Source organism: Pleurodeles waltl, chromosome 7 (assembly GCF_031143425.1).
Source record: "Pleurodeles waltl isolate 20211129_DDA chromosome 7, aPleWal1.hap1.20221129, whole genome shotgun sequence".
Taxonomy (NCBI): domain Eukaryota; kingdom Metazoa; phylum Chordata; class Amphibia; order Caudata; family Salamandridae; genus Pleurodeles; species Pleurodeles waltl.
The window spans coordinates 1,419,167,299-1,419,239,387 of NC_090446.1; the positions used below are offsets into that span (position 1 = coordinate 1,419,167,299).

Consider the following 72,089-nt stretch of genomic DNA (forward strand, 5'->3'; position numbering starts at 1 on the left):
TGTCACTGGGGCACAGTTTACAGTAAAACACACAGGAGGTGCTGCAAAAGTGGGCATAGTTACCCCTGGCCACTTTTTATCCTATTGTTTAGGGAGTGGCCAGTGGTTTCTCCCACCCACAGGCTGGCACTGGGCATGAAAATGGCATCCTCAGTACCCTTCTGAAACACTCATGGATCTGTGATGATTCATAGGAAATACTGCCCTGCTGTCTAAAGAAACTGAAGAAAGACTGGACCTGCTTGCCATGAACGTAGGTCCCCAGAAGGGACTCCAAGAGTTAGTTGGCTGGCAAGGACATGGCAAACTTCCAGACACCTCTCCTTGCAACTGGCAAGCTGACCAGCACCAACTGGACCTGCCTTGGTCCTGTTGCTGGCTTCTGTTGGAGTGGACTTTAACCCCAGAATGATACCCCTCAGGTCCTGGACCCTTGGCAAGTGCTAGTCTGTAGTCCTCCTGTTCACATTACAAAAGCTTTGACTTGGAAACCTTTTGCCAAGTTTTTGCCTGGAGAACCAATGGAGATCAGGATCACAATCAGAGGCACAGCCATTGATGTTAAATTGCTGGTTGGCCCCAGCTTTCTGGTGTTCCCTACTGAATGAGATCTGATGTGCAGTGCTAGGTTCACTTGAATGCATGGTCCATGAGGGTGGCACAAGCTGCACTGCTGCCCTCAGGGGCGTAACCCAAGTACCCCATCCCCTGGGTACCTTACTACCATTTAGTAGGGACTTATAGTGGCACCTAAACGTGTTTCCAATTGTGTCAATGCATCAAAACAGTTTTGGGAAATAGATCTGGCCCAGGGAACCTGGTTAGCAGGGGCCCTGGCCATTAACAACTTTGAAACCACATAAAGTACCAGGCAAAAAGTGGGGGCTAACCATGTCAAAAGTGGCCCTTTCTCACATCCTTGGATTCCAATAATGATTCAGTGGGGGTCCCTGGGTTTCAGTAATGATAACGTGGAGGTCAACAAAAGTCAAAAGGTTGGAAACCTTTGCCCTAGACGACCATTTGCATGAACTTCCAAATGTCACCCAGGAGAACAATAACTTCTTATTCAGTGTGAACTTGCTCAAAGAACTGAGACAAAGAGCTTGGGTGAGTGGAGATGTCCTGCTGCTCTGCCAGAATGATCATCTGGGCAGTGCCTAAGAATGTGATTGTCTTCAAAGGGGCGTTCCCTGCCACAGACATATGTAGCTCCCACCTGGGCATGTGCCTTCTTTTTCTCCCTATTCAGGCAGACACCAATCCCAATGTGGAAGGAACTGCCCTTAGTACCCGATTTGAATGACCACAGAGTAGGGGTTGCTCATTTCCATTGTCATACCTTTAGGGTGGGCATAGGGGCTCTGCACAGGGGAAGAAAGGTTCTGCCATATTGGTTTTAGGTAGAGAGGAGCACTGTGGGATTGTGTGCAGTAGGCCACACAGGAACTGCTGCAAAATAGGGCAGGGTTATGCCTGGAAATGTTTTCCCTATTGCTATGGGACGAGCCAGGAGTGACCGACACCCACAGGATAGTGCAAGGCATAAATGTGGCTCACCTGGGCACCCACTTAAGAACACTGCTGGACCAGTGGAAGACAGAAGAAGGACTGCACCTGCTGCCGAGACCTATAAGGAGAACCTTAAAAGCTGGACCTGCTCCCACCTGTACCCAGGATAAAGAAGTGGATTTATACAAAACAAAAATGGTGGTTGATGCTTAATGATCGCACATCCGTATTCAGATGTATGACTGGTAGGTACAGGCTTGCTGAGATTCTTGTGGGTGCCAAACTGGTAAAACACCCAGCCACCACGGGTGTTAAAACACTGATCAAAAGCAATTGAACTGTGCTAGAAACAAAAATAAAAAAATACCAGGGCACTCCAAAAAGTAGACCGAAAGTATATTCCAAAGTGGAAAAGAGGAGTCCGAAGTCCAGACACTGTGTAGATATCGATGAAGTTTTATTCGTTGTGGAAAAGGTACAACCTGCAAACAGCCGACACGTGTTTCTTCCCAAGGACTTTTTCAAGGCTGTGGATCAGAAGTCATGGACAAAGAATAGTACAATCAAAATGTGGTAGTGTGTAATAAGTAAGCGATTTAAAAACTTAGAGAAAAAAAATATTTACAACGTTCTGATGAGAACAAATTCTTGCAAAGTAAGTAGATCAGAGGAAGGATGCAAGGATGAGTATTGTGTGAAGATGAGGATGCGCTACCCAGAATTACCGTGAAACAAACTCCTGGGGGGAGTAGGCAGGTGAGTGAATGTGGAAGACAAAAAACAGAAACAAACACCGTGGTCCGTAAAGACCAGTGTGGAGAATATTGCATATTGTAGGAATCGTGAAAGTGGAGAGAGTACAGGTGAGTGGGATCATCCCTAACAAGAGGTGCAAAGATAATGTGTCAAAAATTGAAGAAACTAGTCTGCTTATTAGTTTATAGCATACACCCAAAAGTAAAAAAGGGGCACCAGAGCTTAGTAGGATGGTGATATGAAGGAAAACATACCAAAAAATCAAAGTGCCAGTAGCTCACATGGGAAGGCAGGATAATATCCTGGGATCCAACGAAGTGTTGCAGTGGTTCTGGTAACAGATTTCTCATGTGTTGGTGAGGTAATATCAATAGTGACCGACCGAGTAGTTGGTTCTGGCACAAACCAGAACCAACACGAATCCTGACCCTCTACATCAAGAACTTCTACAAGTATATCTTCAACTGTACCGATACTCTGACCCCTGTGAAACTAAGAAACACAGCAAAAACCAAAACACAAGTCAGCTGGTACACAGAAGACCTCAAAATGACCAAGCAATACTGAAAACAACTGGAACGGAAATAGAGAATCAGCAAGAAGAAGTGGAAAAACACATATTCAAAGCCACACGGAGAATATACCGGTAGCTCATCTGAGAAACCAAGAGGAAGACCCTAGTCAAAATAATAAGCAACAGCTAAGACTGCAGAAAAGAAATCTTCACAATAATCAAAGACTTTATCACACCTACAGTTCTCACCCGAAACATCAATCCATCACAAGATTTGTGACTTGCGATCCGTGACTGCAACCATGTATTTCCCCCTGCAACCAGACCCTCTGGTTGTATCCAGAACTCTCCAAGTGACAAAGGAAGTTAATTCAATCACCACATGGAACATCATTACAGGAAACCACAACAATGATAAAGACATTTCAATCCCGGACCCCAGTGAACCCCTGCCCTCAGCACACCTTCGACATAGGAGCAATCCGTATTAGTGGCTACCAGACATAAGGAAAATGATCACCCAAACCATCATCACCAGGAGACTAGACTAAAAAGCACCCTGCCTGTAGGGATCTCCACATTTTGAAACATCTAGAAAAAAACATTGACAGTGAAAAGGAATTTCTCATTAGCCTAGTTGTGGAGTCCCTGCATACCAACATCCCCAGGGAAGCCACCCTGGAAGTAATAGACAGGCTCCTGAAGGGGACAAACTGGGAGTCCATCACACCTTCTGAGTACATTTTGGACCTAGAGCATATGGCCCTCATGCAGAATTACTTTGAATTTGAGGGTGAATTTTTCCTGCATTTACACAGAACATCTATGGGAAGTACATTTGCTCCAAGCCTTTCAGGTATCTATGTCCACTCTTTTGAGACTGATTATGTATAACACCCTTCAAAACCTTTTCTGGAGAAGGTCAGGTTGTGGAAATTGTATATTGATTATATATTGTTCATTTGGAATGGCACAAGGAGAGAGACATTGCTATTTGCTGATTTTCTAAATGTCCTGAATCCTTACTTACAATTTACCATGAACTTGGATGGCACTTAATTACCCTTTCTTGACCTCTTGATAGAACCTAAGAATGGGCATCTACAAACCCAAGTTTACTATAAACCTACAGACAGGAGCAACATGCTGAGATTTGAAAGTTTCCAATGCTTAGCGCTGAGATAGAATTTACCGGTACGTCAGTTCCTTGTCCTGAGACACAACTGTTCTGATGCGAAGGATTACATCACACATGCAAGGAAACTCTCAAGTAAACTGGCAGCAAAACACTATCCTCCCCAATAGCTATGTAGGGCCAAAAAAAAAGCCTTGAACAACAACAGAGAACAACTGCTTGAGTCTTTTAGGAAGACCACAGAGCATAGACTGATTTGCGTTTCCACTTTTAGGGCCATATGTACGAACACATTTTCCCATAGACACAGAATGGGTAAAACCCTTTGATACATCTGGCCCTTAGTCCTCTGTAGAATTGACTGCAGAAGATCCTCAAAGACAAATGGAGAATTCTTGTCGCAGGTGGCCTTCCTTTTGAACTTCCGATGCATTCATTTAAGAAGGCTAAGAGTATCCGGGACATGATTGTGCACACAAGTCCAAAAAGAGGACCAACACTGATAGTCAAAGAATACTGTGGAACCTCCCACCTCTATCAGGTCACTCCCCATTTGGAAAGTGTACTCTCTGCCCTTTCACAAGAAAAATGACTATCCTTGATCTTGGACTTGCAACCCAAGGGAATTACAATCAACTGTTGAATTGCCACAGTAAAAATGTAATCCATGTGATCAAGTGTCCTTGCAACTTAAAATATATTGAGATGACCACAAGACATGTTGGGACACGGATTTGTGAACACAGAAGTACAATCCACTGTAAACGGGACTCAACAAGGCTGACTAATCATTTCATTTCCAAAAACCATAGCGTGGACAAAATGGAATGGTACGTTATTGAGAAACTCACACAAACCAGACAAGATATGACACAACCACTGTTATGGTTTGAACAATGGTGGCTATGAATGCTCCTTACAGACAAAGATGGGCTGAATGTTGAAGTACCTTGGTCCGCTGAAAGTTCCTGGCAGGGGCCACCATATTATGATTAGATCAGACCTTTGCCCACATGACTTCCCTATTTCTGAGGGCTGGCTATAAGCCTGATACCTCTTTCATGATATTTATCTGGACTTGTTACTAGGGGCATGCCCAGAGTCCTGAACAAACCTCTTGTCCTTCCCAAGTGAAGATTTTCCCCCTTTTTTTTCCTTTTTTTTCCTTCCTTTACATCACCCGGCCTAGCCGCCCCCCCCTTTTCCCTTGATGGAGTGGACCATACATATATATATATATATGTATATATATATATATATGGCACTCTGCAAGGGATTCATCGCTATATGAGTACAGTATTGCAGAGACAATTTGTGGGGTAAAAACGACATCTCCCATGAGCACTTGCCAGCAGTTGTGTGGATAGTGATGTGGTTGCATGTGACTATGATGACGCTGTGCTGATGTCCCTCGAGTTCCAAGGGTGGAGTTAAATAACTACTCAAGCCTTCCCCAAGTTGTACAAGTGGCTGGGAGCAACCGCAGATAGGTGTATTTGCACAATGATCCTTTTTATGAAGTAAGTGCACTATGGAGGGTTTTTAGAATTGTCACAATCTCTTCCCAGCCCACAGTACCGCTCTGTTTAATGACTACAAATATAGCTACAGATAGGTGTAACTGCAAAATGATCTTTTTGATGAAGTAAGTGCACTATGGGGGATGTCAGAATTGTTTCCATCTCTTCCTGGCCCGCAGTACAGCTCTGTGTAATGACTATAAATTTGGCCTTGATTACGACAGTATTGCGCTGGCAAGCATCTTGCCTGTATGTGTCGTTTTCACAGTACACTCAGTGTATGGGACACATACGTCCCACTACGAGGGACTCTGTTGGGACGCTTATGCATAACTCGATTGGCAGTCATTTGTTCTAGCGATACAGGGGCATCTGTGTCTACGCTTACTTGAATATTCACTACACCATACCAGTGTAATTCAATGGTCGATACAGTGGCACTCCCTGGTTTCTGATATAAAGGGGTGTTGCTAGCATATAATCTTTACGCAACTTAAGGCTCAGGTGCAAGATGCAATATATAAAAGGATATGGCACAGTTTATGAATTGTTGGGTTGGATAGGAGCCTCTCTCAATATTTTTGACCATTTTCAGCCTAGGTGGAACAAATCCAGAGGCATCTCCAGTTTAGGGAATAAGTAACTGTGTCTCGCTTATGTATGTTTTTATTCTCTCTTCCTCAGTGTGTGACAATAAAGGACATTGTCCTGCCCCAGACTAGAAGCCTGTACTCCTTAAGTTTAGAGTAAGGAACCTTATATAACTATTTGAGGCCCAGCTTCATAGGGCACTCACTTAGTGGTTAAAATGTCCCCTCTAAAACCAGTATGTTGTGTCTTGTGACTATCTTGATACTGCCACATAGCAATAAGTAATGTGGAGCGCATGTTGTTTTTTTTTCAGCACATATTAGGAAATTTGTTTGCAATGTTTTGCAATGTCTCTCACCCTGCATGCTCATGTTTCGTGTACACATGTAGAGAAGTAATGTACTAAGGAATATTGACCTTGTAATAATTTTGCCGTTATTCCTCACTCATGTAGGGCTTCATTGTGCCCACATATATCTTTCTATGAGTAGGGTAGGTGTAAGTACGTCCCTCATCAATAGGGATTTGTAGCCCTGGAAAATGCCCCAGACCAGGGTAGGTTTAAAATGAGGGCAGAAACATGTTGGCTTGCATAAGACGGGTTGAGTCATTATACTCATACCTTCCGTCTAGAGGGTTTTAACTATATCTACAGACACCACTAATAAAGGTAACATTTACTGGTAGTCTTTGAGTTTTTTTTTATGATTTGGATCTCCACACTATCCAGTAACCTTTATCTAAGACTTCCCTCTAATACAAAAGCTAACTTAAAGGTTGAGTCCACCCTCATGGCACTGTCCTACCAGAGTGGGGAGAGGTGATCAATGATGAAGCATGACACAATCAAGTGTGCAAGGCCACTTTTTCCGTAAGAAGGAATTCTTTGTCAACCCAGACAACACAGAGTTCCACCAAAAATGAGCCTCACTAATAAGTTGGTTTTAAACAATTAGGCCATTGCCTTTTGTTTATGTAAAACCTCTTCACTACCACACTGTTCCTGTTGACTAACGAAGGGATTACCAACCAGCCCAAAAGAAGACCACATACCTTTGAAAACACAGCACCCAGATTAGTCGTCAGCCTCCCCCACCGAGCCCACATCAGACATCACACCACACCTGAGGGAACTTCACGAGCTCCCGATACACAAGCACGCACACTTTAAAATCCTATCTGTTAGAAATGGGGTTTTTGGTTGACAGTCAGATTACCCTCTGTCCAAGCAAGAACCTTCACTCTAGTCAGGGTAAGTCACACACAATCCAAAATTAGCCTGTGCCCACCCTCTGGTAGCCTGGCACGAGCAGTCAGGCTTAACTTAGAAGGCAATGTGTAAAGTATTTGTGCAATAAATCATACAATACCACCATATAGCACCACAAAAATACACCACACAGTGTTTAGAAAAATATATAATATTTATCAGGATAATTGTAGGTCAAAACGAATAAAGTTGCAAAGTGAATTTGTAGAGATATCACTGAAAAGTGATATGAAATGTCTTAAGTCTTTAAAAAGCAAACAAAGTCTTTTTCAAGCACAAAGTACCTGGTTTTGGAGTGGAAAATCTCCTCAGAGGGCCACAGAAGAAGAGATACGTGGAAAAATGGTGTGTGCGTCGATTTCTCCCCAGCACACACGGACTTGCGTCGTTATTTTCCACGCAGGGAAGTCGTGCGTCGTTTTCCAGCGCGCAGACAGTCTCTTTCTGTGGATTGCGGGGATTACCAGATGTCCCGGGTCTGTGCGTGGATTTTCCTGCTTGTTTTCCAGCTGCGCGTCATTCTAAAAGTGGCATTTCTAGAATAGTGATATTAAATCCGACTTCACCAGTCAGCAGGATTTTGTATTACCATTCTGGCCATACTAAATATGACTTTCCTGCTCCTTTCAGATCAGCAGCTGCCACTTCAACAATGTATGAGGGCAGCCCCAATGTTAGCCTATGAAGGGAGCAGGCCTCACAGTAGTGTAAAAACGAATTTAGGAGTTTTACACTACCAGGACATATAACTACACAGGTACATGTTCTGCCTTTTACCTACACAGCACCCTGCTCTAGGGGTTACCTAGGGCACACATTAGGGGTGACTTATATGTAGAAAAAGGGGAGTTCTAGGCTTGGCAAGTACTTTTAAATGCCAAGTCGAAGTGGCAGTGAAACTGCACACACAGGCCTTGCAATGGCAAGCCTGAGACAAGGTTAAGGGGGGCTACTTAAGTGGGTGGCACAACCAGTGCTGCAGGTCCACTAGTAGCATTTAATCTACAGGCCCTAGGCACTTATAGTGCACATTACTAGGGACTTATAAGTAAATTAAATAGTCCAATCAGGTATGATCCAAAGTTACCATGTTTAAAAAGGGAGAGAGCATATGCACTTTAGCACTGGTTAGCAGTGGTAAAGTGCGCAGAGTCTAAAAGCCAGCAAGACAGGGTCCAAAAAGTGGAGGGAGGCATTCAAAAAGTTAGTGGTGACCACCCTAAGGCATGTCAGGTCTATCACTACCCCAGACCTATAAATATCTAAGCAGCACTGGTGCTGCTTATCTGAACAGTCACATTCACTTCCATCAACTTTTCAGTCACCTCTGCTCTGCCGATCTCAAATTAACACACACCCCACACACGCACAAAAACAGAGCAGGAGACCCCTAATTCTTGGAATAACCTCCGAGAAACATCAGAGCCTCCTCCTGTCCTCTTGACCCTCGAAAGCATCTGAAGACTTAGCTTTTCAAGTGAGTTCAAAGGGCTGCAACATTTTGGGCTGGCCTAAAACTTGACACAATGCTCAAGAACAACTACAAAAGGAAAAAGCAAGCATTAAAACATGCAAGCTTGTGAGAAAATAATAGAGTATAACTAGGAGGACATACATAGCATTACGAGAGACTCTTCAACCAGCATGCAGAGTAGTCACTCGCAGACACGCTTTATGACATGGGCAAAGTGGGCTCTGGCCCATGACTCCAACCTTTCGGTTATAAGCCTGCCATGGGCTGACTCACAAACGGCATGAGACCAAGTGTTACCTGGCCGTCCACAGATTCATCTCAATGTCAGGCCCAAAGGAACTGGCTGGAGTCCCCAGTCGTGCCCCACCCATTAAGGACCACTTGGTAAGTAAAACATAAACTATACCAAACGGTTCTAGTCAATAGTGTTAGAGGGTAATCGATCCCAACTCGACAGAGAATATGCTGAATGATGAGCTGTATCACTTGTAAAAGTTCAAGATTTTTCCTTAAAAAAAACGAACCTTTGCAAACTGCATTTCAGCCAATATTCTATAATTTAGATGCCATTGCACGGAGTGCTTTGATGAGTTTACAATCTCAGTATTATAGTCCGCTACACATTTTCTTATTCCCCTTTAATAAACCATGAAAAATCATCCGAAGGTTGCGAAACATATATTGATTGCTTTCTATAACATGGCAATGCTATTTTCGGTTCCTCTTCTTTTTATGGATAGTAAACTTCAATTGAAAATCTTTGTGAATTTTGTATTTATTTTATTTGGCTGTTTCCTCTGGATTATTGTATTTTGTAGCACTTTGTATTCATATAGGAATTACGAGTAGCACCGTTTTTATGTATTTTCAGTGTATTGTATTCGACATTTATATGAAGTTTAAATCACAGCAACTGAATTCCTAAATCCTTTCTATAATATAATTTGTGGAACTAATGTTGTGCTGGCAAATTCTCCTGCCCCCTTGTATTTAGTATGCCAGGATGGGTATGTGGGGTTATGAAAGAGACTCCCCTATGAACTTGACATTTATCTACCCCCAGCCCCCAATGCCCCTAACACCCAGCAGCCCCCTCCTTTCAAGACTCTATCGTGTATGGATACTAAGGTGTTTTAAATACTTGTCCCTCACGCTGGACCCAGAAGTAAGGTGAGCATTTGGACACTAGGGAATGCAACTGTATTTTATTAAAAGCTCTTCGTGTTTTTACGGAAAATGGATTCGATTATATAATGTACAGCAGAATAAGAGGGCTAGAATGTTTTGCAAAAAAAATGTCGTTGCAAACAGGCACTCGTTCTAACTTGACTGACTGATGTAACCGCGTCCTGGGAAGATCTTCTAAACTAGTGGCAATTACACTGCACCAAGCGGGCGGGTCTGCACAATTATGCAATCGTAAAAATAAAAATAAAAACACGATTTGCGTGTTGGGAGTTTCAGCGAGTGACCTACTTCTAGCTTCAAGAGCTGACACACTGGCCAGGGATCATCAGACTGGGGAAGCACAAGAACAAGAACACAGCTCATCTTTAGAACAAGGACAGAAAGGTATGTGATGGGAAGAGATCATTCTGTGCCATGATCTTGAATGGCTGCATGAGTCACTGGACGAATACCTTGTGAAATTCGAGCAGGTTGGGTCATGCTGTGTACTAGCTGGTGCAATTTTTCAGGGTTTAGAAAGATCTTAAAAGAGAAATCGGAAGTCTTTAAAATAAATGGGCACCCACCCGCTAATATAAGGCACAGACTAGAAGCATGGTTCGAAAGCAGCTGCAAAATTGAAGTTCTTGTTTAAGTCTCTGCCTCTGCTGGCAGATTATGAGGCCCTGTCACCAACCAGACTCACACATATACATCAGGTAGATTAGTGTCGTTTCATCTTCCCCACAGCTTGCTTATCTTTATTGCTTGGCATAGCGTCAATGCCAACGTAATTTGCTTCTATGCACTTCTGCGACGGGTGAGACAAACAACATGGAAGCAAAGGTGGGTGGAGGCGCTGTAGTTATAATGATATGCATATATATTATATCTACACAGGGAGTGATAGTGGCAGTGTAGTTATTTCTAAATCTATCTCCCCGTAGGAAAGGAATGTTTGTTTTGTTGATATATTTGGCGCTGTTCCACGAATCTGCGTGAAATCTTTCAAAAAACAAATGTACTCACTTTGGCTTGAACTTGATACATTTAACGCTGATCTTACATGCAACGTCAAAGAAAAGGTGAGGGGAAGGCCCAAAACAACAATTTCCAGTGTTCATTATCGTAGAAGTCTTTGCTCACCATTATAGAAATTGTCATTATTTGGAGTAAATTCCTTCAGTACGTTTCAGTCAAATTTGATTTTAAAGAGGTGTTTGGGATGGTCATGAAGGCGATCCCCTCCTGGAAAAAGCTGATAATATCTGCACCGTTGCGTTTCTGCTCGAAAGGGACCAAAAAGGTTTTTTAAAAATCAAATCTATTTGGCTGAGGGAACCTTTTCTCCTATTTAGCACTGGGGTCCCCATGTACCCTGGCTCTCACTGGGCAACCACATCTTATGAGAACAATGTTGGGCCACGTGCCCTGAAGAAAATAAAATAAAATATTAGGGAGTAGGATAGGACAGCCTGACCCTGTGACACTTTTGGGTGCGGACGGTCACCCTAGAGTCCATAATAAAACAAGCATTTGCAATGCAATGGGTTTCGCCTTTGTTCGAGTTAGAGCTATTAGTGTTGCAAATTTCTACCTGGAGATTTCTTGCAAAAAGAAGTTTGCTCACAATTAAACGTATTGGCAAATGTGCAGTTATCAATGTAACAAGGCTGTAGTCCAATGCGGTAACTAAACTGCCCCAAGGAGGGACAAACGTAAAGCATTTACCAATGATAACAAAGGATTTTTGAAAGGCAAGCCAATGAACAAATGACAGTTATGGGCATGCAGTGGGCGTGGTTAAAAGCCCACAAATAGATTACACTTCAGAGCGCTTGTGCGCTCGAAATAAAAAATGGTCTGTGGGTGCCAATGTCCTCCCTAAACTACCTAGAACTCCTGGTAGGTTCTCTGGTACTCGACTATACAAGCTTCCAGCCCATTGTACTGCAGGGCACGTACGCTTTCACATGAAAACTTTCCCACGTGGCACACGCTTTCATGACAGGAGAACTGTTGTATCCCAAAAAAATTAAAGAAGGAAATGTGGTGGTTGGCCAGGCTTCCGCACTTACAAAGGCGTGAAAACAATTTTGACAAGTTCAAATAATTTGCTTTATTTAAATGCTGGAAATAAGTAAAAAAAGCAAGCAAGATAGAGAGTCCTAGGCAAGAAGTATTCATTCCAGAAGAATAAGCAAAAGGGCATCCTCATTCACTTTTCAAGGCAGCGCCACCAATTTGATAGCCCTAATTGTAGTTTACACAGAGTAAGGAAGACATGACTCTAATTGCCAACTACTGCCAATGGAGAAAGCAGATCCGTTCCCTATAGTTGAAGCATATACTGATAGCCATATCATATGGTACAGATTTACTAATTTTTCATGCAATGCAAAGCAGCATTCAAATTTACTATTCTGCTTTGTGCAAGGAGGAAACCACAGTGCTGAGCCCAATCTACTTACTGGCCTTCTAGCCCTCCCCAGTGCTAGCACTCAAACAAGGCTTTCTGCTATGCGGCACAGCCTTTCACCACGGTGCGTAGTTGAGAGTTCTCTGTCTGGCGTAGGACGGTTTTCTTCTCGTACAAATTCCTATGCATGAACAAACTCAGAATCTACCCACACATTGAATGTGGACTGTGCTGTTTTTTTTTACAAATGAGCACATTTCCCCTGACACAAATCACGGTCTAGCAGGTCGGGCTTTGTGTCAGATTATCAAAGATCTACCCCAGTAATCCCTCTTTGATGACCCCTTGACAGCAGCGCAGAACAGAGAAAAGTTGCATTTGCACTGAGAAAAGAGCTAAAAATCCCTTTGTGCTGGGAAGGAAACAGAGAGCACTATTTTGCAGTGGCGGGCGGTAATTTCAGGAGGGAGGGGGGGTGGGAAGCACACTCACACTCATTTATTCACACACACACGCACATCCATTGACAACACTCATAAACATTCAAACATACACACACGCACCAAACATTCATTTAAAACACACACACACACTTACCTTCAGCTCGGAGGTCCCAGGAGGGTTGGGACTGCTGCCTTCCCTCACTGGCTGACCTTAGTCAGTGAGGGAAGACAGCAGTCCCCACTTCGTCACAGAGTGGGATGGGGTCAGTGAGACTGCTGACCCCTCACGACTCTATGACGAGGTGTCACTAACTGACACTCGTGTGAAGCACCCAGGTCAAAGTCAATGGGTGATGCTTCCCCTCGTCACCGAGGGGGAGGGCCTCGAGGCACTTTTGCTGAGCTGAGGAGGTCACGCCCATAGGAGCTGTGACCTCTTCAGCCCAGCAAAATTCAGCTCAGGCAGCCAGGAGTCTGCGCAAATTGCGCATGTCTCACTCCTGGCTGTCTGAGTTGAACATGAAGAATGTCTGACAGCTGACCTTTGCTCAGCCTGACAGGCACTCTTCATGAGGGGCAAAAGGTGGGCGGGCGTGGCCCCTTTGCCCTAAAGAACGGGCTGCGGCTTCTATTTTGTGTCACTTTACATCACGTTGTGCCAGCACAAAGAAATAGGACATCTCAGCATTTCCCTTTAAGAGTGTCTTGTTTTAACGTGCTTTAGTCTAACTTGTTCAACAGAAGTGAATCAATTCAACAGCTGCATAACGCAATAGTTTCTCAAAGGGAACACTGTATTTTGTTGATGTACAGGAATTATTTAAGAACATGGCTCATGCTTCTCTAGAAAAAGGTTTAAAGTGCATTTATATGTTTCTCATCTTGCTCAAATTTCTCTTAGAGTGAGAGGGTTATTTTGGAGACTGGGGTCCAGATTTACAGGCCCCTAGTGCCACCGGAGTGCCACCTTCAGTGACGCTCCCATGGCACTTTTCAATGCACCATGTTTACAAGGAGGCCTTAAGTTACTTCCTTGAAAATATTCCCCTGATGCAGTTTTCTGGGGTATGGAGGGGCATGCAGTGCAGTTTTCTGGGGCATGCTGTTGGTGTTGCTGTGGGTGTTCAGACACCCATTGCTTTTGATGCTGCCCCAGATTTACAAGAATGTGTAATTCTGAGGCGGTGCCAAACACTAACTCCATCCCAGTAGTTGCGTTAGCAAGGCACAACGAGGAGGAATACTTTTATTCTACCTCATTTTTTGATCTTTCGATGTGTGCTACATTCTGCAGCACACATAGAGGGAGCAAAAGACCTTAAATGATTGTTTATTTGCAGGAAGGTGCCTCTTCCTGCACATAAACAATCTATCCCCTCAACGCAGACACCCTTGCACTATGGTGCATGGTGCAAGGTTGCCTGCGTTGGCGCGGGCAACTTAAGTCATTGCTGGTGCAGGGGGAAACACAGGGGTGTTCTGTGTTCCTGTAAATACGGCACATCCCTGTGTTTTGAAAAGTGACGCAGAGCGGCGCTGCTATTTTTCGTGCAGCACGGTCCAGCGCCACTCTGTCATATATCTGGGCCTGAGTCCCCTTAATCTCCAAATAGTATTAGGTTTCTATATTTTGCAGTTATTGATTCCATATCTGAAATGTTTGACTTTCACGTTCCACCCGGAAAAGCCTGGTACAACTGTTTAAAGAGAAAATCTGCTGGAAATATGACAGTCGGGCACACAAACTGCAGCTGTGCATGTTCTGACCTATTCTGTGCAGGAAAACTCAGAATGATCGTAATTGTGCACCTAGTATAAAGCTCACCTGATACTGTCCTCCTCGGATTACAACTAATTATGCTTTTAGTATCTCATTTAAAGGTTTGTATTGTAGGGTGTATCATCTGCCAGTGTGACGGAGGCAGTGTGAAGGAGGCACCATTAATTCCACTCCTTTCGTTTGGAAGTGATCACTATGGCTTGAGGTTGTTACCACTGAGGTGGCTTTCACCATTATGATGGTCGAGGCAGTTCCTGGATGCCAAATGCTGGAACTAGCTAAATTCATACGTATATCCATCTGGGGTTACAGTTGCAGTCCATAAAGGTACTAGCTCTCTTAGTGCACTCCATCATTAAATCCTTTAATTGAGCTGTATTTAGACATGCATCCAAGGAGTGTCCTCCATTCCGAGGCACTATGTGAATGCAAGCAATAGATGTACTTTGTGATGAGTACACTAACATGATGCATAGTAATTTCCTGCTTATCAGAAGCTTGAATTCAAGCTATAGGTTTGTGCAAGGAGATATATGTGAGACATTTGAAATCCAAATCCCTGGCCTACCACACAATTACCCCCCAGCACCCTGAACCAAACACTGCTACAACCCTATATAGTTATTTAAGAAATGAGTAGAACCTGAATCTACCTCGAACTCACAGTACTAAAATATCTACTTTACTTTTAATGTGCCCTTGACTTGTTTTCCTATTTCCCATCATTACTAAGAAATAAATGTATTATAAAGTTTAGTTTTTGAAAGTAGTAGTTATTTTAATGTACTCGTGTTTTGAGTAGTGTTTGTGTCCTACTTTATTCTGTTGATAGTTACATTTATTGAAATCTGTTGGTTTAAATGAGGAGTAAATCATAACACACTAATTTGTATTGAATATATATTTGATTTAAAACTGATAACTTTTGCAATCACTTAACGCCACATAACACATGTCTTAGTGGTGATCAAAGGAAACCCACTTTTTCTTTGATTTTCAAACAATAACAAAATCATTGATCAACATTACCCCTTGGTACGCCGGTCCTTGTCCCATTCATGACAAGTGCAGATAGATATCTCCCAAGCAGAAAAAAAGAACATAAGGAATGCTAGAACCCTACTCAACCCCTTCCCACTAGGAGTACTTAACCAGTACCTACTCAGCATTTGTTCTGTTCTTTTATTTCTGCCAGGTCAGAATGGATGTGGAGTGCTGGAGCTACTCCCATGGGGTGTGGGGTGGTGATGTTTTTCCTCATGGAGCCGTCTTGCACGTGGAGTGGTGTGGTCAGCGTTTCTGGATGATTCACATCCTTCTGCCTGAGGGGCTTGCAGAAGGACACTTGGGCAGCAGATTTTACCCTTGTGGCTGTAGTTTCCTCAAGACCCCAGGTCAAATGGCGGATGGCATTCTTGGTTCATCCCTGGCTGCCAGTTGGGCAAGAAGATGCGCTGCAGCTGCTGGTGCTCTTGTGACCCAGGAAGCTCTTGCGGGGCAGATCTTCTGGGTATTGCCTGACGTCCGGGAGAATGGGTATATGATGCACAGGTGCACTGGGTGTTTGAAACACGTGCCTGTGCTAATGAGTAATTCTGGATGGTGGTGTGGTGTCCATTAGCCTATATTTGGCTAGCCCCGGGGCTAAGTACCACATAGCAGTTGTTTTTTGCTGTTTCCTGCCCGATAGTGCCTTTTTGCTGTGGTTCTTCTCATGTTGCTCGGAATTGTTCCCAGTGATTCCTTCTCCTGTGTCATGGGCAAGCATTCACAGAAGTGCAAGCATGTGGAAGAGTCTACTTTTCCTTCTTCGTCCTCTTCTTCTCCATTCTCTTTCTGGAGCAAAGTGGCACTAGGAGAATGAGGATTCTAGGCTCAGGTGACTTATTCGGGAAACTCTGTTGGAAATGGAGGGGCTCTGGTCACCCTAAGGCTTGTCTCTCTGGATCATTTTCACAATCCTCAGGTTTGGATGACAAGGGGCCTGGTCCTGAGGAACAGAAGGAGAAATATATTGCCCGTGATTTGTTGCTGGACTTGATTAGACATTTTAAGTCAAATATGGGGTTTCCTGATGATGAGGTGTTGGATATGTCATCAGGTTTTAGAGTGTGGTGTCACTTAATGTCCGAGTGTATCCAATATTTAATGAGGTCCTCAAGCGTAAATGGAGAGACCCTGACCCTGACAAGATCATCCTGCCACGCTTTATGAGCAAACTGCATCCTTTGCAGTTTTTGTAGAAGGATTTGCCAGACTCCTTTTCAAATTGATTCCTTTGTGGCCATTCTTGTGGGACAGACATCCCTGGCTGAGGATGCGGTCATTAGGGATGCTGTTGATAAGCAGGTGAATGCTTCTTTTCGCAAGGTATACTCTGGATCTCCTCTGGCCCTTAGGGTGGGGATCTATGGTACTTATGTGGCTCAGTTCCTCATTACAGACATCAAGTCTTTGTATCGGTCACTCGATGATTCTTCTGATTGCTCTGGGGTTCTGGAGCAGATCAAGAAGCAAGTGAATAATCTGTATGAAATCTCCTTTGATGTGGTCCAGGTGTTGGGGCTTTCAGGTGGGGCTTTTGTGGCTACGCGCCTTAATTTGGTCCTGAAAGACTGGAGAACTGATTCCATGCAGACATTTTCTGCCCTAAGGCTGCCATTTCAGGGGAATGCACTGTTTGGGCTAGAGCTGGAGGATAAGTTGCACAGGCTTTTTAAGGAGAAGAAACATTCCTCCTTCCTAAAGTTGTCTTTGAAGTCTCCTTTTGACCTCCTTCTCATCGTCAGTTTCCCAAGGCCCAGGGGAGGTTCTCCACGGGTAAGAGGTCAGAATAGGCATGTGTGCTGCAAGTCTTGCGGACAAGGTAATGGATAGAATTCAGCACAGTTTCTCTAGTGTTGGGGGTCCATTCAACTCCTTGGCTGTCCCTAAAGGAGAAGCAGGTGGCCACGTCTCAAGGACTTTCCTTGCTCTTGCAGAAAGCAGCCATTCAAATGGTTCCTCCACTGCAGCAGGGCAGGGGGTTTTACTCCATCATCTTTCTGGTGGCAAAATCAATGAACGGCTTCCAGCTGGTTTTTGATTTGAAGGCCCTGAACAAGTTTGTCCTTCACCTTCCCTTCAAAATGGAGACTTTTCAAAGGATCATTCCGTTGGTGGTCAAGAGGCATTCAATGTGCACCTTGGATCTTCAGGATGCCTATTCACATGTGCCAATCCATCCTCACTTCCAGCAGTTGCTGAGGTTCTGTGTTAAGGAGATTCATTACCAGTTTCTGATCCTGCCATTCAGCTTTCGGTCAGCTCAGCGGGTCTTCACCAAGGTGTTGACTCTGCTGGTAGCGTCTCTTAATCTCCAGGGCATCCACCCATACCCCTACCTGGATGATAGGCTGCTCCATGCAGCATCAGTGGAGCAGCTTCTTCACAACTTGCAGGTGGTGTGTTGAGCTCTCAGGGATCATGGGTTTCTTCCTAACCTGCCAAAGTGCCAGTTGGAACCTTTTCAGGACCTAACTTTTATTGGGGCTTGGTTTTGGACCAACCTCTACAAGGGTTTTCCTTCCTCCTCTAAGGGCCTTGATGTTGCAATCAATGTTGAGGGAGGCACTGGCCAGTGCCTCTTTGCCAGTTTGCAGCTGGTTGAGGCTGTTTGGACACATGGCAGTAGCAGTGTTCCCTGTTCCCTGGGCACGCTTTCAACTTCTGCCTCTGTGGATTCACCTGCTGTCATGTTGGAGTCTGTGTTACATGGACTGGAACCAGCGGGTTCCGCTGCTACAAGTAATCCTACCAGACCTGCACTGGGGGATGGTTCTGATCCATTTGTTGAGGGGGGTTCCTTTGCAACCAGATCCTCCGCTGGTCCTCACTATGGACACCAGTGCCATGGGTTGGGGTACCACCCTGGGGGATCGGTCTCTACAGGCTCATTGGTCTCTTTAAGGAAAGCAGGCCTTATTCAATTGGGGGGAACTCATGGCGGTCTACAGGCAAACATGGGGTTTCCTCTGGTCCTGTTGGGTCACAATTTGGTGGCCTGATCAGACAACTGGGTGACTGTTGCTTATTTGAAACATCAAGGTGGGATCCATTCCAGGTCTCCCAATGATGTGTATCTGCCTCTTTTTCAGTAGAGGGAATGTCATCTTCAGTCTCTGGTGGCTGTTTATGTCAGGGGGGTGGACAATGTGGTGGCTGATGCCCTCAGTCAGAGTTTCCTCCCTTTCAGGAACTGTCTCTCACCAGAAAGATGCTTTTGAAACTGTGCGAGAAGTTTGGTGTGTCTTTCCTGGAACTATCTGCGTCCTGGCACAATACGCAGGTTCCCAGGTTTTGCTCCTGCTCATGACAGAAGGGGGCTTTGGAGGTGGATGCCCTGTCCTGTCCTTTCCTCACCATCTGTTGTACACCATTCCCCAGATTGCTGTGATTCTCTGGTTCCTGGTCTGTCTGCTGAGGGAGTCCAGGATGGTGGTTGTGGTGGTACCCACTGGGCCCCAGAGGTTTCAGTTACCCAGTTTCAAGTTGATGGCAGTGCATGATCCTTAGTTGATTTCTTGGTCCTCCTCTCCTCTACGGTCTCTTCTACCATTGGCCCTTCAAACGCTTCATCTGTTAATGTGGAGGTTAAGAGGTGGGGATTGCAGCTCAAGGGTGTCCCCGGGGCACTTAGCAGTGGCTATCCAGCAGTCTCAACAGCCTTCCACTTTGAAGTCTTTTGAGAGGCATTGGGGTAATTTTCAGCACTGGTGTGATTCTTTGCAATTGAAGTCCACTTTGAAGTCCTTTGAGAGACATTGGGGTAATTTTCAGAACTGGTGTGATTTTCTGCAATTGTGCCACCTAAATTGCTCCTTGATAGATGTCTTGCAGTTATTGTGGGAGGTTTTTGAAAAATGGTTGTCAGTGTCTACTCTTAGGGCACATTGGGGAAACATGGCTGATGTTGATGATTTGCTGTCACATCTGTTGCGAGGCTTTTCTCATTCCAGCCCCTTGGTTAAGCCCTTGTTTCCCTTTTGGCATTTCCCTCTGGTGTTGAAAGCTTTGTTGACTGCACCTTTTGAAACTTTGGAAATTGCAGATATTACGTTTGTTACATTTAAGGTTGTATTTCTTGTTGCCATCACTTCTGCTAGGTGGCTGGGGAAGCTGGGGGCTCTGATGGCTCAGTAGCCCTTTTTGTCATTTTCTTCTGATGGGGTGGTCCTGAGGTTGGATTCCTCCTTTGTGCCAAAGGTAGCTTCACAGTTTCATGAGTCCCAGGAGGTTGTGTTGCCTGCCTCAGGGGTTGGTTCGGGACTCTTCTGGGATATATCTCGAGCAGACATGGTCTTTTTGAAGATCAGACTCATTGTCTCTTTTGGAGCTTCCTCTTTTGGGGGAGAGCCTCCTCTATGTCTCTAAGCCGGTGGATGAAGCAGGTTATTGAGCTGGCTTACTCTTTGACTGGGTCTCCTCCTCCTGTGGGCATGCAGGGGTGCTCTACTTATGGAGTGCCGACTTCATGGGCTGAATTACAGGGACTGTCTATTGCCAAAATTTGTCCTCCAATACCTTTGTGAGGCATTATTGTCTCCAGAATGTGCTGGGTGGTGAGGATACTTTTGGGTTAGGGGTCCTGCAGGCTGTACATCCCTAAATGTGTCTTTTTTCCTCTGTTTAATAAATCAATTTTGGTTGCAGTTAATGGTGTGGTGTCCTTTTATTATGTGTGTGGTGCATAAAGGCCAGTTTTCTGGCTTTGGTATTTTCCACTTATCCTGAATGGGATGAGGACAGGGGGACCAAGGGGTAATGTCCTATTACTTACCAGTAACCGTCATTACTCCTGGAACCTCTCGCCCTCCCGAACTGCCAGCCTTTATGTTGGAGTGACTTGGTATATTCAGAACAAATGCTGGGTATGTACTGGTTAAGCACTCCCTGTGAGAGGGGGTAGAGTATGTTCCTAGCATTCCTTATGGGTATTTTTTTCTGCCTGGGAGAGATCTATATCCACTTTTCATAAATGAGACGAGGACACAGGACCAGGAGTAATGAAGATTTGCTGTAAGTAATAGGAGATTCTACTAACCTTTCTGTCCCTGTTTAAATAAATACAGGTCCCTGAGTACTTTTAGATAACGTTAAATGCCTGAAATAGTTGTAAATTACACCAAGGTAAAAGAATTGGTACGGCAAAATTATTTAGGTAAAGCTTTGGAAGTGTTGACATGATAGAAGTTGAAGTTATGAGGTCACACCCACATTGTAGCTTCAAGTATCAGATCCCTCTATTCTGTTCTTTAGGGGATCTCAGTTATACCAAGGTCTAATTTAGAACTATGCAGTATTTATATCTCCCCTTTCTCCCAAATTTAAAGAGATGTGGAAATTCTCAACCTTATAATGCAGTTGATTGTAGCAACATGTACAGCAATGCACTCAAAATCTAAACCCAGGGTTTATACCACCCAGTCATGTTGTTAGCTCATCAGGCTATTACCCCTAGGTTTGAAAAAAAGACTCCGTTATAAATCACATTCTTTTTATTGTCCCTGCTACATCCCTTCCTCTGTGACACACTTCATAACTCTTCTCCTAGATGTCATTACATCCAACTTTGTTCTGTATAAATGTTCAGCTCATCAGTATTGTTTGCTTATAGATCTAAAAAGAGGATGACAGGCTCCAGCTCATCTCTACTGCTACTGAGGCAGGGTGAGTATTGCATAAAGGAGCATTTGTGCCACATCACTGGTGATGAGAATGAATTCCCACAAGTCAATCAATTCTTGTTTCATCTTTTCAGCTCTGTCTGTCCTCTTGATGAGTCTTCTTGTGGTCCCTCATTTAACTCTAGCAGATGGTAAGAACTAATGCTTTTTTTAAATTCTTGGCACCAACATGTATGAGAAGTGAATACAATTGTTGAACAATTGTCCTATTTTTCAAACTGTTTTTCCAACAAAACCCCAACAGAGACTTTGTGATATCTAAGAGGAAGGTGGTGAAAAGAAAATGTCGATATCTATGTTTCAGAGCATGTAACATAACTTAATAACTTCCTAAAATTGAAAGAAGTATCTTAAGAAGTAATTACACTTCTAAATAAGCATTTGCAATGCAATGGTCCTTGTGTTTGCTCGAGTTAAAGTTATTAGTGTTGTAAACTCCTAACCGGACTTTTTCTGGCACATAAACTGAAAATGAAAAGTAAAAAGGTTTCACATAACTAACCAGACTTTTCTTGCCACATAAAGTGAAAATGAATAGTAAAACAGTTTCACGTATGCAAGCTGACTGCCACCATTAGCGCAAAGCAGACACACAAAAGGAAACATAAGTTCACTCGAAGTGAAATGTATCGGCAAAAGTGCAATTATCCATGTAACCAGAAAAAGTGCAATTATCCATGTAACAGGGTCAAAGTCATACAATGTGCTTGACTACTGCCCAGCGAGATCACGCTGCCTACGAAATAAAGAGAAAAAAGTAGTCCAGAAACCATACCGAAAATATGGAGCCTTGTATGTTTTCAGTAGTTGGCTGGTGCACTCCAGGGGGGCTAAACACCGGAAAAGGCATGACGTATGCATGCCTTTCATTAATTAAATCAAGCAAATTTTAAAAGGCAAGCCCACACACCAACCAAACTGATTGGCGTAGTTAAAAGCCCACAGAGAGATTACACCAGGGACAGAGCACTTTGCACTTGACCCTAAAAAGGACATATATGTGTGGTTAAAGCAGTCTAGTTTCTGTGGTGCAGCTCAGACTGCCTCTTTTTGCCTCTGCTATTCCACTCTGCCAACCTGCTCGTCACCTAATGTTTTTGCTCGATCTCTTTATTCAGTCAAAGTTTTCATTCACATCTCTAAGGGCCAGATGTATCATACAACCGATTTGCGATTTTTAAGAAATCACTATTTCAGAAATGCAAAAAGGTATGTATGATTTTTGCGATTCAGTAATAGCGATTTCTTAAAAATCACGAATGCTATTACCGAATCGCAAATTGCGATACCGGCCCCCATTCGCATCAATGGGCCTGTCGGCCCATATTTGCGAATATTTTGCATGTCCAGTTAGGAATTCGCAATTTTGAGAAATGCAAAGTCCAGGGTGCTGGGGGCCTAAGCCCCCCTCTGCTGCACCCCAAAACATTTTATAACAACATGTAAGGTGCAAACATGCCAAAAGGGCATGTGTGCTTTACATGTAAATTTAAAAAATGCATTTTTAAAATTTGCACATGGTTACCACCAGGTTCAACTTGGTTATAATAGCGATTCCTTAATGCCCAATTCGCATTAAGGAATTGCTTCATACATGTGCTTCAGAAATCGCAAATAAGGATTCCTAATTTATGATTTCTTATTTAGAGAGTCGCAATTTGCGACTCTCTAAACAGGGTCGCAATTTTAAGGAATCGCTATTTTAGCGATTCCTTAAAATTGCATTCAGAATGCCTTTGATACATTCTGAAAAGGCTTTCTGCATTCACGTGGGCATTTGCACTGTTTGCAAATGCAAAAAGCTTTGATACATCTGGCCCTAAATATTCCTGCGTGCAGCAGCTCATGAAGACCACCTCACATTTCATAGTTCTGTGGGTGCCCATCTGTGTTTTGAAAAGCACCATGACATGCAAGAGTGGCAGCACCCTAAGTATGGGTTTAGAACATTCACTGTAATGTAACGAGAAGAAGAACCATGTTTGTTCACTGCCCAATGATGGGAGTCTTTTGTAATTTAACAGCCTTTCTTGCCACGCCCATGCTCCAACGATGGTGATTGCAAATAAAATCTACACTAAGTACAAATGATTATGTAGGGAAACCAGGGTGAGGCTTGCTGAGGGGCTATAAAATATATATTCGGTTGTAAGATGCTGCGCAGCAGCCCCCAAAAAAAGATGGAGTATAGCACTCTGCAAACTCAATAATTGTTAGTCTCATGTTTCACAGCCAGTATGCCTCCGAGCCTCTCCTGGGGGAAGCCGCTCATAGTCACCTATGCCACTACCTTCTCCTTCATGTTACAATAATGGACGAAGCGATGAGTCTGGACGAGGGTTCCTGAATCTGTATGTATGGTGGTGACCCGCATTGTTTGTGTGTAGGGTAAATGTAATGCCTAAGCCTTGAGGTGAACACCTACACTTAATACTTTTTGGAAATCTATTGAGATCGACCTTCATTATTGCCTCAATTACAAAGTGCTTCAAACCACTGTGTTTGTCCACAATCCATGCTTCATATAATTTAGCAGATTGTGTTTGCAAAGAACAACCCAACCTTGTTGAATCACACACTTTCGCTTGGCGTTTTCCTCGCATAGTCATTTCTGGGGATTGCATAAATGCACTGGAAACACTAACTGAATGACCCAATACACACTCAAATTCAGAGCTGTCCTCGTTTTAGTGTTCAAAATGGATGTACATAAGATTTTCGTGGCACAACTGTCAGAAAGTTTTGCTTATTTCATTTTGTTAGAAAAGTGGAAGTACATTTTTATGTAGCGGAGATTAAGATAAACGCATATTAGATTTTAATAGAGCACACGCCAAAACTAGGATCCAGCTATTTATTGCCCTAGAGTTCTGGTAGTCCTGGACTCAGAAGGCTGTCATGATTCTAGAAGACACGGTTTAGCCTGTATCCACAGTAAGAATCTGAAAGCTACCCCTGAAAGAGGTGGATCAGCCACCACCCAAATTTGGGACAAATTCCCCTGATCATCTTGTGCACGTAAAGCATGGAGGTGTTGATCGTACAAGACAACCGTGGTACCCAGGAGGTCGAAGATAGCGAAGATGGACACTGTAGTATTTTTGGGTATCTGATATGTTTGTGGCAATAATAGTCTGCAACACTATCAAGTGTCAACTGTGGACTTCCATGAGCAGTGCTCTGATTTAGCCCAGCAATAAAGTTTATTTTTCCCTTTGGGACCACCTGGCTTTTCCTGCCAGCCCAAAAGATAAAAAAAGTTCATCAGACCATCTGCTCTAAATAGGTCGGCCCGCAAAGGCACACCAGCAGAAATATGATGGTCCCCCCAACTCTCAGCAGCATGGGCAGAGCATTAGTTTGGTGGACATGGCCACCAAAGACCAGGGCTTTTTTGCAGTGCCCCCTCCACTTTTTGCCCCCATTTGAGACTACTAGATACTTGTTTTCTGACTCTTAGGGTGCCCTGGGCTCTCCTAACCAGACCCAGGGCCTGTGCTCTGATTTACAGCATATGCAAATTAGGCACAGTTGTAAGTGGCATCAAAATCTACCTATTAGTCACTAGTATATAATAGGGCATGGGCATTGTAGTGGTGCCTGGTGTCATTTTAAAGGTAGCCTCGCTTTGCAGGCTGATTTTAAAAGTAAATTATATGCAAATCGACTTTGGAATTAAAGGTAATTCCAAAGTCTTTACCTACCTTATTTTTGCATATGTCACCCTTAATGTCTCCTCTAAGAGCCCCTGGGGTAGGGTGCCTTGTAACTAAATGTAGGGATGTGATACAAAATGTTTTATATGCCCTGGTGAGTGAGAAACTGCTGACTTCATTTTTCCCCATTGTAGAACAGTGGCTCCTTAGCTAATATTGGAAAATGTTATGAAAGTATAGCCTTCACTGGAAATGGGATGCCATTTCCATTGTTGGACTTAAAATAATGGACCAAATCCAAACATTTGCCACTGTTAGATGTATTCTAACTCTTACAGAAAATACGTTATAGCACTTTATTTTCTGTAAGACAAAATCCAGCTCTCCAGCTGCCTTTCTCTGGTTGGCCAACCTCTGCTAAGCTGAACCAGGGCTGCCTTAATGAGGTGTGAAATGACCTACATTGAGACAATGTGACATCTGGAAGGTGGAGATCTGCATGCTGTGGAGCAACAGGCAGGAAAAGGGCTGGGTAGCCAAACTGGTCTTAAAATGGAAACTGACAGGACACAGGTTTACCCCTTCTACCTGTCACCCCAGCCAGATGGGAGCCCCAGTAATGAAATTAGCGGAAGTAATGGAGGGGGGTGTTTAGGGAAATAAGCCACACCATTAGGATGGCTTACCCAGATCCTGAACTCAAGGGGAGATTTTCTCCATCTTGGATTTTGGAATAATAGTGCTTTATGAGATTGATTTTTTCCACACTTTGCAGGATGTTGTCACCCTAGAGGGTGGCACCCTGCACCCCATTGGTCAGGAGGGCCCCCTGCTTGCCAGCCCAGGAGCACTGGATATGTGACAGTTGCTGAGCAACTCAGAACACTGCCTGCAACTACCAGAAGAAGACGGGTGATCTGCACCCTAAAGGACTGCCATCTGGAAGACTGCATTTGCTGCACTCTGTGGGACGACAGCCTTAAAGACTTTGCCTGGCTGCAAGACGTGAAGGAGTAGACTCCTTGAAAGAAGCAGATTGAAAGAGCTCCACCTGCACCATCTCCACCAACAAGACCCCAGCTGGACAGTCTCCACGTTCCTTTTAAGGAGTTGTTAGGTGCATTCCGAGAAACATAGTCCCAAAACCCCAAGGACCATCTAAAACCTTCTAGACCCTTGGATTTGTGTTGTGGGCTCCCAAAGAACATCAACTGGAAAGTACAAGAAGAAGGAGGACTGCCTGCTGAATTCTTGGACTGGACAAAAGAGGAATTCACTCTTAAGGACTTCACCTGCTGCACAGTTTAGTCTTCAGCTCAAAAAGGATTTGGCTTGCTTCTAAATGATTCAGGGATGGACTCCCTGTATTCAGTGGACTTTTAAGGATTTGGCTAGGTGCATTGTGGGAACTGTAGTCCCAACATTCCACAGAGCAACTCAGAGATTCTGGAACCTTCAATTGGGCTTGTGGACCACTTTCCTGCATCAATAAATGCTTCTGGAAGTAAGTGTAAATGTGGTACATCACAGGTGGCTGGAACTCTAGACTGTGTCCTGGTCCAGCACAACCTTTTTTTAATTCTTTGAGCACTATTTGCTCCTAAGCACTAGTTTTACTTTTAATCTTTAGAAATTCACATCTCTGGATCCATACCTTGAATTTTATATATTTTGATGTCACTTTACTCATAAAATATTTCCTGTTTTAATAAACTGGTTTTGGGTGTTTTTGGTGTGTTGTGTCTTACTTTTTTAACGAATTGGTGTTTTTAACTGCTTTATACACCTGTCTCTAAAGTTAAGCCTGCTTAGTCATTGCTAGCTACCAAACACTGAGCAGGGGATTAATTCACTGAGACCTTGACTGGACCTTGTATTGTGATGGTGACCTTATCACTAGTGGTGGGTACCCATCATCCCCTACTAATAAACCACTTTCCAAGATCCAAGAGGAGTACTCTTCCCACCCATCTGTGCCAGACCAAAGACCTCCCTACCTTATGGAAACTTCTCAAGACCTGGCTGTTCGAGCAGTAGCAGCACTATCCACCCCTTTCTCCCCCCTCCACTCCTCAGCACCTTGAGACCCTCACAGGTGAGTAGTGCACTTTACAAATTCCTGATTGGTTGATTAAAGTGCTGTGCATGTGAAACCTAAACCATAACACACTTGAATAACACAACAACACAGTGAAATGGCATGCAAACATAGCACAAAAGTATACAAAAGAACATAATCACATTACTATATAACAGCACTGCAAAAGAGCATACATAACAAAAAAGGTAAAAATAAAGCAAAAACAAATCATGACTGAACACAGCAAAATAGAAAAACACAGCACCAAAGCACAATAACACAATAAAACATAACAGCACAACATAACAAACTCCATCTACCTACCATCTATCTTTATCACCAATTGATTTGTATCAAGTGCCATTTACTTTCCTATACACATTATACCCCAGAGTGTAAGATTTATTTGGACATTGTTAAGTTTGACACATGAAAAAATGAAACAAATGAGTTATCCCTAAATCACATGGAAATGCGCCTGTAACATATTAATTTTACTGTCATAGGAACAGCCCTGTACCCGCTCTGCAGAGTGGAGCATTAACTTTGTCAGGGCTACTTAAGATTATGTGAGATGGAGGACCACATTATGCAGCAAGTTTATCTATGTTATGGTGAAAACATTATGTGGTACATTCTATGGCTAAAAGAAATACTTTTGGTAAAATCGCAAATTATGTGGTATATTTTATGGCTAGAAACAATGCTTTTGGCAAAATCTGAAAATTGCATTTATATGTGGATATTTATGTGGCAAATGAAGCCAATCCGTAAATACATGGTGAATGCTGTAGTGATAAAATTAGATAATCCAATGGACTCACCATTTCCCATTTTTGTAATCAACAATTTGTTTAAGAAAGTAAAAATAAGCTAAATCTTCTAATTCAAAAGAGTCTCAATTGCTAGCTGCAGTTTTACGAAACAGCTCTTTCAAGCTCACTGCCCCAAAAATATACCTGTAGTACAGAAATACATAACGGAATCATTTACAATATGGTCCCATGGACCCCACACCTCATTAAACTCCACTGGTTCCTAATAAACAAATGAACAGTCTTCAAACTCCTCAAACACACATCCAAAGCCTCACACAACATTGACCACACCCACAAATTTCCCCTAATTAATCAGACATTTCCACTCAGCGGGACTGCCACTCACACACACCTTCTGCGTACACAGAAACAGATCCGTTGGTAATGCCTTCTCCCACCTCGCTCCTTAAGCCTCTTTAGTTATTGAATTCTGCAAGAACTCTTCACATAGCATGGCACTGGCTTGGCACATACAGCTCATGATCAGTATCAGGGTACCCTCTGAATGAGTTGTGTGCTATACAATTACACATATCATAACATAAACCAGGGTCTTCACATGGTAAATGGATAAATCCTTATTACATTTTCTCATCACAATAGATGGAACAGTCACCAATAGCATGGATTCATCCTGTACTCTGATATCTTGTATGTTATTGTCTACCAAAACTCTTGACAGTAGAAACACATTCTATTCTGAAATTGCATTCTTGTAAGCCTAAAATCAATTTTGCTATATATCTATGACTAAGACTAAAGATTTGTGGGTTTTCTCTTCTTTGGAGAAATGGCAATCTGCAGGGATAACATTTGAAATGGTTTATGGAATAAAAGCAGGCTAACACTTCTTTTTCCACTGTGGAGTAATTTTATTCAGCATCTCTGAGGTGAGCGCAGTTTTTTGCGATCACTGCCGTTTTTTCAATTTTTTAGCTTTAGGGTCCGTTATTTTGCCGCGCTGTATTGTGCATTGTGTTCTGTGAATTTGAATTTGAATTTGTATTGACTAATTTAAGGGTTTTTATAGGAATGAGAATTATTGTATGTTTGCTTTTCTAAAAGTTTTATAAAGTTTTTAATATTGGGGCTGATTTGAATGCATCTTTATTTTAACTGCTGGGCTAATCATCGTCCTTTCTTCCCTGAATAATACGGGTCGGAGAAAGGGGGATTTCTTTAATTAATGGTCCTTTAAGACCTCGATCGCTTCTGTGCAGGAAGTGGGGCCGGTTAGAGCCCACTTCCGGTTTCGGGGCCAAAAAACGCGGTTCGCGGTCTAGTGGTTGCTGTATCTCCCAGGGGGGTTAAATGCCGGCTCAAACGCAGCCGCGCAGATTGAGGTGAGCGAAGTTTTTTGCGATCACTGCCGTTTTTCCCATTTTTTAGCTTTAGGGTCCGTTATTTTGCCGCGCTGTATTGTGCATTGTGTTCTGTGAATTTGAATTTTAATTTGTATTGACTAATTTAAGGGTTTTTATAGGAATGAGAATTATTGTATGTTTGCTTTTTATAAAAGTTTTATAAAGTTTTTAATATTGGGGCTGATTTGAATGCATCTTTATTTTAACTGCTGGGCTAATCATCGTCCTTCCTTCCCTGAATAATACGGGTCGGAGAAAGGGAGATTTCTTTAATTAATAGTCCTTTAAGACCTCGATCGCTTCTGTGCAGGAAGTGGGGCCGGTTAGAGCCCACTTCCGGTTTCGGGCCCAAAAACCGCGGTTCGCGGTCTAGTGGTTGCTGTCTCTCCCAGGGGGGTTAAATGCCGGCTCAAACGCGGCCGTGCAGACTGAGGTGAGCGCAGTTTTTTGCGATCACTGCCGTTTTTCCAATTTTTTAGCTTTAGGGTCCGTTATTTTGCCGCGCTGTATTGTGCATTGTGTTCTGTGAATTTGAATTTGAATTTGTATTGACTAATTTAAGGGTTTTTATAGGAATGAGAATTATTGTATGTTTGCTTTTTATAAAAGTTTTATAAAGTTTTTAATATTGGGGCTGATTTGAATGCATCTTTATTTTAACTGCTGGGCTAATCATCGTCCTTCCTTCCCTGAATAATACGGGTCGGAGAAAGGGAGATTTCTCTAATTAATGGTCCTTTACGACCTCGATCGCTTCTGTGCAGGAAGTGGGGCCGGTTAGAGCCCACTTCCGGTTTCGGGGCCAAAAACCGCGGTTCGCGGTCTAGTGGTTGCTGTCTCTCCCAGGAGGGTTAAATGCCGGCTCAAACGCGGCCGTGCAGCGGACGCGCGCAGCGAGCGCACCGAAGGCGTGCCTAAGGCAAGCCCGTCTGCGCCCGTCCGCGCCAGGACGGGCCAGAGGGCCAGGAACCCTGCTTTTTGCTCGGGAAAAATTAGGTATACTTCAGCGAACTCAGGAAGCTGGCAGGCCCCCGGTGTATCCATACTCTGATCCCTGACACTGCTTACGCCTGGAGGTGTGCGCAGTGTAACTGGAAGGTACCTATACCATCTTCGATGGGAAAGCAGGCAGCTCAGGGAAGTTGGGGAACAGGAGGAAATAATTGTGATTATGCTTTGGGTGGAATCGTAAGGGACGGTAGAGCGGTGGGTTCCTTCGCTCTTTTAAATGTTAGATCCCTCCCTAAACATAAATTTGAAATCAATGATCTGATTCTCTCTCTCGACTTAGACTGTCTCTTCCTTACAGAAACATGGGCAAGGCCGGATTCGGATCCTGATTTTATTGAGGCAGCCCCTACCGGCTTCTCTTTTTACAGGGTGGATAGGAATACTGGTAGAGGCGGAGGCCTGGCTATTATTTGCAGGTCCGAGTTCACATGCACCTGGAATAGCGCTAGTCACTTACCAGAGGTCTGTGAAGCTATGACCTTTAAATTACTTCTTGACAAATGCCTGATCTTAGAAGGCCTGTTAATTTATCGACCTCCCGGCCCCGTTTCTAAGTTCCTCTCGATATGGCCCTCTATCTTGGAACCTTTAATTATGGCCCCTAAAGCAATCATTTTGGGAGATTTTAATATCCATTTTGAAAAAAAAGTGTGATTTGTTGGTGGCGGAATTCCTCAACCTTATGGAGATTCTGGATTGGGTCCTAAAGGATGGGATGGCCACTCATAGAGCTGGCCATACCCTAGATGGGATTTTCACCCACCCTGAGGAAAACCTGTATCTTGCTACGACTCCGTTAGAGTGTACGGATCATGCTCTTCTAATGTTTAAATTTCTGGCTAGACAGCAGCCCATAATACCTATTCCCCAGAAAAAACTGATTAGAGCCTGGAGAAATATTGAAGCAGAACAATTGAAAGTTACTCTCATACATAATTGGAATGACCCAAAGGGGTCCATGTTGTCTCCACTTGCTAGATTTAATTTGGGCATTAGTCAAGCTATGGACATGTTAGCGCTGGCGAGGATTTCAGTTTCCGGTACCAGGAAGAAACCCAATCAACCTTGGTACTCTCAAGCCCTCAAAATTTTACAAAGGAGATACCGGCAGAAGGAACGCTGCTGGAAACTCAGCCTGGGTGAAGCCGAGAGGGTGGATCTTAAGCTCGCATTAAACAGTTATAAAGAAGCTTGTCGGGTAGCCAAATCGGACTACTTTACACGTAAAATTAGCGAAGCAGTCAACTCTTCTCGAGAGTTGTTCAGAACCGTTAACATTCTTACCACTCCCTTAGGCACTCCTAAAGTTGAAAACTCTCAAGACTTCTGTAATAAAGTAGCCAAATTCTTTGAATGTAAAGTTCTTGATATTTACTCTAGCTTTAGGTTGGATAAGAAACCAGCTAACTTGTTCTCTGGGCTAACTAAGAATTTGTACCCAGGGGTGACAATGAATGAGGTGCCAGACAAGCCACTTTTACTCTCTAAGTTCAAGATGCCCTCCAATGAAGTTTTGTGTAAACTGCTCTTGGAAGGTAAATCTGGCTCCCCTATGGATCCTTGCCCCCCTGCTATTCTCCAATTAGCCCCAGAACTAGTGGTTTCTATGCTTGCCCCCATCTTTCAGGAAGTGCTTATAACGGGCCTTTATCCTAGGGAATGGAAGGAAACCATTATCATTCCATTAAAAAAGAAGGTAGCTGGCAAATCCGATGACCTGACGAACTTACGCCCAATAGCCCTTCTTCCTTATGTGGCCAAACTTTTAGAAAAACATCTTAATAAAGAATTGGTTGATTTCCTGTCTGTCTCTAAGGGCTTGGATAGCTCGCAACATGGCTTTCGGAGGTCCCATAGCACTGAATCAGCTCTCATTGCATCATCTGACACCATACGCAGATTGGTGGATAAGGGGCAGGGAGTTTTTCTGGTGCTATTGGACCTGTCGGCAGCTTTTGACACCATTGCTCCCCACATCCTGCTAGACCGCTTATATCAGGCAGGTATCAGAGACCAGGCTCTGAAATTGATCGAATCGTTTCTATCTGATAGGTGGGCCACAGTTAGCAGTGGTGACTTTAGATCCCCTGCCTATCTCTTGCCGTGTGGTGTTCCGCAGGGCTCTTCATTAAGCCTGACACTATTTAACGTGTATGTAGCTCCGCTGGCAGATCTGGTCCGCTCTTTTGGCTTTATTCCTACTTCATATGCAGACGACACTCAAATTATTATTCCTATTGATAAAGATCTTGAAGAAGTGGCTGGCCGCTTCAACGCCTGCATGACAGCAGTGAATCACTGGATGAAGACCAACTGGTTGAAACTCAACTGTGAAAAAACTGAGATTCTGTGTTTTGGTATTGGTAGGATACATTGGTCTTCTAGCTGGTGGCCTGAAGAATGTGGGACGCTTCCGGTTCCACGGTCTACCTCAAGGAATTTAGGAATAGTATTTGATGAGCAATTGTCATTTAAACCTCAAGTTAATCTGATAATTAAGACCTGTTTATGGACTATGAAGAAATTAAAAAAAATATTTCCTTTTATTCCTCAAACCTGTAGAACCACTGTCATTTTGGCTTTAGTCATCTCCAGATTGGACTATGGAAATGCGCTTTTACTCAATCTGGACAAAGAATCCTTGCACAAAATGCAGTTGATGCAGAATACTGCTGCTAGGCTTCTATTAAATTTGCCTTGCGGGGCCTCTGTTAAGAAGTGCCTTAAAGATTTACACTGGCTTCCGGTAATCCAGCGGATCTCCTTCAAGGCTCTCTGCATCACCCATAAGGCTGTCCACGGGTTCAGGCCTATGGCTCTAACCACAAAGCTGCAATGGCACAGGCCGAAGCGACTGCTGCGCTCGGCCTTTGCCCATCAAATTCAAATATTCTGCACGAAGAAAGTAAAGTGGGGAGACAGAGCATTTACCAATGCGGCGGCAAAAATTTGGAACTCTCTACCATTGAACATACGGCAAGAACACAACTATCTAATATTTAGGAAATTGGTCAAGACTTGGCTGTTTCCTCAATAAGCTTGGGAGTTTCTTGGTTAGTCACTCCGCCTCACCCAGTTAGCGCTTCGATGCCCTTGGGCCGGAACGCGCTTTATAAATACTTAATACATACATACATACATCTAGAAGCAAAAACATTTTTTTCTGTTCCCTCAAAGTTTTGAGATAAGGTAAACTGAGGACTTTGTTACTGGTGTTGGTGGTGGGTACAGTTTTAAGGCTGAAAATTGAAATTGTCTATTTTGGGGGCATTAATAATGGCAGTCTTTATTGAAATTGTTATGGTGCTCTGTAGATTATCTAAATGAGGGCCTTCTGTCAACAGGGATCTTAGTGGGTGAACTAAGTCTGAAAAACTTCTCACATATTTGTATATAGACTCTAAGAAACCCGGTAAATGTTTTTACTTTATCCATGAAGGAATGAGGTGGTGCATTCCTTACTACATTAACTAAACTCAGTCTGGGGTTAACCTCTTCACTTGGAATGGAGTGTTTGAGATACTCGACAGATGTCACACCCATCTTAGATTTTTTCTTTCTTAATGAACAGTTCTGCTTTTTTAGGTTGGGTATTACTTCTGTTAGTCTGTTATTATGTTATTTATGGGGGCCTCATAGAACAGGATATCATCTTGGAAACACATGACTTAGTGCAAATCTTGTAGTGCATTCTGCATCACTCTATGGAATACAGCAGACACTGATCCAAAAGGAATCCTATGGAATCTATGTGTTTGAAAAGAGTGGTAAAAGATGTAGCATATTTAGGGCCAGATATACAAAAATGCAATTTTGCATTTCTTAATTAGCAACATCATAGAAAAAGCTATTTAAGAAATGCAAAATGCTATGTACAGAGATACTGATTTTCTATAGCGATTCCTAAAAAGTTAAAATCGCTATAAGGAAATCGGTACTAAGAAATCCCATTGCATTTTAGTCAAGGGACTGGTTTTGCATTTCCTAAATAGCGATTTCTTATTGGGAAATTGCTATTTAGGAATTGCAAAACCAGGGATGGCAAAGGGCGTACCCCAAAAAATAAGGGCACACCTGTAGATCACATATATGCCTAAGCATCATGTGTGTGCTCTATTGTGATTTATAAAAAACACCATGGAATGATTTTTTTAAATTGCACCTGGTTACCACTGATTTCAAGTCAGTGGTAGTTGCATCTCCCAAATGCCCTCGAGGCATATAGGGAATGCTTTGTACATTTAAATAGGAAATTCCTATTTCCTATTCTGGAAATCACAAAATGTGATTTCTACTGGGTAGAAATCGCAGTTTGTGATTTCTTTAAGGCCTTTGTACATAAGAAAAAGCCATTTTGCACTTCTTGACAGTCCTAAATACTGATTCGGACCATTAAGAAAAGCAGTAGGGCTTTGTACATCTGTACCACAGGTTCTGGACATAATGCTACATAGTAATATTTTCTACTGCAATACTTAACGTCATTTTTAATGTCATTGTAACATTTTGTTGATTTTCGGTAGAGGATGCCTATCCATGCATATGTTGGGATTTAAGTACCTTAAGTCTCACAATGACATATTTTGTCCTCCTTGTTCTTAGTTGTGATGACTATTGGGGCAAGTCATTCCAAGCTCTTGCTTTTTTCTGTAACCTCCTGCATTTCTAGTGTATTAAATTATCTGTTTAGGTTATCCCTCAAAAGCAACGGAATAGAAAGTACTTTATTCACCACAAGAACTGTGTCAGACCTTCACTTAATCTTGTGGACAAAAATGGTTTTAGTACCAACAACTTTTCAGAGAATACTTTGGGGAATTCATCACACACATTCCTACCTACAATAGACCATTCAATCAACACCACCTGCTCTTTGTTGTTTGGGTGGGACAAGAAAAATGCCCAGATCCTTTTGATGGTTCCAACCCAGTAGATTTGAACCTTGTTTTGTTATCTAGACTTTTCCAACCATAGACCTATCCTTAATAGATTTGTGCATGCTTAAGATTCAGTTTAATGATATAGGTCTTTGTTGTATTCACCTGAGTTTCTGTCAGATGGTTCTAGTGTGTATGTCCTTTCACCATCAAGAATAATGCCACATGTACAGTATGTCACTTTACTATCATTTTTCATAGAGTTCACATGGAAGACTGTTTTGCCTCTTTCTTCTTTTTCTTCTAATATAATAACAAGCACACTTTTGTTTGCTGGTTCTCTACAAACCTTAGCAATGTGGCCACGTCTGTTGTATTTTCTTCAAATCACCCCATGTGCAGGACATTTGGAGTTATTCCCTAGGCGATTACTGTTTCCACACCTAAAACATTTAAGTTTCTCTGACTGTACTTTCAGCTTTTGCACATGTACTTCTCCTGTTTTACACTCCTCTCTAGCACCGGTAAGATTATGCACCACACTCTATAGCAGTGAACTCAACAAGATTAGCAATGTCAATGGCCCCTTCAAAAGTGGTATAAAGTGCGTGTTAGACCTGGGATCCTTGGTGGGGTTTTCCCCTAACTTTTTGCCTTCAGACCTCCTATTTCTGCTGACTTTGTTTTTGCTGGCCTTAGTACACTTCACACTTTACCACTGTTAACCATTGATAAGGTGCTTGTGCTATCTCCTTTAATCATGGTAACATTGGCTTATTCCCGGTTGGCATATTTAATGTATTTGTAAGTCTGTAGTAAAGTGGTACTATATGTACCAAGGGCCTGTAAATACATGCTACTAGTGGGCCTATTTGTGTCTCAGGCCTGCCATTGTAGCCTGCAAGTACAGTTTTAAACTGACAATTTGACTTGGCAAAATAAACCTTTTGCCAGTCCCAAGCCTTCCTTTTCAGTACATTTTAGTCACCCCTAAGGTAGGCCCTGGACAGCCTCAAGCACCAGGTGAAGTGTATTTAAGAAGTTGAACATGCACTTTTAAGTTTTACAGGTCCTGGTAGTGAAAAACTCTTAATTGAATTTTAGCTACTCTAAGGCCAGCTTTCCTATAAGACACAATTGGGATTACCTTACTATATTTAATATGTGCAAACCAAATTGAAACAGGTAACTCCTGTTTGGTGTTGCTGGAATTTCAATTTAAAATCATAAATGATGGTGTAGTTGGATTTTAAATTACAATTCTGAAAATGCTACTTTTAGAATGTTAGCATTTACTTGGATTAGCTGTTTGATGCCTGCAGCACATCTCTAGGACACGACTGGGTGTGTGTGACAGTTGAGCTTTGTGTATTCCTACTAGACAGCCACACACAATGGGGAGCTTTGATGTGACTGGATGGGCCATCACTACCAGGATAGGAGGGAGTGGCTGAGCCCAGCCCCGCTTACACTGGAATATGCTGTGTCCTGTCTTAATCACAAATGGTTGCATACCCTCTCTAGTTAGGCTTAAGCCAGAGCCAGGAAGGCAGGACATCTTTGCACTTCATTGGCATCTGTCTAGAAGCTTCTCCCCACTTCAAATGTGCAACTAGGAATAAACACTATACCTCTGACACTAATCCTTCAGTATACTTCTGGTCCTTTGAATACTTTGCCATGAAGAAGGCCTTCTGTGCTGCTGAACAGACTTCTACTCTGCTGGAATGCTGCTCTGAAGGAGCTGCTGCCCAGCTGTGATGAGCCGATGTCTGCTGCCCTCTCCCCCTGGGTGAGAAGGACTAGACCTTTATCTCTTGAACCCAGAACCCAAAGTGACTCCAAGGGCTATATTGCTAGCATTCTGATCTGAAGGCTCAGTGACACAACAGGTTTCCAACAAACTTGCATCTGCACCTGGACTCTGCCATCTGTGAGTCTACCCTTCCATGTGGTGCCAGTCTAGTTCTGGGCCATTCAAAGTGTGCTTAAGGTGCTGTGACAGCCTCTGTGGTACCATCCGAACTGACACATCTCTTCTGATGTATGTTGCAAACCTGTGCAGAACTGAGTCATCACTGCTGCTGCATAGATTGGACCCATTACAAAGACTCACATCGCAATGCACCATCACCCTGACTGTACAACGCATCCTCAGTGCAGGCCCCCACATTCTCATCTAGTGCAGTCTCAACAATGATACTGGACTCCACATCACAGTCTTGCAGCTCTGCAGAACTGACATGTCATCCCAACTGTGCACTGCTTCCTCAACACTGGACTTTGCTTTGTAAACCCTGTTGATGGGTCCCTCGATAAACAATGCAGGCCCTCGTATTGCAGCCTCACCGCATCTCAGTTCGCTTCAACTGTGTGATACATCTTTGCCGAAGACCTTTGCAATGCTCCACAAACCAGAATTTAACTTACCATGTTCAGTGGGCCAAACTGGGTCCCTGTAGCTGGCCCATACTCCATTGCAGTCAACCAGAACTTGTGCCTTTGTCCTGGTCCAGGGCAACCAGATATCCATAGTTGGCTCTTTGTTCTTTTGTTCAATTAATTTAATTTTTGTCAGTTTGGTCTTGCTTTATTTATTAAAGAAAGTACTATAGCCCATATTTATACTCTGATTGCGCCGGATTTGCATCATTTATTTTGGCGCAGGTTCGGTGCAAACTTAACTCCATATATATACTGTAAGGAAATGCCTCCTTGGCATGGTTGCCCCCTGACTTTTTGCCTTTGCTGATGCTATGTTTACAATTGAAAGTGTGCTGAGGCCTGCTAACCAGGCCCCAGCACCAGTGTTCTTTCCCTAACCTGTACTTTTGTATCCACAATTGGCAGACCCTGGCATCCAGATAAGTCCCTTGTAACTGGTACTTCTAGTACCAAGGGCCCTGATGCCAAGGAAGGTCTCTAAGGGCTGCAGCATGTCTTATGCCACCCTGGAGACCTCTCACTCAGCACAGACACACTGCTTGCCAGCTTGTGTGTGCTAGTGAGGACAAAACGAGTAAGTCGACATGGCACTCCCCTCAGGGTGCCATGCCAGCCTCTCACTGCCTATGCAGTATAGGTAAGACACCCCTCTAACAGGCCTTACAGCCCTAAGGCAGGGTGCACTATACCATAGGTGAGGGTACCAGTGCATGAGCATGGTACCCCTACAGTGTCTAAACAAAACCTTAGACATTGTAAGTGCAGGGTAGCCATAAGAGTATATGGTCTGGGAGTTTGTCAAACACGAACTCCACAGCACCATAATGGCTACACTGAAAACTGGGAAGTTTGGTATCAAACTTCTCAGCACAATAAATGCACACTGATGCCAGTGTACATTTTATTGTAAAATACACCCCAGAGGGCACCTTAGAGGTGCCCCCTGAAACTTAACCGACTATCTGTGTAGGCTGACTAGTTTTAGCAGCCTGCCACAAACCGAGACATGTTGCTGGCCCCATGGGGAGAGTGCCTTTGTCACTCTGAGGCCAGTAACAAAGCCTGCACTGGGTGGAGATGCTAACACCTCCCCCAGGCAGGAATTGTCACACCTGGCGGTGAGCCTCAAAGGCTCACCTCCTTTGTGCCAACCCAGCAGGACACTCCAGCTAGTGGAGTTGCCCGCCCCCTCCGGCCAGGCCCCACTTTTGGCGGCAAGGCCGGAGAAAATAATGAGAAAAACAAGGAGGAGTCACTGGCCAGTCAGGACAGCCCCTAAGGTGTCCTGAGCTGAGGTGACTCTGACTTTTAGAAATCCTCCATCTTGCAGATGGAGGATTCCCCCAATAGGGTTAGGATTGTGACCCCCTCCCCTTGGGAGGAGGCACAAAGAGGGTGTACCCACCCTCAGGGCTAGTAGCCATTGGCTACTAACCCCCCAGACCTAAACACGCCCTTAAATTTAGTATTTAAGGGCTACCCTGAACCCTAGAAAATTAGATTCCTGCAACTACAAGAAGAAGGACTGCCTAGCTGAAAACCCCTGCAGAGGAAGACCAGAAGACGACAACTGCCTTGGCTCCAGAAACTCACCGGCCTGTCTCCTGCCTTCCAAAGATCCTGCTCCAGCGACGCCTTCCAAAGGGACCAGCGACCTCGACATCCTCTGAGGACTGCCCCTGCTTCGAAAAGACAAGAAACTCCCGAGGACAGCGGACCTGCTCCAAGAAAAGCTGCAACTTTGTTTCCAGCAGCTTTAAAGAACCCTGCAAGCTCCCCGCAAGAAGCGTGAGACTTGCAACACTGCACCCGGCGACCCCGACTCGGCTGGTGGCAATCCAACACCTCAGGAGGGACCCCAGGACTACTCTGATACTGTGAGTACCAAAACCTGTCCCCCCTGAGCCCCCACAGCGCCGCCTGCAGAGGGAATCCCGAGGCTTCCCCTGACCGCGACTCTTTGAACCTAAAGTCCCGACGCCTGGGAGAGACCCTGCACCCGCAGCCCCCAGGACCTGAAGGACCGGACTTTCACTGGAGAAGTGACCCCCAGGAGTCCCTCTCCCTTGCCCAAGTGGAGGTTTCCCCGAGGAATCCCCCCCTTGCCTGCCTGCAGCGCTAAAGAGATCCCGAGATCTCTCATAGACTAACATTGCGATCCCGACGCCTGTTCCTACACTGCACCCGGCCGCCCCCGCGCTGCTGAGGGTGAAATTTCTGTGTGGACTTGTGTCCCCCCCGGTGCCCTACAAAACCCCCCTGGTCTGCCCTCCGAAGACGCGGGTACTTACCTGCAAGCAGACCGGAACCGGGGCACCCCCTTCTCTCCATTCTAGCCTATGTGTTTTGGGCACCACTTTGAACTCTGCACCTGACCGGCCCTGAGCTGCTGGTGTGGTGACTTTGGGGTTGCTCTGAACCCCCAACGGTGGGCTACCTTGGACCAAGAACTGAACCCTGTAAGTGTCTTACTTACCTGGTAAAACTAACAAAAACTTACCTCCCCCAGGAACTGTGAAAATTGCACTGTGTCCACTTTTAAAACAGCTATTTGTCAATAACTTGTAAAGTATACATGCAATTTTTATGATTTGAAGTTCCTAAAGTACTTACCTGCAATACCTTTCGAATGAGATATTACATGTAGAATTTGAACCTGTGGTTCTTAAAATAAACTAAGAAAAGATATTTTTCTATATAAAAACCTATTGGCTGGATTTGTCTCTGAGTGTGTGTACCTCATTTATTGTCTATGTGTATGTACAACAAATGCTTAACACTACTCCTTGGATAAGCCTACTGCTCGACCACACTACCACAAAATAGAGCATTAGTATTATCTCTTTTTGCCACTATCTTACCTCTAAGGGGAACCCTTGGACTCTGTGCATGCTATTCCTTACTTTGAAATAGCACATACAGAGCCAACTTCCTACATATACTTTGGCACTAGACTCACCTAGCGCCAAAGTTATGGAGTTTGAGTCATTTTGTGTACGTGAAAACCTACCTTGCGATAATGACATGCAAGGTAGGCGTTCCCGTGCAAAAAATGACTCTAAGGCATGTGCGCCTCATTTATCCTCTGGCGTCAAAATGATGCACAGGAGGAGGCGGGCCTTACAACATGGCCTCCAGCCAGATTTGCACCGTTTTTTAACGCATGGGACAGGGCAGGAGTTAAGGGACCTGTGGGCTCATTTCCATGGTGGGAGATCATGATAGCAGTCCACAGGTGCCCTTCCCTGCACCCAGGGACATACCCTGCCACCCTCGCCCACCCCTGGAGGACACCCATGGATGGGGGGGCCCATCCACGGTGAGTGCAGGTAAGTGCAGGTAAGTATAATTTTATTTTTTTATTAAGTGGCATAGGGGGGCCTAACTTGGGCCCCCCTACATGCCACTGTGCCTAATGGCCATGCCCAGGGGGGCATGACTCCTGTCTTTGCTAAGACAGGAGTCATTTCCATGGGGGTTGTGCATCAAAAAATGGCGCTAGTCAGGTTAGAGACAATATTTTTGACTCTAACATGACTTGCACCATTCTTTGGAGCACAACCCCCAGTCTTCCCTTCGCCTCCGCTGCCCGGTTACTAGCATTTATTTTGACGCTAACCAGACCGCAGCGCCGGCTAACGTCATTCCATAAATAAGGTGCCCGGCTGGTGTGTTGGAATGGCGTTAGCCGGCGGTAAACTTATTGAAGCAAATCTGCGTTAGCACTGATTTGCATTAAAAAGTATAAATATGGGCCTATATTTCTAACTCAATAAGCCTGACTGCTCTGTGCCAAGCTACCGGATGGTTGCGCACAGGTTGATTTAGGGCTGGCTTGTGCCTCACCCTGACAAGGACTGTGTTTGCTGCTCGGCTACTTCTCCTACCCCATGTAACCAGAAACCCCATTACTCATGGGCCAAATACATTCTCTTGAATTGTATGGTCATTAATTCATATGACAAGTTGATCTCTAATGAGTGAATGTTCAAAATCACAAGTAGTATAGAAGAATGTAAGAACAGCAACATTATTTGTAACCTGTGCACATTTACTCTGGGCTCTTCTGAAGAATTGATGCCTCTCTAGTCCTACATTGATTTTTTCACTAAAATTGTTCTCCCAACATTTCTAATGTAGCCTGGTAGACATCCAGTTTTGCCTCCTCTTCTTCATCTACTATATTTATTAAAGTATTTTTTACCCTGCATGCCCAAATTATTTAACAGTATATGCTGTTGGCATACAGGAGTTAACGTTTTTCCTCATTCCCATGGTAGCTCAGGCTTACCAATATCATTTAGGAAAGGCAGAGGCTGGTTCTAGCTGGCAGAAGCCATTAAAAAGGATTCAGTGACCAGAGTAGAGTAATAGTATAAAGCAATTTAGCACAATTAGCAACACAAGTATATTTATGTACTGAAAACCTCTGTGCAAATACAATACAATTGTAATCTTAAACATGTACTATGAGTAGCGCTGTCAAGGACGTAAAGTGCTATAAGGTGTCTGGAAGCACCAAAGGCGCCTTACACAGCAGATATCACAAATCTTTACCCATCGTTCCCATGGTTGCTCAGGCTTACCAATATCATTTAGGAAAGGCAGAGTACATGTACTATAATTAATATTGTCAAGAACGTAAAGTGCTATAAAGTGCCTGGAAGCACTGAAGGCTCCTCACACAGCCGATATCACAAGGAGGGCTGTTGGAATCCTGTAGATGGCACTCGGGAGTGCATTAGACCTCCTGGGGAGCAAGGGTCTTCATACCAGCAAATACTTCTCAAGAGTCTTAGGAGTTACTGCTGCCATTCGACTGGGGAAACAAGAGTCCTCAAACTGCCTCACAGCACTAAAAAAACACAGAGGAGGCCATGGGAGGTACTACCTCAGTGAGAGTTCTTGAAAGGGCACCACTCATGGAGTGATGGGCTGCTCAAAATTCCACCCCAAAGCAGAGCTAGGACAGTTCGCCACAATATAGTTTCAAAGACAGCAGAAACCAGTTCAAGCCCAGAGTTACACTTACTCTGAGGGAAAGCTGGATGGGGGACCGGGTCCAGGTCTGTGTTAAAGCCAGGAGCACTGCTCAAACTGAGGAGTGTAGGGCCAAGAGCTATGCCTTATTTAGTTTAATGACCCAGTGGCATAGGCACTGTCGTAACACGAATGTTTGCACTCCAAATAGACACCGTGGGAAAATTTGGTAATAAGCTGTACAGAAACCTTGGATAAATGTACAGTACCTCCGTCCCTGCAATAGAGGCACGCCATGAGACTCGTAGAGCCCACCCTCACATGAATCAGTCTTCTACTGCCACTCCGCAACAGTCTTACATTATAGATCCGAGCAGGTCTGGAGGCAAGAGTCCATAACCTCAAAGGGGAACACACGCCGCTGCCCTTTGAGCAGCATCCCTTCCTCATCTCCACTAAAGGAAGATAATCACAGGGATGAGGTAAGTTCTAAATCTATTGAGACGCCAACAAGGTATGTCTCCAGTGTCGCCTGAAAGGGCATCTCACAAAAGAGTCACCAACATGCGAAACAGGATATAGGTGGAATGTTCCACATGTAGCTTAAGAAGGAGGGAGGGGAGAGAAAGGGGAAGAAAAGAAAGAGATTTGTATATATAGAGGCATAATCGACAGGGACATGTTTCTGGGTGAGATACTAACCTCTGATGAAATGTAATCCATGCTGCCCTCACAATGTTTGATTTTTGGCATATCTGTATTTATCAAAGTCTTTTAGTCGTTTTACTTTTTTTAAATAATTTCTTATTAACTTGTGGCCATGATTTGTAGATAAATTAAGCCTCCTGAGGGGCAATGATGCTTCATTTGAGTCTCTTTGTCTACTGTGATTGCCCTTGCCAACGAATTGCCCTTCTAAGTTTCTATGCAGCTGAGCCTTGCTGGTTTTTAGCTATTTGATGTCACTCAATCTGCAGCTATCAATTTAAGGCCCAGATTTAAGAGGGCCTAGCACCTCCTTGTGCCACTGAAGCATAATTTTTATTATGCTAATGTGGCACAATAAGGCCAAATTTGCTGTACCAGATTTACAAAGTGGTGTAATGCATGCATTGTGCCACTTTGTAACTCCTTCCACCACATTATGCCTGTGCCAGGCATAATATATGCAAGGGGGGTGTTCCTCCGTTCAGGGGACAGCAAAAATTGCGCAGTGGAATCTATGAGATTCCACTGTGACATTTTAAGTGGCATTTTTAAAGCCTTCACAGAACTGCTGTTAAAAGGAGGCACACCATTATTTAAAAGGGGCCTCTCTACTTTTCAGGATTAGCGGCAAAAAATGTTGTGCTTATCCTGAAAAGTACAACAGTAGCGCCAAAAATGTTGATACTCTTGCCCCTACCCTGCACCATGGTGCACCATATATTAAATATGTTGCACACATGGTGGAGGTAGTGGGGAGCAAGGGGCCGCAAGAAAAGTGGCGCTACTTGTAATGCAGCACCACTTTTCTTAAATCTGGCCCTAAATCTTCAAGGAACAAAACAAGTCTGCTCTTGTGCTGTAAAAATTATACAGTGTAACTAAAGACCAAAGGGGCAGATTTACAAGCCCCTAATGCCTCCCTGCACCACATTAGCATCATTACGTTAATGTGGCATTAAGGGGGCATTTTTGCCATGCCATATTTGCAAAGTGGGGCAATGCATGCATTGTGCCACTTTGAAACCTAGTGGGCCGCATAATGTATGCATGGGGGCAGTTCCGGCACTGGGAGGCCCAAAAAAATGGTGCAGTGAAATCTACAATATTTCACTGCACCATTTTTTCTGTCATCTTGAAATCAGTGGGCCTCCCAGCACCTTGATGCACTAACATCAACATTTTCGACGCAAGTGCAGCAAAGTGCAAAAATAGCGTAACAGTTTTTGATGCTATTGACCTGACGACCGCCATGGTGCACAGTATTGTAAATATGGAGCACCCATGGTGTCGTTAGGTGGGGCAGGGGCGACACAAGAAAACTGGCGCATCAGTGCTGATGCACCACTCTCTTGTAAATCTGCCCCCAAGTGTCAATTAATGAAAGATATAGAGGAAAGCGGTGTATAAAGAAGCTTTCAAAGAACAAGGCGGAAAACTACTTTCTAGTAAACTGTGTCCAAACAAGGATGAAAGAACGATAATGTGATAGGGAAAGGAAATAGAGTGGGGTATACAGAAAAAGGAGCTATCACATCTGTGCTACAAATCATACTTAAATTGCAGTTTTTGTCTCTCAACAGATGTCGTCTGCCCAGCCAATAGCTCAGTTCGGTGCCAGAGGACCTGCCGAGCAACCTGTGAGGAACTCAACCAAATTAACATCCCTGTCTGCACAAAAATCTGCACAACGGGCTGTGAATGCAATGAGGGTTACATTTTTAAAACCAGTGAAAAGAAGGAGTGTGTGCGCTATGACCAGTGCCAGGTTAAGTGCCCAGACCTCATGCATTACGAACCGTGTCCACGTAATCCTCATGCAACCTGTGAGAAGCCAGAAGAGACCTCCAGCAGACCACAAAGATGTGACCCCTGGTGCGTCTGCAATAAGGGCTATGTGTACCGCTCTATTCAAGATCGCATATGTGTGCCCAAGGAAAAGTGCCCCTGAAACACACAAAATTAATAATGTCAGCTGTCAGTCCAAATCACTGAGGTGTACTTTTATAATTATCTGCCTTTTAGTTGCTGATCTGAAGGGTTTGCAGAACATCACTACAAATAATCCAATCCTCTAACGTAGCTTCTCCCATTTTACGTCTATCATCGCCATACTCTCGAAAATTGTAGATGCTTTTTATTTTCATAAGAATTGTCTTGCATTGCATTTGTAAACATTTTCTTCAATGTGATTTTTTTTCTTTTTATCCTACCTTGTGAATCCCTTCTCCAATATGTATCATATTATCTGCTTATAAAAATATTCCACTTTTGTCTAAATATGGAGTGATACTTTATGTTATTTCGTCTTTAACTGTTTTGCTGTTTGCTTGGCTTATTACAGTCATCACATCATTCATGTTCGTCTGTGATTCGTCAGAGAAAGTGAGTTGAATGTGACCTGTTAGCCCTCTTAATGTTTTGCAGGCCAGCTTCTGAAGACAAGTCTATGTTCTCCTAGCCTTCCAGGGAAGAGTCAAGGTTCCCTTAACCTTCCATGGACTTTACCTATACTCGCAATTATGTCCTTGTCAGAAATTGGGATGCTTTGGGAGAGAGTGACCCCTACTAATTTAACAACCGCAATCCAGTTATGTCAAAAGTACCGTTCTGAGAGAATCAACCCTGTGTAGCTATACAACTGGCAATACCCAGAGATGTGCATGATAACTTCAAGCAGTACTAACAAGTTTGAAGTAAAGAACATATGGAATAAAATTCTTGCACAAATTTAGAATAGTGGAAAACTTCAAATGAACAAAGGAACTACAAGATCATAAAACTACATTGAAGAAAACTATAGATAAGACTTTTTAAGGCAACATGATTGTACAAAGGGTAAAGCTGTATTGAAAACAGAAGTTCCCACGTGCAATTTCAGCCCAACCACAAGGAAGCGGAGGTCATATACACCAAGAGAGCCATCACAGTCAACGTTTTTACCTCCTAAAAAAACTTTCAGCAGAGCAAGGTCAAAACTTTCAGCAGGGCAAGGTCCGAGGCCATGTCTGGTGAGGGTGTATGGAAATCGGATGTGTCATCATCAATTTCAGACTGAAGCTGTTGGTTTGGTTGCAAAAAGTTCAGTGCAAGAACAAAGCTGCATTGAGTGTGTACTGAGAGTGGTTTATCAGTCATATAGCTTTGCAGCCTCACCCCAGCCCTTGTTAAAATCCTCCAGGGAGGCAAAGGCTGGAAGCTATTGCCAGGCAGCGTTTCAAGATTCCAAGGTTCCCTTAAACCTGCAATCAGTGCTATAAAAAGCTCATATGAAAGATGAACCTGGTTGTGTTGCCTGCCTAATGTACAGTCCTCCTCAGCAAGCCTTAGCACCCTGTCTCAGTCCTCTGGAAAAAGGAAAATGTCCCTTTTCCTCCAACTGATAGGAACGTTTATTCTGAATAGATATGCAAGCCCCAGCTCCACAGGGCAGTTTCTAGACTCCAAGTCTCTCTCCTGCTAGACCTCCTGTAGGGTCCAGCTCTCTGTGCTCAGCTGTACCCTCATTCGTCAGGAGTCCTCCTTTTTGTGCCCCTGAAGCAGGCAAATAAAAGGCAAAACAGTTGCCTTCTGGAATGCAATTTCAGTTCCTTGGAGCCAGCAGGATTCAATAGTACTTGAGTCCTAGAGTCAGGGGTCAGGAGTCTTCTTCATGTGTAGTTTTCCCAGACCCAGGAGTGTAATGAGGAGTTGGGCTCAAGTTGCAAGATTATCCTGTGCACGAGCTAGTGATATGAGAAAATGTGCTACCCAATCACAAATATTTTTCTGCAGTGCCCAATCTCCTTTTGCAGTACTTCTTTCTCTCCTTACTGTCAAATTGTCCTGCCCTGATATTGCACAGCTCCTCTACCAGCAGGCGTGCCTTTCTCAGCTCTTTGGCCACTCTTACTGAGATTAGCACCCATTCCCCCTGCCAGCTGGTTCCCTTGTGCCACTACAACTACTGCCTGTCTCAGAGGTTACTGTGTATGAACAGGAGAAGCCCTCCCTAGTATACCCAAAGTCAAAAGAGGTGGTGTTAAAATTATCCTTTGTTCTGCCAATTGTCCAATTCTATATAACTAATCTGGTCTAACAGGTAAATAGTAAACACCTCAGGCCCTTCTTTGGCTCAGAGGCAGGCCACTGTCATCTAAACCAGAGACGTTCACTCTTCCAGCAAATGATGCATGTTCTGTCTCACGGTGTGATGAGTGTCAGAACTGGTTTAAAGGCTTTTCTAGTTCAGGTTGCCTGCAACACATTTTTACAAAAGCACTTATGCAAGTAAATTATCAAAATGTGATTTCACCATCGAATCAGATTTTGAAATGTAAGTAAAAAAACTAAATTTGAAGAGAATTGCTAGCATTTTCACAGGCAACAATAGAATATTAAATATAGTGATCACCTCCATACCTGCTTGGGCTGTAGCTTCACAGCGAAAAGGCTTTTAGGCCTTCAGTCACTATGAGGGCACCATTTTTAAATATAGAATGTGCCATAATTGGTATATATTAGGCACCCTTCATTGTATCCTTTGATGTAACACTGTAAACTTTAGGGGCACATTATTAATGTATATTAAACAAGTGTCCCTGCAGTGCCTTTAAACTGCAGCCAACAAAAGCACAGTAATGCCCCATAATATATTTGTTGTCTTATATGTGGGTTGTGTCCTCATATACCAGTTATCCTTCCATGCCCTTGGTGCAGTCTATACACTATCTACAATGGACTTATAGTGGATTTAAATTGATCAAACAAGCGGTTCAAAGTGCAAAACCATGTGTTGGAGGATAGCACAACTACTTTATGACCTTTTCGCAGCAGTAAAGTGCACAGAGCTCAAAAGTAATCAAACACAGTCAGAGAATAGGAGGGGCCACAACAAATATGTGTTTCCTTGGAGTCCTACTTTATTAATGGTATTCTTTAAAGTCTAACAATTAAGTTTTGTGTAATATGAGTGAAGGGGAATTAAAATGGTGCTTGATATATGGTCAATGGATCTCAGACTCTTTCTGGTGTGGTGCTCCTGACCTCCTGGATTAAAAAAGAAATCATTTCAGATATCTTACATGAATCAATTCAGTATAAGAAGGCTTGGGAGAGGATATTTGTAAGAAATGGGGTTATTAGTTGAGAGTGGGGAGAGCCCAACTCAAGAATAAACACAACCCTTGTCAGCATGAACCAAAGTATTCACTAGATCACTAAACAAAAACAGTCAGGTGTAAGTCATGTGTAAAGTATTCATGCAGTACTCAAACATTAATAAGTAAAAACACCAAACAACAAAAATCCCAAACAATTTAGAAAAATAGAGGACATTTTAATATATAAAATTTCATTTCACCAACGTCATCAATAGGTAGAATCAGAGATATGAATGTTTATAATTTTCAGTACAAATAGCACCAAAAAGCACAAAGAGCCAATCACAGTAATCATAGTCAAAAGTTAACACTGCCCATTATTGAGCACGGATCAAATACATGGATTAGGTTGGACGTTTCCCTTTTAATTTAGTCGTGTTTCAAGGAAGAAGCTCTTGTCAGTGAGGTCGCTGGCAGCCGGGCTGCAGTTTTGATCCGCAGAGGGGCAGTCGACTGCGAGGTGCTGAACTAGTAGGCCTCAGTCGTAACTTTACCTTGGCTGATTACTGTGGGGCGCTGATTGTCAGTGCGAAAAGCGGGTCAACAATCGGCACTTTACATTGGTGGGAAGGCTCTTTGTTGACGCAAAGAGTCCCATGTGTGCAAAGTCAGGTGTTTGTACCTGGGAAGGTCTCCTAAGCAGATAGATATGGGTTCTGTGCCGGACTCAGTGAAGTCCAGTCATGTTTGTATGGAGATGGGAGAAATTACAAAAAGAGGGCCCCTGAGCAAACTATATATGGCAGCCCTACCAGGGGAAAAGACTGTATCCACACACAAAAAGGGCTACCCCTCTATTATACCTGTACCCTTACAAAATTCATACATAATATACATAGAGCCCATAGTAAACAATAGCATTCCAATGGATTTATATCTCATGAATCATAAACATACAAATTCCTTCCTTCAAATCTACATTTACATACCAATCATGATATATATTCAATCAGAAAAAGAAACAAAGAAATAAAGAACAATAATGAAAAACATAGTAAAAAGGAATTCAGAGAGACAAGCACCCCCCTGGTTCAATCAATCACATCTTACATTCATACTCCATAATTATATGTAACTAGCACTCACACCCTTTCAATCAATTCAATCAATCTTACAGTAAGATCCAAGTATCTTTCATCCATTCCTTGTCATACTCCTGCTATTACAATAACTTCTAGTCCTTTTAACATCCAAAATACGTTAATGCCATCAGATTATGTACATGTGCATTTATAAAACATCAACACCTTATTAACACATATCCTATAATAGCATCAGACGTATCTCTCAGAAAGATCAACGGCTTATTCTCTTTGATGCTCGTTCTATAGTTGCAAAAAAAAGTATGAGCACCAAAGCTTATTCTTGTAAATACAAGTCCTGCAGTTGCAAGGGGTGGTATTAGCGCCAACACGTGTTTCGGTGTCTCTTTCCCCTGAGTCTGGCACACGCCTAGCTAGTGAAACAAAGCACAAAGAGGCCCAGGTGGGAGGAACATTTACCAGTGACAGGACAGGCATCTTCTGAAGTCAGTGAGGGGCTGAGTATAGCCCTTAGTCTGAAGGGGATAGGCACTATCCCCCAGGACATCCTGTGCTAGAGGGAAACAGTCATTTAACCCTCAGCACCTGCAGAAAGGCACATTTTGGTTTAGGCTGAAAAAATACCAACTTTCTAAAATCTAAAAGTGGCATTTCCAAAACAGTCATTTAACATCCTACTTTATCTCCTGGAAACCCAATACCCTGGGTACCTCAGTACCATATACTAGGGAATTATAAGGGTGTTCCAGTATGCCAATGTAAATTGGTGAAATTGGTCACTAGCCTGTTAGTGACAATTTGGAAAGAGAATGAGAGAGCATAACCACTGAGGTTCTGGATAGCAGAGCCTCAGTGAGACAGTTAGTCATAACACAGGTAACACATACAGGGCACACTTATGAGCACTGGGGCCCTGTGTGGCAGGGTCCCAGTGACACCTACAACTAAAACAACATATATAAGGTGAAATATGGGGGTAACATGCCAGGCAAGATGGTACTTTCCTACACAATGCCATTGCAAGGTGCAGCTCCTTTGTTGGCTCTGGGTACCTAGGGCTCTTGATAAACTTACAAGCCCTATATATTCCCATAACCAGAAGAGCCCAGTAGACCTAACAGTATATTTCTTTTGAAAATTTGACATCACAGGAAAAAGTTACTGAATAAAACGTGGAGGTAAATGGCTATTTCTTTCACCTCAATTTCAATATTTTTTTATTTCAGCTGTTATTTTCTATAGCAACACCTTGTAGGATCTACACAAACGACCCCTTGCTGAATTCAAAATGTTGTCTACTTTTCAGAAATGTTTAAACATCTTGGACCCAGCATTGGTTTCATGCCTATTTCTGTCACTAATTGGAAGAAGGTTACAAGCAGAAGTAATAGTAAAAATTGGGTATATCCCATAAAAATGCCAAGTCTGTGTTGAAGAATGTGGTTTTATGATTCAAGTCTTCCTGTTTCTTAAAGCTGGGAAGATGGTGACTTTGGCACCACAAACCCTTTGTTGATGCCATTTTCAGGGATAAACCACAAGCCTTCTTCTGCAGCCCTTTTTCCCATTTCTTTTTAAAACAACACAATCTTTGCTGTATTTTCGCTAATCTCTTGATCTCCTCCAGGGGAACCCAACATTCAGGCTACCTCTAGAATCCCTAGGATGTTGGAAAAAAGGACGTAAATTTGACATGGGTAGCTTATGTGGACAAAGCGTTATGAGGGCCTAAGCGAGAATTGCCCTAAATAGTCAAAAAAAGGCTTGGCACCTTAGGGTGAAAAGGCCTGGCAGCGAAGGGGTTAAGGAAGTCCCTAGACAGTCCAAAGACAGGGTGCAATGTATTTATTAAGTAGGACATGTACTTTTAAGTTTTACATGTCCTGGTAGAGAAAAACTTTGAAATGTGTTTTTTACTACTGCAAGGCCTATATCTCCCATAGGGTACCATTGGGATTACCTTATTACAAGTGTAATTTTCAATTGAGAAGAGATTGGACCACCAAGTTTGGTGTCGCTAGAATCACAGTTTGAAATCTCAATTTATGGTGAAGTTGGATTTTAAAAAATGTCACTTTTAGAACGGTGTAATTTTCTTATTTTACCCATCTGGTGACTACTCTGGTGTCTCCAATGCAATGGGGTGGGGTGACAGCTGGGTTTTTGCAATCCCTCTAGACAGCAACACACGGAGCTAAGGTGTAATGGAAGGGTCATCCACAGTCTGATAGGCCATCCTGAGTAGATGGGAGGGAGAAGCTGACATTTACACCTGAATAAGCAGAGTCCTCTCCCTTGTAGTGAGTCTGAAGCCAGGGCAGGAAAGGCAGGGACTCTGTGCATTTTAAAGGCCTCTTTCTGAAGCCTCACCCACTTCAAAGGCAAAACTAGGCAGGAGTACTGGACTTCAGTCACCATCAACTCAGTGCACTTCTGGAGCTGTTGATGCTCTGTCAGGAAGAAAGACTGCTGAAAGACTGTCACTCTGCTGGACTCCTGCTCTGCTGTGTTGACTTGCTGACCTCCTTGCCTGGTAGTGAGAAGGTCTGACCTGAGGCTCCGGAACCCAGAACCACAGTGACTCTAAGGGCTTGTTGGGTTGCCTCCTGTTCTTCTGAAATCTCAAGGTTACAAAAGACTTCCAACTCATCACCTAGAGCAGCTGGATTCTGCCATCTGAGAGTCTTGCCCTGCCAAGTGCTGCCAATCCAGTACTGGGCCCTTGGAAGTGGATATTAAGTGCTGTTCCAATCCAAAACCTATGCACAAATGCAGTTCTTATTCTTGACATCAATGCAACTCCAAACCAAGCAACTGTTTCAGCAGGCCAAGGTTGGTCCCTGTATCTGACAGGGTCTAGCGTGACCAGGCAGCCTTAGTTGGCTCTTTATGCTTCTAAGCACTACAAATAAGTTTATTCTTTAACAATTCATGTCTCAACTTCTACTTATTGGATTGTTGTCATTTTGGTTTAATTTTGTTAATTAAATTAACCACCATTTTCCTAAGTGTGGTATCTATTTTTGTCTTCAATGTTATTGCCTCTTAAATTAAGCCTGATCACTCTGTGCCAAGCTACCAGAGGGTGAGCATAGGTTAATTTAAGGTGTATTTGTGACTTACCCTGTTTGGGATTGTGGTTCCTGCTTGGACAGGGTGCATACCTCTGCCAACCAGAAACTCAATTTTTAACAATGTTTAAGTGCCCTTCAATGACTATCGATCCGTCAACTTCAAGATGTTTATTATTCCATTCTCAATAATTGCTTGGATTAGTGTTAGGAGTGTAAACAGAGGCCACAATGAATGTGTTTGCTGAGGTGTAGGCTCAAAGTTAGTGCCCTCCAGCAAATGTCTGTGATCATGTTTTTTACACTCTAAGTAAGCATATGAGCCAAAACAATCACTACTCCTGCCTTCTTTTTCATGTATGAGGAGTACTGCTGCAGGACCATTTGGTGAGTAGTCTGTTCTAGTTTTTAGCTAGTAAAGGAAACTCACAAAGGAGGAATTTCTGACTGCCTGTGTCTCTAACAAATTACTTCACTGCCCCCACTTGGCTTGTGCATTGAGGACTCTGACATTAAGGCTCAGTATCTTTATGGTGCTCATGGATATTGTGTATTGAGACTGGCATGCATGTGAGCATCGTCACACTGTGATCTTGTCCTTGACCCTATCTGCCATTCTCCTTGGCACAATACATTATTACAGTACAACAGTTTCTACCCTAGAACTCTTAGAGATGGATTAACATTTTGCCAATTCCTTGGCCTTTGAAGGAATTGTACAGTAAAGAGTGATTACTTCAGAGAGGGAGCTATACTTAGCCAAAAAGTACAAGAGAGAGGCTACCCTAAACGATTAATTAAGAGCGCCTTCAAAAGGGCATGGTACAACCCAAGGAAGACAATCTTATAGTCTGGTGAAAGGCCACCAATGGATAAGATTGTGTGTGTGACTAAATTTAAGTAAGATTGTAAAAATCATTAAGAAACACTGACCCATGTCAATATACTTCAAATACGAAATTGTTCATCCATGGTGACATTCAGGTTACCTTGAAGCATCAAACCAACTATGCCTCTATCAATGTTAGTTAGTGTATTTGGAGTCCGTGTGATCTCATTTATATTGGAAGATGACTCAACAGGTACAAACAAGAATCAGCTAGCATGGGAGCCACATCAGATGCTGCGTGGAAATGGCACCAAGGGTCCAGCACTACCGGGAACAGCAACACACGTCAAGAGACCTTAGATGGCAAGTAGTTGAGAAGGTTGTTCTATCCTCCAGAGAGGGTGACAATGCATTGAACTTGCAGAGACTGGAATGTAAATGGATAAACATGTGTGATTCTATAACGAAAGCTATGAACACCATGGAAGAATGGAGGAGGTGTACTACATTGCAGAACTAACTACATAAGAAACAATTGAAACTTGGTACTGTATCCAAAGACATGCCTTTGATTGCCTATTCTTTATCATATGTGCTTGTCATTTTTCTTTTCCTTCTTGTTGGTACTGTGTCACTAGACTGCATTGTTTAATTATATGAGTAGTTATAGGTGTACCTTGAATGTAGTGTTCTAGTCCTCATTCACACCACTCTCCGTTATAAGCCTGGCCGATAACCCTTCCTTTAGTCGCTCAGATTGCACAGGTTCAGCACATGCCTTGCCAATAATAAATGGCCTTGCCCCCACAGACATTATCAGAAAAGCCATTTTTGTTTTCCATACAAAGAGAGATGCCACAGTAAATGGCGGATTGTATTTCTACCTCCCATGGTTAATATTAATTATGTTTATGAGAAGAAGCAACTTTGCTCCTTTTGATCTCTCAGCCCTTCACCTAGTAAGGAGTTTTGTTTATCCTTCTCTAATTGTGCATATTCCAATGCAGTTGAATGTTGAAGCCAATAGGGGCAGGTTCTCTCTTGCCGCTCTGCTTTAGGTCCCTTAAATCACCCTTTACTCATGATCTCCAGATCATATGGGTTTGAATCCTTGCATGTAACATTTCCTACTTTTTTTCAAAAAATGTTCCTCTCATTTTGTTGTCAATTAATTATTGTGTATCAACACCCCCCCTTTCCTCCTCAATACAATCCTTCAGGAAGTATTTTAATTAATAACTTGCTGGCTTAAACGCATGAATGCATTTTAATTAATAGTGTGCTGGCTTGGCCAGCAAAACAAGATCAGGAAAATAGAGGAGGAAAGCAAACAGTTTGGGGAAGACCACCTTAAGGCTAACAGATTGTACATAACATTTTTGACGGAAGTAGTGGAGGCATGTAAGAATGTCAGGGTCCTGGTGTGCCTTGGTGGGTTCAAAGGAGACTTGGTATCTATGGTCAAGGAGGATGTCTTTGTCTCAGGGGCGTTTTTACTGTCTTCCATATAGGCCTGCAGATCCTCAGTGTAATCTCTAAGAATGAACAGATTTTATTTTTAAAAATCCATTTCCCCTTCAGTGGTGTTGCTCTGCCCCTCCCTTTTATCAACCCTGTCAACAATCTCCTGCATGTCCTGTTTCAGCGATTAGATGTCCAATTGTAGTTCCTCTCATAAGGTGGAAAAGTCCTCTCTCAGGCCTAAAATGAGGTCCTCCATAGTCGCTCTGATCAATAAGGCCTCCTGTGCATCTGTTGAGTGGTCTGCATGGGCAGCCCAGCCTAGGGATGGTTCAGCTTTGAACCCTGAGATTTGAAAGCATATCCTTGATGATCCACTCTCTCCTCCTTTTACCAGGCTACATGTTTAGGTGGATATGTCTTCCTGTGTGAGGGTCACTGGATGATGGTGCACCATAGGGTCCACCATCCTGTTAAGCTTTGGCAGCCTTGTTGCAGGGAGGCTTCTTCCTTGCCAGAGCTTGCATAACACCCTGGTGCTTTCAGGCTCTCTGGCCTCTACAGCCAATAATGCCACGTGATTCCTCAGTTGTGCTTCGGGACCTGTATTTAAGAAAGGTTTCTCCCTTGACTGGGGACTCCATGTGTGCTGATCTATTCTCCAGGCCTCTTGTGGTCCGTGATTGCGCCTCCTGCTCTGCACCTGGGTTTCTCTATCTTGCTGATGTCCACGGTGGTTGAGGACAGCGGACAGCGGGCCCCATACTCCTATTGGTTGTGCCTCATGGCCAAGCTCCTCCTCCACTGCCTCCTTAGTGGCCAAAGTCTAGAGGCCTCTGGCGTGCAGTGTTACTATGTGGTACTAAGTTGCAGATCAAGCCTTTCCCTGGCCTTTCTGCTGCTTCTCCATGGCACCAGTCAGCTAAAGCGGGATGCAGCAAACCCTGGAAGCACTCACCTTGGCAGGCTCGGTCTTCCTTTCTCATGGCGGATCGCAGCTTTCAGTGATCTCCCTGGAGCAGCCCATGGCAGCAAAGCTTTGTTTTAAATTCTCTGGCATCGGGCACCAGAGTATGCCCTGGGTTTGAGACATCAGATTTCTCTCCTGCCCATCACAGGTATAAGCGTGTGAGGGTCCGCATAGAATTGAGATGCTTCCTGGGGGAATTCGGGCTTGTTTCAACCCAGCCAGGCAGGTGTTTCTTCATGTACACCCTGCAGCACCACCATCTTGATGACGCTCCCACATGTCCTAACTTTTAAATACCATGCAACCTGCCTTTTCGAGCCATTAGGGCCTACCTTTCGGGTGGCTTATTATTAATAAAAAGGAAGGTTTGACCTGACAAAATATTTATTTTGAGACAGCAATTTAAATACTACACTACAGACTGCAGTAGGAGGCCTCAGACTTTTTACAGTGCTACATTAATTGATGGCACAATGATCGCTGCAGCCCACTTGTGCCATTTACCAAGGACCTATAAGTAAATTAAATGTACCATTTAGGAATATAGAAATTGTACCATGTTTGGAAAGGAGTGCACAAGCAAGTTACCATTGGTTAGGAGATGTAATATGCACAGAGTCCTAATGCAAACAAAAATGGGTTCAGCAAACAAATAGGGAACTGGAGGCGAAAATCTGGGACAGCAACAGGGAAAATATGGTCATTTCCTACAATATTCCTTCTTTTTTACTTGGCATTTCCTACTTATTTATTGTGTTTCCGAAAATTATAAAACCTCATTTATAGTGCTTCAGTACTCCTCGTGATAACTCTGCCCCTTAGGAGTTAATGACCTGACTGAGGTAGATATCATGAGAGTAAGCCAAAATAATGCAGATACGTTTCAGCCTATACTTTGGATTGGTGTTGGAAACTGAATTATTAGTAGTTCAGCATAGTTCAGCATAGAGCTAGACACAATACTTTGGGTGGTGTTTCCATAACATCTGATCCTTATGAAGATGAATGCTGTAGACATATAAAACATTCCAACACTATCCCAAAGTCTCATCTGGAGTAATGTGTTAAGATCAGGAATCCTTTTTTAGACATGGAAGCCTCATCCTTAGCAACTTGTCTGATTGTTTTCAGCATTGCTAATACTTCTCAGAAAGACATGTGAAAAGATCACTCTTATGGATGATGATTGATTGTAATACAGTGAAGAGGCCCCAACTTTTAATAAAGTCCAATAAGGCCATGTTTTTTTATTAATAATTGTAGTAGAGCACTCCACTTGACAAAATATTTAATTACCTTGTTTTACTCTCCCTGCTCACTTCTTCAATTTCAGGATATAGTGTCTGCTTATATGGTCTTGGGCTCATAGTATCTGTTAGATCCTTGTATTTTTTTGAAGCTTGAAACTCTGTCAACTGATTATACCTCTGACCCACTTTTGATTGTATGATTTGCTATGACAGGTTGTGTTGTTTTTCTTACTTTGGCACACAAGATGATCACGTTTATCACTTCTGCTTCACTTATATAGGAGCCCCGAGACTGTTGTTCTTCACTGTCACTCACAGCTCCATTTATATGACTAATTGAGTATTGTTTAAAATTGTCATTTGACTGCACATATTTATGCGTATTACTTTAACTTGGGACCTCTGTTCTCAGCCTAAGGTTGCCACTTATTTAAATGTGGTAAGGTTAGTCAATAGGAGTGATAGGCTTGACAACAGTGAAAAAAGAGTTTAGAAGTTTTCCACTGCCCAGAAATATATAACATATGGGTACACATCCTATTTTTTAAATACAATGCACCCTGCCCTATGTTGCTTGAGGGTCTATTTTAGGGCTGACAGACACTTAGTAGAAAGGAAAGGTTAAGGCCCAGTAAACTGTTTATTTCAACAGGCGGAAATGGCATTTTAAAACAGCAGTATAAGCTGCAGTGGCAGGCCTAGGAAATGTTTTAAAAAGTTGCTTTAGTTGGTTGCACAAGGAGGGCGGCAGTTCCAGTTGTTGCAAGTAATTTACAGGCCTGAGGTATATGGAGTACCATTTTCTAAAGACTTATAAGAAAATTTAGTTTGCCAAATCAGGTGTAGCCCAATTTTTCTATATTTGAAGGAGAGAGCACAAGTAGTTGAGCACCGCTTAAAAGTCCAAGGAGTCCTAATGCCAACAAAAACGGATTCTGCAACAGGAGGCAAAAATCTGGAGCCGATTCCATGCAAAAAGGACCAGGTCCATCACCATATACAGTATATGTTCCGTATGTCTTCCTTCATCTAAGAATAATGAAGAACCGTCCCTTGCAGGCCCGACCCGCATTTATAATGACGTAAACAATAAGTACATTTGTCAATTATCTGTCATTATATATCATGTGAAAAATAACAGTTTTCAATAATCTCATAAACAACAGACAGGTTATGCAGCTCGGTTCCTTATTGTGAAACAACCCTGAAGATGTTATTTTGCAACAACGAGGGATGTGTTGCAAGACTGACAAAGCACAGGTGTCTTTTGACCTACTTATTAACCGCAACTCTTGCGCTGTGAGATGATTCACTACGTACATCCTTCTCCGGGTTATTGGCTGCACTCAAAGCGCTCACACTTCAGCACAGTCACAGCAGGATCTGAATTATTGGAGGATACGAAAGATGGGAAGGAGCCGTACTCTTCTGTTATTATCATGCGGAAATAATGCTGTTATCGCTTGAGTAATAGAGATGTACAGTTCTAAACAGAGCCACAAACTACACAAATAGAAAACCCAAACAGGGAAAGATAGACAGACTGGGAGTTTTTATCCTATTTTTTTCTCGGTTCTGTAGCTCCTTCACCTATCAATCTATCAACAAGAAACACATCGACAATGTATGTCTTACATGTATCTTGTACATATTTGTGCAAACCTTGCATAAATATACTTTTCCATCACCGCATTCTTTAATTTTTCAGGAGCTACTGATTAAATGGAATATACCTGTGCATTTACCGTAACATTTAAATAGTTACAATTTACAGTTAGGAATGAATTTTAAAAAAAAGTAAGGATCAAGATTTTCTTTTTTTTTTTTAATGTTCTGGTTATAACACATCACTAAAAAATTAAGCTTACCCAAAATATAAAAAAGTACAAAGCTAGAAGTGCAGCTGCACCTGTCCCATCGTGCAAAGCATGGCCTTTGAGACAGTTTCTATGATTTGACATCAGGTTTGTGTCCCCTTTGTGGTGAATTCACAAAGCAAAATCATTTTTGTCATTTACTAAGCCACACAAAGCAACTTTGCATGACTTTGTGTGGTTTAGTAAAAATAGGCCCAGATTTATATTCTGTTGGTGCTGAGATAGCTTCATTTTTTTTAACACTAATTCAGCGCAAACTTAACTCCATATTTATATGTTGATGCTAGACTAGTCTAATGTCAAAATATTTGAGTTAAAGTAATTGTTTGCTAGCGGTAAACTACCTTGCATCATTGCGATGCAAGGTAGGTGTTCCCGGGCAAAAAATGACTCTAAGGTCCTAGCGCCTTATTTATCCTCCTATGCAAAAATGGTACACAGGAGGGAGGCAGGCCTAAATAATGATGCTAAGCATGCTTAGCACCCTTATTTAATCCCTGTGTCAGGGCAGGCATTAGGGGACCTGTGGGGCTATTTCCATGATGTAACACCATGGAATAAGCCCACAGGTGCCCTCCCCAATCCCAGGGACACCCCCAACCACAGAAGAGGGACAACGGAGGATGTGGGACCCCATCCCAGGTAAATATAGGTAAGTAGAGGTAAGTATTTTGTTTATTTTTTTAAAGTGTCATAGGGGGCCCTGAAATTAGACCCTCTAAATGGCACTGTGTACGGGGGTCCTGCTGGCCATTGGGGTGGTGGGCATGACTCCTGTTTTCTCTAAGACAGGAGTCATGTGGTATGATAAGTTTTGCATTGAGAAATGACTCTAGGCTTGTTAGAGTAATTTCTTTATACTCTAACCAGCCTAACGTCATTTTTCAGTGCAAAACACCCTTCCCCATACCGCCACCCCACCCAGCTAACGTTAGCCCACCCTTTGCACTGGCTTGTGCCAATCCTTAAATATGGCCCCGTCTGGCACTCTGGAATGGTGCAAGCCGGTGCTATACTTTTTGAGGAAAACTCCTGTGGCTCATTTTTGTCGATTGTCCAGTATAGAGGGTATCAGAATTGGTGACTAGAGTAAGAAATGTGCTAGGCATCATTGGAAAGGAAAAATGGCTACATTGTTTGTGAATTGCGTTTCAGTTTCTCTTGCTGGTAAGCAGTGCGACTTAGCCTGCATATGAAGTTACAAAAACTGAGAGCACAGTAAAGACTGCCGTGGAGTGTTGTATTTTAAGATTAAAAAAGCCAACAGCTTTGTGTCTATTTATACAAAGATCTAAGTGTTTAATTCATCATTTTCCCCAGAGCCTCACCCCCATCCCAGGGCATTCATTGCTTGTCTGCCCAGTCTCACCCCTGAGGATAGGATCTCTGTTCCTAGCAGTCCGTGCTGTTGTTGGGCACTCCAACTTACATCACTCAAGACTGACATTGAGGAAATCAATGTAGTCCGGATGCATCATCAACATTCAGCTCACTGTCAATGACTTTTCTGTCAACCAGTCTTACTGAATCTGTTGCATCTCTATGGAGAGGGATCTTCAAGATATCAAAGACACTTGCTATGGTGCAGACATGCTTCTCCTTCATTGGATATCCCACAAGGCACTCTATGCAGGTAGCATGACCAACTCTTGAGGTCCTAGACACAGCTTCACAGGCTGCAGTTTAACTTCCAACTGCACTACTAACAGAAAACCAACCAATAAAACACTCCAATGGATCTTGTAAGATGGAATAACCTGTTAGACCTGACAGCCTTAGGGGGGTCACCCCTAACTTTTTGCCTGCCTCCTCCACTTTTTGGACACTGTTTTTGCTAGTTTTAGGACTCTGCACACTTTACCACTGCTAACCAGTGCTAAAGCGCATATGCTCTTTCGCTTAAAACATGGTGACATTGGTTAATACAAAATTGGTTTATTTAATCTACTTGTAAGTCCCCAGTAAAGTGCACTACATGTGCCAGGGCCTGTAGTTGGGAGTAGTACGCACAGCCCATAACAACTTCTTTATTTCTACTTTGCAATTTAAACCACTAATTGTGCCACCCACATAAGTAGCCCCTTAACCGTGACTCAGGCCTGCCATTGCAAGGCCTGTGTGTTCAGTTTCACTGCCACTCTGAGTTGGCATTTAAAAGTACTTGCCAAGCCTTAAACCTTCCCTTTATCTACATATGTTACCCCTAAGGCAGGCCCTAGGTGACCCATAAGGCAGGGTGCTATGTAGGTAAAAGGCAGGACATACACCTGTGTAGTTTGTATGTACTGGTAGTGTAGAACTCCTAAATTCATTTTACACTGCTGTGAGGCATGCTCCTTCCGTAGGCTAACATTAGGGCTACCCTCTTATACTGTTTGAGTGGTAGATTCTGATCTGAAAGGAGTAACAAGGTCATATTTAGTATGGCCATAATGGTAATACAAAAGCCTGATGACTGGTGAAGTTGGATTTAATATTACTATTTAAGAAATGCCACTTTTAGAAAGTGAACATTTCTCTGCACTTAAATCCTTCTGTGCCTTACAATCCACCTCTGGCTGGGTTACTTGACAGCTCCCTTGTGCATTTCACTCAGACAACCCCAAACACAGGATGCTCAGTGTTGGACTTTTGGCCATACGCATGGTCATCCCTAGTCTTTTTGCCTCCTTCCTCCTGGTTTTTCTGACCTTTCGCTGTTGGCTCTAGGACTCTGAGCACTTTATCACTGCTGACCAGTGTTAAAGTGCAGGTGCTCTCCCATCTAAAGTTGGTATGATTGGCTTATACCTGATTGGCATATTTAATTTACCTATAAGTCCCTTGTACAGTGGTATCTCTATACCCAGGGCCTGTAAATTAAATACTACTAGTGGGCCTGCAGCGCTGCTTGCGCCACCCACTGAAGTAGACTTTCAAACCTGTCTCAGGCCTGCTAGCGCAGGGCCTGTGTGCGCAGTTTTCTGCCACAGGGACCTGGCATCTAAATTTACTTGCCAGGCCCAGGACTCCCCTTTTACTACATGTAAGTCACCCCTAAAGTACGCCCTGTGGGCAGGGTGCCATGTATGTAGAAAGGCAGGACATGTGCCATATTGCATGGCCTGTCCTGGTAGTGACAAACAGCCTAACTTGGTGTCTCACTGCTGTGAGTGCTGCCTTCTCATAGGATTGCATTAGAAATGCCCTGCCTTATGTGTAGGGGTATTGTCTGATTTATGAGGGCTAGCGTAGGCGTGTTTGGTATGGTTGTGATGGTGATAATAGATACTGCTTACTGGTGTGGGTGTATTTTTTATTACTATCACAGAAATGCCACTTCTAGAAAGTGCGCATTTATCTGTGCTTATGATTCTGGTGTTTTGCAGCTTGACTCCAATCCACGTCTGGGCAGAGTGACAGTTGGGGCTTTGTGCATACTTTTCAGACAGCCTGTACACAGGGAGGGTGGAGGTGTCACTGAGGTGCATCTACATACTGAATAGTCTTCCTGGGCTGAGAGAAGGGAGAGGCGGGGCACACCTACATTTGTAAAGGCTGTGCCCTGGCCTCACACAATAGGGTCGTTAACCCCCCACTGATGTTTGGAGCCTGTGCTGAAAGGAGAGAGGGGGCACTCCCAGAACCAGTTGTAACTGGCTGGAACCTCCTCTCCCTATCAATGTAAAACACTGTAAAAACAGGACTATAAGTACAGGGGAATTTTCCCCACATTTTGAACATTCTTGGAACTTGGAACTGGACACAAAACGCTGATGAATGGACTCACCAGGAAACCGCCATGGACTGCTGCTGCTGTGCTGACCTGTGACCTGCCTGGTCACTAGGAGGAACTGCCACCATCTGCACCCTTTGTGCTGGCCTGTAGCTGGGCCCACCAGCCCTGTGCTCCTTTTTGCTTAAGTTGTTCCCAGGGGCAGGGTGCTGTGGCCCCTGACCCCTGCAACGATCTTCTACATCTTTGACAGGATGCTGGAGGAGAAACAGGCATTCTTTTAAGTGCTGGGCTGCTGATGCACTATAGCGCTTGGAAAGCGCTTTTCTTTTCCTAAAAGAAATCACCGCCGCAGCCCGGGCTTTTAAATTGTGCCCTTGCGCTTCCTGGAGCGCGTTTCTGCTGAGAGGAAATCACCGCCGCAGCCCAGGCTGCATAATTTTCGGAAGCGCTGTGAAAAGCGCTTCGTGAAAGAAAATCACCGCCGCAGCCTGGGGAACTTAATTCTGTAAAGCGCGAGGATCGCGCTCCGTTCCGTGCCCCCGGGGTAGGGATCGCTCCGAGGAGCGCCCCCGGGGCACCGGCCGGCCCGACCGGGTGCCGGCGTTGTGTGCGAGCAGGAGGGAGAGGAGGACGCCTCTCCCTCACCTGCTCCAGCCCCGGAGGGCTCTCTCGGCGCGTGCGGGCGGGGCAGCAGCCTCATCGGAGGCTCGCCCGTGCCGCCGGCTTTCTGGTGGGCCCCCTCGTGGGCCCAGGGCAATTGTGAAGGGGTCTCCCCTCTGAAAGGGCCAGCGGAGGCCCCGGGAGACCCCAGGAGTTTGCGGGCCCCCAGAGGGGCCTGTTCGCAGAGTGGAGGGGGTGCGTGGCGCCCCCCTCCAGATCCTCAGGATTTCCCTGACCTTGGCCCCCCAGAGGAGGGCCGGTGGAGGCCCGGGGGGCCCCCAGTGATTACGGGTCCCAGGAGGGGCCCGTCAGGAACGCTGAGAGGGTGCGTGCCGCCCCTCTTTGGCCCAAATATGCACAGGAGGCCCCCGTTTTGCGCAGAGGAGCGCCGGGGGCCCCATTGGTTGTTTAGGCACTGGAGGTGCCTTTTCATCATTTTTCAGGTACTTTAAAACGGACTAATGTAACGTTCATTTAAAGTTCTTTTTACAGACTTTGTAATTATGTTATATTGCCTGCCTGTCCTATGATGTGTTTACATATGTGTGCACATGTTCCTTTTATGGGCATGACTTGCTAATATGTTTGCTTAAACTTGCCATAGGTTTTCTAATGTTCCTACTATGGGCGTTTTATGATATTCTTATGACAAGTGTGCTAATGTGATAACGTGTTTCCTGACTACTGCTTATGTTGCAGAATACTGAGTAACCTGTGTGTTATGTGTGACTACTGCTAGTTTGCAGAGTAACTAATGTGTAACGTTCTGACAACTGCTAAGGTAGCAGGATAGTACTGTTATGTGATGTTGGTCTGATAATTACGTTGTGTACAATACAGTATATTTTCATATAATCTGGTGTTGTGTTTCCTTTGTGGTGGGGATATTGCGTCACATGTATGTGTGTGTTGTGCAAACGCTTTACACATTGCCTCCGGGTTAAGCCTGACTGCTCGTGCCAAGCTACCAAGGGGGTGAGCAGGGGTTATCTTGGACGTGTAACTCCCTTGCCCTGACTAGAGTGGGTAAGTTCTGCCTGGCTGAGGTGCATACCCTAGCCAACCAGAAACCCCATTTCTAACATTGGAAGTCAGCGGTGAGGATAGGACTTGCGCTTGCACAATACCATTGTGACTCATTATTTCACTACAAGGATTGCGTTTAGACCATCACATGTTTGGCTTCTCTTAACTTTCTCTCTTTGGTCATTTTACCTGTTTTCAGTTCTCACGCTTGGGTATTGTGGTTGTCACAGTTGAGTTATTTGTACCTTTTCAAGATGGGGCTTACCTTTGATTTAGAGGATCTGCCGTTTTACACGCAGGGGGAATTAGAGGGGTTCTGTAGAGAGAGAGGGCTGCCTGTAGAAGGGGACCTCAGGAGATCTCTGAATTTCTTTGAAAGGTTTGTGACATTTACCCAGGGAGGGAGTGTGCTTAGGAGGCACCCAGAGGATCCTGAGTGTAGCGAGGGTTCCCAATGGGAGGGCTCCCAGACCTCATCCCTAGAGAGTGGTAGAGAGACTGATCAGGAGGGTGAGAATGACCGGTTGGGGACACCAGTTGACAGGGAAGGCCCCAGTGATAGGGAGTCCCTTGCTGGGTCCAGGGTAAGAAACAGGGCTACCTCTCATTCCTTGACGCCTGATGAGCTAAGAGATAGGCGGGAAGAGAGGGACCTGAAGTTGCAGTTAGCGCGCCTAGCTGTTGAGGAGAGAAGGGCTGAGGTAGAGAAGGCCTTAGTACAGGAGAGAATGGCAGAGGCAGAGAGGGCCTTTGCCAGAGAAAGACTCGCTCTAGAGCGCAGTCTGAAGGTTCTGGACTCACCAGCGCTGCAGGTGGAGTCCAGTGGTGGCAGCAATGTACAGTGCTGTAGCAAAGATGTTCCTCACATACCCATAGATCTGGTACCTATGTTCCAAGAGGGGGGTGACATACGTCAGTGGTTAAAGGAATATGAGAAGGCTCTGGTAGAGCGCAGGATCCCTGAGAAGGATTGGGGAACTGGCCTAGGGAGTTTTATTCCTGAGGAGGGGAGGGATGCCCTACTGACTCTAGAAGAGAGTGACAGGGAGGGGTACTCCGCTGTGAAGAACGCACTGATTGTGAAGTATGGTTTTTCACCTGAGGAATACAGAAAAAGGTTTAGGGGTGGTAAGAAACTGTCCCACCAGTCTTGGGAGGAGTTTGTGGAGGATTGCTGCATTGCACTAGATGGATGGGTGAAGGGTAGCACAGTAAACAATTTTGAAGGGCTGTTTAATCTGATTCTCAGAGAGCACCTGTTTCGTTGTTGTTTTTCAGAGTTACGCCAACACTTGTCAGTGTGTGAGCTCTCTGACCCCAGGGAGCTTGCAAAGGAGGCAGACTTCTGGTTGCGTACCAGAGGGTCTGGTGTGGCATTAGGGGGTGTTCCTAATGAGAGTGGTCTAGGTGTTTCCCAACAAGGTGTGGTGGGAAAGGAATGGAGTGTCCTAGGTAGGTCCCAGTGGACTGGGATGGGTGAGGGACCCCATGTCCCGTCTCTGAGGAGAGGGAATGGGGCTGGGCTGAGGCCCAAGGTGCCCAAGATACCGTCCCAGGCCCCTGAAGGTTCCATGAGTGAACGCCAGGAGGTGAGCCTAACCTGTGCCGTAGGGCCAGCTGTTCAGAAGGATCCCATTTTGTCATTAGGATTTAGGCGGGTGGCTGGTGATAGCGTTCCGCCGGTCCTGGTGTCTGGTAGACTCGCTCTACAGCGGAGGAGGCGGAAATCCAGGCATAGGGTTGAGAGGGGGCTGCGGGCCCCAGTGGAGAACCTGGAGGGTCAGGGGTCAGCTCTGAGTGCAGAGCCCCCCAGGAATGACCTTGGTGAGACCATTTCTGGGCTGGGAGGAATCCAGACTCTGTCAGGTGGGCAGAGGTCAGGAGACCTGCGCCAGCCAGACTCTTGTGTGGCCCTTGGGGAAAGTGTTTCCCTGGTGGGGGGTAGGTGTGCCCCCCAGGAAGTCCTGGTGCGCCAGGCAATGATTCAACCGCAGGGTGGTGACTCTGGGTTGGATGATCAGGTTCAGGGGGTAAACTCTGACCTGATGGGGAGTACGTGTGCTCCCAAGGAAGTCCTGGTGCGCCAGGCAGTGGTTCAACCGCAGGGTAGTGACTCTGGGTTGGATTGCCAGATTCAGGGGGTAAGCTCTGATCTGGTAGGGGGTAGGTGTGCTCCCAAGGAAGTCCTGGTTCGCTGGGCAATGGTCCAGTCTAAGGGTGTCGTCCCTGGACTAGATAGACAGGTTCAGGGGGTAAACTCTGACCTGGTTGGGGGGGCGGTTAGTGCGCTCACCTCCCCGTGTGAAACTTCTGGTGGCTTCTCCCGAGGTGGGGAGATGCAGGACTCTGGAAGTGGGGTTCAGGGAGGGGGAAGCCCGCCCTGGACCCCGGTGCAACCCAAGGGTGTCGTCCCTAGGTTGGGTGGTCAGTCGCCAGGTAGTGATCCTGGGCTGGCGAGAAAGTTGTGCAGGGCTGCTGTACCCAGCACCCTGGCAAGTGTGGATTCTGATGATAGGAGAGGAGGGCGGGATCCTAGAAGGAGGGGTAGAGGGGTAGAGGGAGGAGAGCCTCGCCTCTAGCCCCTGTAGAACCTATGGGTGCGGACCCTAGGTTGGTGGATCAGTGGCAGGGTAGAGCCCCTGAACTGATCAGAAATGGAGTGGAGACAGGTTGCTTTGCACCTGGGGCTACCGCCCCCCACTCATTATGGTTTCAGAGACCAGAGGCTCCTAGATGGCCTGGGGCCTGGTTCTGGCCATTGGCAGCTAGAGAATCCCCGTGGGTTGGTCTAGGCTGCCTGGGACGCATTGACAGAGAGATCCCAGTGGAGTCAGGAAGGCGTAGAACTGGAACATGCCCCTGCTGTTGTGGGCCTGGGTCCTTGTTCTATCGCCCCAATCTGGGAAGTCCATCAAGGTATTGATTGTTCTCCCCTGGCTTTTGGCTGGTAGGGGGTTGTGTTGGACTTTTGGCCATACGCATGGTCATCCCTAGTCTTTTTGCCTCCTTCCTCCTGGTTTTTCTGACCTTTCGCTGTTGGCTCTAGGACTCTGAGCACTTTATCACTGCTGACCAGTGTTAAAGTGCAGGTGCTCTCCCATCTAAAGTTGGTATGATTGGCTTATACCTGATTGGCATATTTAATTTACCTATAAGTCCCTTGTACAGTGGTATCTCTATACCCAGGGCCTGTAAATTAAATACTACTAGTGGGCCTGCAGCGCTGCTTGCGCCACCCACTGAAGTAGTCTTTCAAACCTGTCTCAGGCCTGCTAGCGCAGGGCCTGTGTGCGCAGTTTTCTGCCACAGGGACCTGGCATCTAAATTTACTTGCCAGGCCCAGGACTCCCCTTTTACTACATGTAAGTCACCCCTAAAGTACGCCCTGTGGGCAGGGTGCCATGTATGTAGAAAGGCAGGACATGTGCCATATTGCATGGCCTGTCCTGGTAGTGACAAACAGCCTAACTTGGTGTCTCACTGCTGTGAGTGCTGCCTTCTCATAGGATTGCATTAGAAATGCCCTGCCTTATGTGTAGGGGTATTGTCTGATTTATGAGGGCTAGCGTAGGCGTGTTTGGTATGGTTGTGATGGTGATAATAGATACTGCTTACTGGTGTGGGTGTATTTTTTATTACTATCACAGAAATGCCACTTCTAGAAAGTGCGCATTTATCTGTGCTTATGATTCTGGTGTTTTGCAGCTTGACTCCAATCCACGTCTGGGCAGAGTGACAGTTGGGGCTTTGTGCATACTTTTCAGACAGCCTGTACACAGGGAGGGTGGAGGTGTCACTGAGGTGCATCTACATACTGAATAGTCTTCCTGGGCTGAGAGAAGGGAGAGGCGGGGCACACCTACATTTGTAAAGGCTGTGCCCTGGCCTCACACAATAGGGTCGTTAACCCCCCACTGATGTTTGGAGCCTGTGCTGAAAGGAGAGAGGGGGCACTCCCAGAACCAGTTGTAACTGGCTGGAACCTCCTCTCCCTATCAATGTAAAACACTGTAAAAACAGGACTATAAGTACAGGGGAATTTTCCCCACATTTTGAACATTCTTGGAACTTGGAACTGGACACAAAACGCTGATGAATGGACTCACCAGGAAACCGCCATGGACTGCTGCTGCTGTGCTGACCTGTGACCTGCCTGGTCACTAGGAGGAACTGCCACCATCTGCACCCTTTGTGCTGGCCTGTAGCTGGGCCCACCAGCCCTGTGCTCCTTTTTGCTTAAGTTGTTCCCAGGGGCAGGGTGCTGTGGCCCCTGACCCCTGCAACGATCTTCTACATCTTTGACAGGATGCTGGAGGAGAAACAGGCATTCTTTTAAGTGCTGGGCTGCTGATGCACTATAGCGCTTGGAAAGCGCTTTTCTTTTCCTAAAAGAAATCACCGCCGCAGCCCGGGCTTTTAAATTGTGCCCTTGCGCTTCCTGGAGCGCGTTTCTGCTGAGAGGAAATCACCGCCGCAGCCCAGGCTGCATAATTTTCGGAAGCGCTGTGAAAAGCGCTTCGTGAAAGAAAATCACCGCCGCAGCCCGGGGAACTTAATTCTGTAAAGCGCGAGGATCGCGCTCCGTTCCGTGCCCCCGGGGTAGGGATCGCTCCGAGGAGCGCCCCCGGGGCACCGGCCGGCCCGACCGGGTGCCGGCGTTGTGTGCGAGCAGGAGGGAGAGGAGGACGCCTCTCCCTCACCTGCTCCAGCCCCGGAGGGCTCTCTCGGCGCGTGCGGGCGGGGCAGCAGCCTCATCGGAGGCTCGCCCGTGCCGCCGGCTTTCTGGTGGGCCCCCTCGTGGGCCCAGGGCAATTGTGAAGGGGTCTCCCCTCTGAAAGGGCCAGCGGAGGCCCCGGGAGACCCCAGGAGTTTGCGGGCCCCCAGAGGGGCCTGTTCGCAGAGTGGAGGGGGTGCGTGGCGCCCCCCTCCAGATCCTCAGGATTTCCCTGACCTTGGCCCCCCAGAGGAGGGCCGGTGGAGGCCCGGGGGGCCCCCAGTGATTACGGGTCCCAGGAGGGGCCCGTCAGGAACGCTGAGAGGGTGCGTGCCGCCCCTCTTTGGCCCAAATATGCACAGGAGGCCCCCGTTTTGCGCAGAGGAGCGCCGGGGGCCCCATTGGTTGTTTAGGCACTGGAGGTGCCTTTTCATCATTTTTCAGGTACTTTAAAACGGACTAATGTAACGTTCATTTAAAGTTCTTTTTACAGACTTTGTAATTATGTTATATTGCCTGCCTGTCCTATGATGTGTTTACATATGTGTGCACATGTTCCTTTTATGGGCATGACTTGCTAATATGTTTGCTTAAACTTGCCATAGGTTTTCTAATGTTCCTACTATGGGCGTTTTATGATATTCTTATGACAAGTGTGCTAATGTGATAACGTGTTTCCTGACTACTGCTTATGTTGCAGAATACTGAGTAACCTGTGTGTTATGTGTGACTACTGCTAGTTTGCAGAGTAACTAATGTGTAACGTTCTGACAACTGCTAAGGTAGCAGGATAGTACTGTTATGTGATGTTGGTCTGATAATTACGTTGTGTACAATACAGTATATTTTCATATAATCTGGTGTTGTGTTTCCTTTGTGGTGGGGATATTGCGTCACATGTATGTGTGTGTTGTGCAAACGCTTTACACATTGCCTCCGGGTTAAGCCTGACTGCTCGTGCCAAGCTACCAAGGGGGTGAGCAGGGGTTATCTTGGACGTGTAACTCCCTTGCCCTGACTAGAGTGGGTAAGTTCTGCCTGGCTGAGGTGCATACCCTAGCCAACCAGAAACCCCATTTCTAACACTCAGTCACACCTGCATACATCTGCATACTGAATGGGCCTTTCTGGGCTGGGAGGATGGAGGGTCTGACACTTACATGTCAAAGGACAGTGGCCTGCCCTCACACAATGGACTGCCAAAACCCCTACTTGGACCCTGACAGATAGGATGGAACTGAAAGGGGACCTTGTGTACTTCTAAGCCACTCTTTGAAGTCTCCCCTACTTCAAAGGCACATTTGGGTATTTAAACAGGGCCTCTGACCCTACCAACTCAGACACTTCTGGACAAGATACCACCGGTGAAGAAACTCTGAACCAGACCCTGCAACCTGCCAAGAGGAACTGCCTGGCTACCCAAAGGACTCACCTGACTGCTTTTCTGCAAAGGGCCTCTGCCCTGCTCTTGCCCTGCTGCCTTTCTATCCTCTGCTGAGAAGTGCTCTCCCAGGGCTTGGATAGAGCTTGCCTTCTGTTCCTTGAAGTCTCAGGACCCAAAAGACTTCCCCCTGCAAAGAACTCCTTGTGTGACAAAAATTCAACACACAGAGTGGCAGAAACGATGCACATCCTGCATCGCAGTGAGAAAATCACTGCACGCTGAACCGGAATGACACTGCCCGGCTCCCCGAGAGGAGATCGATGCAGCGCCAGCATTGCGACCGGAACTTCGATGCGCAGCCCTTTGGATCGACGCATAGCCGAGCTGGAACAACGCATCCAAACTTCCTGCAAGAAGAATGGACGCAGCGCCTTCCGTGTGACAGAAATTTCCCTGCATCACCCGCTGGATCGCCGCAGCTCCTGTGAATTCATCCTGCACTCCCAGGATTTCTCTGCATCGTCCCTGGGGTGTCCAAAAACCCCGCAACCCAAAGAGGATCCAAGTCAGCGTGCCGGAAATCCACGCAAAGCCTTCTCTGCATGGAAAACTATTGACGCAGAGTCTGTGTGAGCCCAGAGAAACCAACGCACACCTCCCTGTTTTCCCTGCATCTCCTCCTCAGCTGTCCCCAGTGCCAAGCTACCAGAGGTAGGACCCATCATAATTTGGATTGTGTGTGATTTACCCTGTCTAGAGTGAGGGTCCTTGCTTGGACAGGGGGTAACCTGACTGTCAACCAAAGACCCCATTTCTAACATAACCCTTAACTCCTTACCAGCACAAAAGTCAGTGGAATAAGTGACCAAGACAAAGCCACTGAGATAAGTTGCAGAAAAGTGATAAGGCGTGCCCAACCAAGCACTGATCTTCTTTTCTAGACAGAAAGTTCCCTGCATCACCTGCCGTATTGCTGCAGATCTTGTGACTTCATCCTGCACTCCCAGGATTTCTCTGTATCGTCCCTAGGGCATCCAAAAACCCAGCAACCTGAAGAGGATCCAAGTCAGCGTGCTGGAAATCAACGCAAAGCCTTCTCTGCGTGCGCAGAGTCTGTGTGAGCCCAGAGAAACCAACGCACACTTCCCTGTTTTCCACGCATCTCCTCCTCAGCTGTCCCCTGCAGAGAATTTGAAAACAAACCAGGTACTTTGTGCTTGCAAGAAACACTTGTTGCTTTTTAAAGACTCCTTTTATCATTCTCTAAAGTGATATTTTAACTTGATCGTTTTGACCTGTATTTAACCAGATAAATATTATATATTTTTTTAAACACTGTGCGTTGTATTTTTGTAGTTTTATACTATTTTATTGCATGAGTTATTGCACAAATACTTTATACGTTGCCTTCTAAGTTATGCCTGACTGCTCAGTGCCAAGCTACCAGAGGTAGGACCCAGGATAATTTGGATTGTGTATGACTTACCCTGACTAGAGTGAGGGTCCTTGCTTGGACAGGGGGTAACCTGACTGTCAACCAAAGACCCTATTTCTAACATAACCCTTAACTCCTTACCATCACAAAAATCAGTGCTATAAGTGACCAAGACAAAACCACTGAGATAAGTTGCAGAAAAGAGGTAAGGCATGCCCAACCAAGCACTGATCTTCCTTTCTAGACAATCACCATTGAAAAGGACACG

At 44.6% G+C, this 72,089-nt stretch overlaps 1 protein-coding gene across 1 annotated transcript; it reads left to right on the plus strand.

The window, feature by feature from the left end:
- Window positions 1-10,191: 10,191 nt before the first annotated feature.
- LOC138246429 (serine protease inhibitor swm-1-like) lies at window positions 10,192-45,522 on the plus strand. The gene is made up of 4 exons (XM_069201039.1): window positions 10,192-10,344; window positions 21,237-21,289; window positions 21,381-21,437; window positions 44,826-45,522. The coding sequence occupies exons 2-4, from the start codon at window positions 21,250-21,252 to the stop codon at window positions 45,191-45,193; spliced, it is 465 nt and encodes a 154-aa protein (XP_069057140.1). The 5' UTR covers window positions 10,192-10,344; window positions 21,237-21,249; the 3' UTR covers window positions 45,194-45,522.
- The last annotated feature ends 26,567 nt before the right edge of the window (window positions 45,523-72,089 follow it).

Coding starts and splice junctions, on each gene's coding strand:
- LOC138246429 (XM_069201039.1), top strand. CDS start 21,250: ATGACAGGCTCCAGCTCATCTCTACTGCTACTGAGGCAGG. Junction 21,290..21,380: donor TCTACTGCTACTGAGGCAGG/GTGAGTATTGCA, acceptor TCATCTTTTCAG/CTCTGTCTGTCCTCTTGATG. Junction 21,438..44,825: donor TCATTTAACTCTAGCAGATG/GTAAGAACTAAT, acceptor GTCTCTCAACAG/ATGTCGTCTGCCCAGCCAAT.